This window comes from Lissotriton helveticus, chromosome 3_1 (assembly GCF_964261635.1).
Source record: "Lissotriton helveticus chromosome 3_1, aLisHel1.1, whole genome shotgun sequence".
In the NCBI taxonomy this organism is placed as follows: domain Eukaryota; kingdom Metazoa; phylum Chordata; class Amphibia; order Caudata; family Salamandridae; genus Lissotriton; species Lissotriton helveticus.
In genome coordinates, this window is record NC_136061.1 from 840,913,942 (window position 1) to 840,986,030 (window position 72,089).

Here is a 72,089-nt window from a genome sequence, read left to right on the forward strand (position 1 = left end):
CCGCACCAAAATGGTCCAATAGTCTCATTAAGACGGGGAGGGCTTCCACCGGGGAAGTCAAGTAAAAGAGCGCATCATCCGCGTAAAGCGAGATAACATTCGTAGTATCCCCCACCACTATGCCCCAGTCCTGGAGGTCCCTACGGGCAACAACTGCGAGGGGCTCAATGGCAAGGGCGAATAAGAGGGGGGAAAGGGGGCAACCCTGACGGGTACCTCTCCCCAATGACCATTCATTGGATCGGGCCGACCCCAATCGCACCGAGGCACGGGGCGCCTTGTAGAGTATCCGGATCCAGTTGCAAAATCCAGGGCCGAACCCCAGTTTCAGGAGCACGTGGAGAAGATAATCCCAGTACACCGTATCAAAGGCTTTGGCCAGGTCAACAGAGACCAGTACGCAGGGACCCTCACGTCCTCGCACCTCATGCAAAATGTGGTTTAGACGGCGCAGGTTCATCGCCGTATTGCGGCCCGGTATGAAACCACACTGGTCGGGATGGACGAGGTGGGACATGTGTGGGGCCAGGCGATTGGCCAGCATTTTAGTAAGGATTTTTGCATCCGAGTTGATCAATGTGATAGGCCGATAAGCCGCGGGGTCCGTTTTGTCACCACCCGGCTTCAAAATCATACACACCTCACCCTGATTCATGGAAGGCGGGAGGTCGCCAGTACGCAGAGCCTCGTTATAGACTTGTAAGAGTGGGGGGGCCAGGATATCTCCAAAGGCCTGATAAAACTCAGCCGGGTATCCATCTCCACCAGGCGTCCTGGCTCGGGGGAGGGCGGCTATCGCCGCGGCAACCTCACCCAGCGTCAGTTTAATATCGAGTTCCTTCGCGACAGCTTCCGGCAGGGTCCGTAGGGGGAGACCCTCAAGATATGATTGGTAGGTGTCCGCCGATATGGACGGATCAGCGGCATACACAATTTGCAGATGACTGCGAAGGACTGTAAGAACATCCGCCTCCGAGTGGACCATAGTGCCACTGGGGTTCCGTAGGGCCACGATTCGTTCAGGCGTGAACTCCCGCCGTAGAATCCAGGCCAATAATCGGCCCGACTTGTCCCCTTCACGGTGTAGGCGCTGCCTATATTGGCCCAGCGTAAATTTATCAAGTCGCGTTAATACGTCGTGGATGGATACCAGGGCAAGACCCTCCGCCCGTTGATCTAACGCGGTCGGATCAGGCTGGGATTGGGCGCGCAGGAGTGCATCCTCCGCGGTTCGCAAGTCAGAGAGCAACTGCTTCCTGACCCCGTACGATAAGCCCATACACGCCCCACGTACGACTGCCTTAAGAGCCTCCCATCGGGTGGAGTAGGACAGGTCATTCCCCGTCCAATTGAGTTCCAAGTAGTCAGAGAGCGATGTAGCCACATGATCTCTGGCCACCTGATCCTGGAGCAGATCAGGCGGCAGTCGCCACGTGCGCGGCCGCGACGCTCGATCAGGCCATTGCGCCACGCACGTAACCGGGGCATGATCCGACAGATATCGGGCTTGGTGTGTGACCGTCAATACGAGCGAGGAAGGAAGGTTAGCTGCGAGGACCCGGTCTAGCCTACTGTGTGTACCGTGTGTCGGAGTATAGCATGTGTAAAGCTTCTGTGCGGGGTGGCAAGTACGCCACACGTCCGTTGCCCCAAGATTGTGCATCACTTCCCGTAAGCGCGCCGTCATGCGGGGCTTAGTGCCCACTCTGGGCGGGTGACGGTCCAGCTCATGGTGCAACACGCAGTTAAAGTCCCCGAACCAAAGGAGGGGCGCGTCTAAACCCGGAGCCACAACATCTTGCATCTGGGAGAAGAACGCCGGATCATCAATATTCGGGGCATATGTATTCAGAAGCAGGAGGTCTTTGTCATCTAATTTGATTCTCGCCAAGATGTACCTGCCTTCAATATCAGCGTCAATATATTGAACAGCACAGGGTATCCCTGGGGCCACCCAAATAAGAACCCCCCTAGCATATGTAGAATATGAGGAATGGAAAACCTGACCCCTCCACTTCCTAGCTAGGCGTTGTGCGCCTTCCTCATCCAGGTGTGTCTCCTGTAAACAAGCAATCGAAACCCCATGGCGTCTGAGGAAGGTGAGGACCCTGTGTCTCTTGGTGCACGTGCCCAAGCCACGCACGTTCCATGTTAAAAACTTAAATCCCATGGCCAATGCATACGCCCAGACGGGCTACAGTGTAGGCGCAATTCAGACCACCCCGTAGCGACCCATGCCACTTTTAACTCCAGGGAAGCAGCTTGGAGATCAAGCTTCCCACAAATCGGAACCAATACGCACATAATGTAAATGTCATCCGTTTCACAATCCCAACCCCACCCCCCAACAACCCCAAAACATGAAACTTTTGCAAGAACACCCTCCCCCCCACCACCCACGAGCAATAGGATAGCAACAACCAAAAACGCCACCCCGCCCTTCCCCCGCCAGTGCCAGGACGTGCACAGCCACCCCACACCACACATCCCACACTCACTCACACAAAGCAACACAACCCCACCCACCCAACCACCCAGCTCCCCGAAAGACCAAGGTATCTGAGAAGAACACCCTGGCATCACCCCAGCCGCAACAGTAAGGTAAACATGACAATAGTGAAGTCTACTTCAGACCCCCCACAGCGCACATGACCCAAAGTAAATCACAAGGTACCGACCAGGGATCGGAAGGTCCCGATGACAGTGTTGGACCGCTACGGGTCATAGGTTCACAGGTGAGAGGAGCCCCGCTCACCCGAGTAAACACAGAAAAGCGCCACAGTTAGTTGAAGCAAGGATCATTCCGACTCCCGCGCCGATGCAGCAGTCTCGGGGACCACCGAGGCCGTAGAGGCCGTGTCCCGCAGTATGTCCTGCAAAGTGTCCGGCACCAGGACGTCGCCAGGAGCAGCCGCCCCTGACGGGCTCGAGCCAGCCCTCGCCGGCGAGGTATTCATGAGGATGGCTCCATCCGGACCCACCGTGGGCCGAGCCTCAGGGGAGCTCCGGGACCTGGAGCGACGATTTCTCCTACCACGACGCCGTCTCTGCGGCCTGGTACCCCAAGTGTCACGCGAGCCCCCTCGTTCTCCCGGGGGCAGGTCATCCCCTCTGATCTCCAGCCACTCCCAGACCTCCGCAGGCGTCTCAAAGAAATGTGCCCTGCCCTGGGCGAGCACCTTCAGCTTGGCAGGATACAGGAGCATGTACTGAAGCTGCATATCGCGGAGTTTTTGTTTAACCCCCAAGAAGGATTTCCTCTGCTCCTGCACTTGTTGGGTATAATCCGGGTATATGGAGATGCGACAGTTCTCTATCATGTGGGGCCCCGTCTCCCTCGCCGCCTTGAGGATACAGTCGCGGTCCTTGTAATTCAGAATTTTCGCAATGATGGCTCTAGGAGCCTCTCCCGGCCTCGGAGGGGGCACCAAGGCTCTGTGCGCCCGTTCCACAATGAAGACGTTGGACAATCCAGTCGGACACAAGCGCTCACGGATCCAGGTCTCTAGGAAGCGCTCAGGGTTCCCCGCCTCCAGCCGTTCCGGCACTCCCAGTGCTCGTATGTTGCTCCGACGCGCCCGTCCCTCCGCATCCTCAGCGCGCCGTTCTAGTGCCCGGGTAGTAGAGGAGAGCTGGGCAAGTGACTTTTGCAGGGAAGCGACCTCCCCCTGCAGCTGAGTGATGTTGCCCTCCGCATCCGAGACCTTGTCCGCGACGTTGCGTAGGTCCGTTCTCAGGAGGTTGACATCGATTGAGACTGTCTCAATCTGGTGTTCCAAGGCCGCATGGGAACCCTGAATAGCCTTTAGGAGTTCAGCTCTGGTCGGTTCCGGCGGCTCCTCACCCCCGTCGTCAGGGCCCGTCTGCCGCGTGATCCTCTGTGGTAGATGGCGGGGGGTGGTGTATTGGACGATCGTATTGGGTTGGGAGGCCTTCGAGCTCCGACCCGTGCGGCCCGCCATGGTGAGCAGCTCAAGTCCGTTTGGCCCAAAGTGCGCGCTCCCAGTCCAGCCGAGCAAGGAGGGCCCCCCCCGAACCGGGCGAAGTCAGGGATGGCAGACGTCTCCCGCAGCACACAGGCAACACGATACCAGTGGGTCAATGGAGCCGGGAGGCCAAACAACGCAGGGGCAGCACTCGGCCACCGCCCCGCAACGGGGGTCAGGATATGGGATGCCACCCAGGGAGCAATGGGCAAGGCCAGTAGGAACACGGGCTGCAGCGTCGCCTCACCTCTAGTACTCACAGTTGGCAGTCCACCAGGGGATCCCCCAGGCCCCGCAGATCCGGGCCGAGAGGAACAGGGGCGTTCTTCGCCTCCAATCGCCGCAAACTCCCCAGAGGCAGCTCGGCACAGGCCCCAAGATGGCGGGTGTGTGGGGGGGGATGGGCCCCGTCCAACAATGGGCCCAGCGACGCTGTCCTAGAGTCCCCCCCCGGAGGCAGCAGGGCCGCGAGGAGCCAAAGGAGCAGACAGGTCGGGGCTTGGCAGGGGGAGGGAAGCAGGCCCCCAGTCTGTGCAAGGGTCCGCAACGACGTCGGGTCCAGCCAGGCACACAGCCGCTCAGGGGCTCCGGCGGTCACCAAGCGCCGCAAATCAAGGCAAATGCAGGTGGGGCTCGCAGCCTCCCCCCACCAGGTGTGCCGCCACTTCAGGTCCGGATCGCGGCACCCGGCAACGGTAGGAGAGACAGGGGGGAGGGGGTCCAGAGCTCCGACCCAGGGCCGGTATTTAGGATGGACGGCGCCCCCGTCCAGGCTTCCTCCGCCCCACGCAGCAGCAGGGTCACAGCACTGCCGCTCCCCGAACACAGGCAGGGTCTCGGCGGGCACCAGGGGGCTCGTCCCGGTCAGAAGCCCCGGGCAGCGCACCCGTATTCCGGCCTCACCACGCAGGCCCAGACCCCGGTGCAGCGTGATTCACCACGCCGACTCCGCCCTCAGGAGCACTCTGGTCAGCGTTTGAAGCGGGGCGCCGGTCGTGGGTCCGTTTTTTTAGGCTCAAGTGACCCAGCGGGGTCACAGCTCCACTCGACAAGCCTGTCCAGCGACCAGGGGAGCCAGGGCAGGATCAGCGACAGGATGATGCTGGTCTTCGGGACGGAGCTGGAGGAGCTCACGTCCTGTCGGCCATGCTGCTTGGCCACGCCCCTTCAACTTTATGTTGCTCAGGTCTTTTCTTGTTTTGTTTAAGTCCTGCAAAATAGCCAAACGGTCTTTGATATCAAAGGTTTTTTCTTTCACCACAGAAGTCTGACTATCAATGTCAGAGATCATCATCCTAGTTCCAAATAATAATTCGTACGCACTGAATCCCTTCAGAGAATTTCTTGGCAAGTTATTGAGACTACGTTGGACACCTATTAGATGTTTGACCCACCCAGCTCCCGAACCTAATATCCTTTCCGCTATAGATTGCTTTATGCCTTGGTTTTTTCTTTACACCATCCCGTACCCTCAGGAAGGAAGTGAGAAGATTCTCGCTGGGCTATGCTCATTTGGTCATGTTTCCCCTCAGGCTTGAGGGCTAGAGTGGAGACAATGGTCAAACGTAGCATGCTCTTATCGTATATGCCATTTAGACTCGCAAATCTTTGTATAACAGTCCGGACGTCAGCCGAGTGCTGGTGATCTACATTATAAGTGGAACTAGCCTGTATATGTTAATCGCAACCCTTCCTTTTTACTCCTGATTTTTTCTGGAGTAGAACGACGAGGTATTAAACTGTTTCTTTCCCCACTGCGATCTCTGTTGCAGTTTGGGCAGTTTTTTACAAACATGGTATGACGCAGGCTCATGCCTGGCCACCAGTACCTTGATTGTAATTCTTCCAGAGAATCTTTTAGTTTAAGGTGTCTGAGACCCTCGCCCATATGTGCGTCTGCGATTAACAAGTTTCTCCTGTCCATGTTTGGAATCACCCTATCCCCCACTCCAGGGATTCGAGCAAAAGGGACGGAGTTTGCATCGATTATGTATGTATAATTGAGTGGATAGTTGATCGGTAACGCTGAGCAGTCGCCTTTTGATGACGTTTTCACCGCCAGCACTGTTTCACCGTCAATGTATTTTAATGTACGCTTTTTTCGAACTACTGGAGCCGATTTAGTGGCTGCCGCTGCAGCTGTTTCAGCCAATGAATTCCCTACAACGTGAACGCCATCACGCTGATGACTCAGTGAATGAGTCACGTGAGTCTTTGGTAGTTCTTTTTGTAAAAGAGCTATTTGTTCCCAGAGCAGTTTCTGCTTTATTGGTGCATCTGTGTCATCTTTGTAACCTTTTTGAATCCATGTCTGCAAATCGCTGTTATATGATTTGACGCAGTAATATGAATCTGACACTATAAGTGTCGGGAATTCGCGATCCGCATTATCTAGCGCCATTTTCAAAGCTAATATTTCAGTTTGTTGTTCTGAATTAGTTTCTACTGAGTGTGTCTTTGTTAATAGAGGTTTTAGTTTACCTCCGCGCCACACTTCTTTTGTAATCCCACATGTGGGGTTGTATGCTTGTTCTCCCCAAACGGAGGGTTGAGCATGTCCGTCTGTATAGATTACACAGGCGTAATGTCGTAAAGGCAGAATGTCGATTGGCAGAGGATATGTTTCTTCATATACTAGATTTTTTAATTCTTCTAGTTCTGGATCAAAGTAGTAGTATACTTTGTCCGTTGTGATAGAATTCACCCATTGTATCCATTCCGGATTCAATGCTGTTGTTGGTAAATTCCACGGTGTTGTTAGTGCCTCAAAGGCTGATTTTGCTGTTCTGACTGTGATATGTCTACCGTCCGCTTGATCTTTCTCTCTAGCTATTGCGGTTTGAACTGCATGAACAATTTTTTCTTTGTTGCTGAATTTCTGTTCAGCTTCTGTGTACAAGTGTGATTTGAATGCAATTGGTACCTTTTCCCCCTCATTAGAGGTCAGGTATGTGAATCCGCATCTCCCTGGGATGACTCGAATCACAAGATTGCGTGTGTTATCACGTGTTTCTAATTTTGTTTTAATTAGCATGTCTGTTTGTAAGGATCTCAGAATTTCTGTGTGTATTTGAGTCCAATTGGATTTTTTAAAATCTGGTTTAATTAGATCATAAAGGGGTTTGACCCTTTCTGCGTAATTTGCAATGTATGTTCTTCCGAAATTTAGGAAGCCTAGAATCGACTGTAGGTTTTTTAGTGTTCTAGGTGCTTGGAGTACGGCACATTTCTCTAGGAAATTGTCAGCCAGGCTTTTGCCTTCGCTTGATAATTCATATCCTAAGAACAGGACTGTCAGATGGGCAATTCTGGATTTTTTAAAGTTGAATTTGTAACCCTCTGCAGCGAACCCAAGTATTATGGTGTTCACTCTTTTCAAGTGAGTCTCCAAGTCATCATCTGTTAAGTAAATGTCATCGACATAAGATAATGCTTCATCATCATATAGTTGTAGTAATTCTGTTACTCTCGCTGAGAATACCCCCGGACTGTTCTTGTACCCCTGGGCTAACCGACAGAATTGTTTTTGAGTGCCATTTACTGAGAATGCAGTTAAATATCTGCTCTCTGGTACTATATTTTGACAAAAGAATCCATTAGAGATGTCTAAGGTTGTTTTGTATTTTTTGCGCACTATGTTATTCATTAGTGCAGCACTGTGTGAGTTTTGCACTGCAAAAGTTTTGCAACATGTGTTAAGGTGTCGGTAATCCAAAACTAGACGATATGAATTGTCTGGTTTGGAGACCGGAAACAAAGGATTGTTCATTTGTGAGGTGCAAGTTTCAATCACCCCCTGGTATTCTAGCTGATCTAGTATTTCATTTACCTGTTTTTTAGCTTCTTGCTTAATTGGGTACTGCCTTTGTGCAGTAGGTTGTGATTTTAACTGGATTTTGTGAGGAGGAGAATCCTCATCCCATCCTACATGATTTTTATATAAAGCAGGTGCTAGAGCCACTGCCCACTTTCTAGCAAGTGTGTATTTTTTATGAATTGGAATTTGATTTGAGAAGGCAGGCATAATTACTTCTTCGCCATGAGGGCACTCCCTGACAAACTCTGGTGGCCAGTCTTTTTCAGCTAGAAGGATGTCATAACCCTTGGAGAGGTTATCCCAAAATAGTCCCCTTATTTTCCTAGTCTTATCTCCCTCTATACGTAATGTTATCTCGTATATCTTGTGAGGTTTGCTAACCCTGGTGTCTGCAGTTTCCACTTGAAGATATTCATTCGTGTCCACTGTCTCCAGATGATTCATAAGGACTTTGCAAGCTATGCTCACTTCTGCTGCGCTGTCTAGCATTGTCTGAGCCCACTCTCCGTTTTTCAGTTGTGTCCTCAGTATTCTCGGCATTGTTAACTACCTTGATACTGGCTACCTTCTTTTTTTGAAATTGTAATTTCTTTTTTAGTTGAGCAGGTTCGTTGTCTTTGGACTTGGCGTGCTCTTCTCTTTGTTCTGATCGTCCTCTTCTTTCCGATTTCTGCGAGGAAGTCTGAAAAGATTGAGAGGGACGCGTATCAATGTCTTGATATCTATCAGGTTTTTTTATATTATCCCTATTTCTAAGGTTATATCTTTTCCCAGAGGGGTCACTCTGGGGTGACCTGTGTCTTTGGTTCGGAGATTTCTCTCTTCGCCTAGGAGACCTTCCTCTGGACTGGAATTTCTTTTCTTTAGGATTGGATTGTTTGTTTCCATCCCAGTTCTTTTTTGGTGAATTATTATTAAAAAATATTTTTTCTGGACTTTCAGTCAGTTGTGGTTTTACTGGTATTCCACCTAAACTATCTCTACCTAGTTCCTCATAGGATTTTTCTATGATTCTGGCAATTTCAGCTGGTTGGTCTGCTATATCTGTCTCTTTTAACCTCTGGCGGATCGCCACGTTGGCTGCTTCACCTTTTATGTTGGCTAATAATATAGCCGAGACCTGCTTGAAGTCTTTCAGTAATTTCATACCAAGAGTTAAAGCGGGTTCTGGACCGTATTCGTCTTGAATTTGTTTTAGCACATCTGGTATCACCGAAATGGATGGAACACCGTGCGTTTTTGTGTAGATGGAAGCAAAGACTGTACCCCAAGTGTCACAGTCCTCTATGTGTGGTGCGATTCCCATTGGGAGACAGATAGTCAGAATCCTGTGTTTTTCTAGCGGGGTGGTGTCAGGAAACACCGCCTCTATTTGGGTAATTTTCTGTGCCAACCAGAATGGTATTTGTTCCCGTTTAGCCGGTACTTTACCTAGGCAGGATTGGATGTTCTGTGGTGTAATTTTATTTGTGTTCCCCTGGTGAGGGGTCAGCTGTGGAAGTTTAATCGCTGGCTGAATTGTTGAAGTCCGCATCACATACTGAACTAATTGTCTATGAATTTTTATTAATTGTTTTAGCTGTGTTAACAGCTCTGCTGCAGACATCCCATTGATGTCTGGATGTGGTGTGTATCCGGCTAGGACCGGCCACGTTGCTCCTGGTCTACCTAAAGGACCGAGCCTGGTGATGTGATTATTATGTTTTAGGGCGCCATCAAATAAGAGCAAATGCTCTTGGAATTTGATTGGTACTTCCACCTCCTCGAAAGGAGTGTACTCATTAGGAGGTTCCTCTATTTTGTAATAGTGGAAGTACTTTGTTACAGCATTTGCTGCTGGAAAATGTATCCATGAATAATATACCTCTGTCTGCCGATATTCGTGTGCCTCAATTACGAATATGACTGTGCCACCTCTAGGTCTCAGTCCATTTTCTATAAGTTTCAAGGTTATAGATTTTCTTTTAATGACCGGGATGAGTATTATATCCGGGTCTGCATTTTGTAGTGCAGTATCAGCTTCTGCTATGTCAGCTGCTAATCTAACTGCCTCTCTTTCTTCATCACTGTCTGTCATTTTACTGACCGGATGGTTATTTTGTTTGTTTGCAGATCAGGTTTCTTATGGAAACAAAGATTAGATGCACAATATTTTGGAACTGTTTATCCTTCAACGTTGACTTATACCAAGAACCATACATAGGAGTTCCCTCCTGCGAGGTCTGGCGGATATAACCTTTCACCCACTCCAGACGTCTTTGGAGTATTTGGGAAAAGGGGTCTGAGTGAGAAAGCACGACTGAGTTACTCTAAATGTCTTACGTTAGTTTTATCGCCCTTTCCAAACGCGTTGGGCGCCATGTAGTGTAGTTCCTATCTTCCCAATAGGCTCTGCGCATTGGAATAATACCTAAAGCAGTAAAGGCCTAGGCCAGACGTTAACTAGGTCTACTACTGTCGATACTAGACTTAAAGTTTTGGGTTTGCCAGCGTAGCTCAGAGTTCACTAGAAACTTTCTCGAATGTTCAAGGAGGAATTAACTTCCCTGATTAGACAAGAAGGGATTTAGTTTCTGACAACCATAGAACATGACAACTTTGCTCTCCCCTAATCAAGAGTCAATCTCGAGAGTCGTGTGAACAAAAGGCAAATTATTTTACTCAGTCAGTACGTGCATTCTTAGTCTCATCAGAATGTAGAGAAAAGGAAGAGACGGGCGTGTTCAATAAAAAGGTGTTATTTATTGATCAGTCTCTTTTCTCATACAAGAGAAATGGATCGATATTATTGCAATACTTATAGCTAAGTAAAGTGCATACATTAAAAGCAATAGTATAAAATAATACTGTAAAAACATTGATATGGTTTCTAAGCCATAAGATGTTTTAAAATGAATAAAATATATTATATACACATATACATTTGACTAAACGTACTCAACTGGTGTTTCTAGATACGCCTACCCCGTGTACCTGACCTAAGCCTAATACGTGGGCGGGAATAGATAGTTACAGTTTAAGTTAAGTTTGTTTTTGCCAAGTGAATAACTAAAGAATTCTCTGTGAGGGGTTATTCAGTTCTGTACCTGGAATTTAGGATGAATGAGGAATGGTATCTCTCTCTCTGGTCTCGATATTCCAGGCTGCCTGCGAGGGCTACCCGGAAACGCCGGTGCTGGATTCTCGGCAGGAGAAAGCAGCGCGTCTCTCAGCGCGTCAGGAAGGCGGGGCTGCGCCAGCGGGGTCTGCTCTGCTCTTCGCTTCGGCAAGTATGGCTGCTCCGTCTCGTCACCACGCGTGTGTTTGCATATGGCAAGATCGGTAATATTTATACCTTTAAGGTGCCGAGATTGACGTAAGGATGGACATAGATACGCCAATAAAGATGTCATACGACTTGCTCGTTAGCACATTCTTTTACTAAAGTTCTCGGTGAAATCAAAACAATGGCCGCAGGGTTTTGCCCAGGTTGTCATAGGTTTGATTTGTTATGAGAACTCCGTATGCCTTATCAAGGGCTGGAGGAATATCGCTTGTCTAATTAGATCGCAAGTGTTATGACCTAATCAGATAACACGTTCCTGTGCCGTAGTGTGACTGCGTCAGATAACGGTATCTGCATCATGGGGGTTTTCTGCCTCATGGGCTGACTGCTAGTTAACTTGTTGGTTTGTTTAACTAGAATAGGGTCAGGAATAGGGGGATCGATTCAGGACCTATAGGAATACATGACAATGCCATGAGTATATGATACCTGTCTATATATACTAGGTACAGTGTATTAAAATATAACATTGTATTATGGCAGCTCTGTTGACAGTTTGGGTTATGTTGCACAATCCCTTGCTTTATTTAGGCATTTTTGCACATATATATTAGTTTATTTTGCACTTCCAAGCAATATTGCTTAGATGTAATAGTTATTTAATATTTATATACTCATTCCAGACAATGAATGTTTCAACCATGGTATTTATTTGTTGAAATACGGGTAATCTGTTTTCTATATCTATGCCATGTGACCTGCAATGTCTTATGCATTTGCACTTTAAAAGTGGGTGGTTCACTACCTCATGTTGTCATGTGATCGAGGCTCTCCGGAGCTGAAACGTTATGGCGGCAGTACAAATAAAATATTCGGCATCCTACTTCTGTGGTCCATGTCCGTTCCTGCATGCTGAGTACGAGAGTCTAGTATTTCAGCATGATCGACGGATTATTGCATATATATATATATATATATTACCTACTGGCGGTCGCCAGTAGGTATATATAGTTAGGATTTTTTCTCTATGGGATTTTTGAAAATTCTATGTCTAATAACTTTGGCGTTTGTGGACGGAATTGGCTGAAATTTTCAGGAAAATGGCACATTTTGTTTCTGAGCAGCCCTTGAAAATTTGGGGGGGTTCGTCAAGGGGGGGCCGAGAAAAAAGGGGGGTCCCAAAACGTGTTTTTAACATTGAGTTTTCCATAGGGCGGTTGGCCTCACTTTTAGCCCGAACGGCTGAATGGATTTGCACGAAACTTGGCAAAATTGTAGGGACTGGTAGCCCGATGTGCCTTTGCTAGGTCTCAATATATGTGCTCCAGTGGATTTTGAGAAATTAACGTTCAAAAAAAGATATATATCTGTAACAGCGGACCGGGCAGCGCTCCGGTTCGCGGACTTTTCGCGGTACGGAGCTTTGTGAAGCGAAGCTGATTGGTTCTCCGGCGTCTGTGAACATTCCAAACAGTCCGTAGCGGCCGCCATCTTGTCTCTCGGTAGGATCGAGAGACAAGAGGAGGCCAAAGCGAAGGGGCAAATGACCATAAGGGGGCATAGTAGATCCTCGCTGACCCCCTAGGTTTGATGTGGAGGTTTTAAAAGGGCCCCGCGGGGCAAAAAAAAAAAATAATAATAATAATCGAACGGCTGAATGGATTTGCACGAAACTTGGTAAAATATTAGGGACTGGTAGCCCGATGTGCCTTTGCTAGGTCTCAATATATGTGCTCCAGTGGATTTTGAGAAATTAACGTTCAAAAAAAGATATATATCTGTAACAGCGCTCCGCTTCGCGTAACGGAGGTTTGCGAAGCTGATTGGTTCTCCGGCGTCTGTAAACATTGCAAACAGTCCGTAGCGGCCGCCATCTTGTCTCTCGGTAGGATCGAGAGAAGAGGAGGCCAAAGCGAAGGGGCAAATGACCATAAGGGGGCATAGTAGATCCTCCTTGACCTCTTAGGTTTGATGTGGAGGTTTTAAAAGGGCCCCGCGGGGCAAAAAAAAAAAATAATAATAATAATCGAACGGCTGAATGGATTTGCACGAAACTTGGCAAAATTGTAGGGACTGGTAGCTCGATGTGCCTTTGCTAGGTCTCAATATATGTGCTTCAGTGGATTTTGAGAAATTAACGTTCAAAAACAAGATATATATCTGTAACAGCGCTCCGCTTCGCGGAGATAAAATTATATCTGTATTACCTAGCTGTTGCTAACACCAGTTAACGACGGCTAGTAGGAGATAGCGACCATCTTGGGCCCCACTTTGCATGTGAGTGATATTTATCACTAATGACATGCAAAGTGGGCATGCCAAGATGTTAGCGACTGGAAACAGTCGCTAACATCGCTATCTCCTATTATCAACTTTTGGAAATATTCGCGATAAGCGCGAATATCTCCAAAAGCTAGCACCTGCCCTGAGCAGTTCTTAGCCATGTTATCCAATGGGAGGTGGATAACATGGCTAAGAGCATTAGCTCGGTAATGCATGAATATCGCTGAGTTTTCAGCGATATTAATGCATTGCGGTCGTTTTTTATCGTATTTGCGATAAACCTTGATAATAGCAAGGTTTATCTGCGATAATTTCTGACGATGCTTAGCGGTAAAAAAATCGTTGCTAAGCATCGTTAGGGATAAATATCGCTTAACTTTGGTAATATGCCCCAACGTCTGTTAACGTTCGATTCGAAGGAAATCAGGAAGTGTTGAAAAACATTGTCTGCGCCATCTTGCCTTTTTTCAAATGCCACACTTTTGTCGTGCACGGCAGTCATTTTAGATGCCTTGACCAGACCCACTCTGTGCACGCTGTCGATCCTTAGCATGGCTCCCCACCCTCGCAAGCATCTCCCCCAGGCAGTGGTCACCCCCGCTCTCTGTCTTATGCATGGGTAATAAACCACCCCCCATCTGCGCTGCTCTTCCCTGAGAATCACACCCTGTGCCCGCCCGACACCTCCCTTTCGCCCTATTCACTACCGCACCCTCTGACACTCCTTTTCCTCTGTGTCCGATAGTCCAGGCCGGTCCTAGGGTATCAGCTAGCCCTGCAGATGTAGTTTATGGCCCCAGCTGTAAAGAATCACCCCTCTTCAAAGGAGTTATAGTAGATCAAGGCCCACACTCGATGAGATCCATCACAGCAGACGCGTTCCTATTATCTGAAAACCATCCTGTATTGTGATTGGGGAGGGGACCGAGCCTGAAGCGGAAGATTCCAGGGATGACTCTTTGTACATCAAAGTTTTTACAATTATGTGTCACATTAAAAATATATAGCATTCCAACAAAGTAGTAAGATTATAAAACTTTAATAACTTATAAATATATACAAGAAAACAAAAACAGTAATAACATATAAACATTTTTAGGGAAAAACAACGAAGTAGCGGTCGGCTGTGCGAATAGTCCCAACGCAGCACAACGTCCAGATTTCTGGCGTGGGGCGTCGCGGGGGGTGGGTCATCAGTAGCAAACTGTTGTGCGAATAGTTCCAAGGCAGCAGAACGATGGCACCAAGGTGATGTCCAGTAAGTTGCCGCACTGGTTTTGGTATCCTACAATGCTGCTCCGAATAACGGCGTGGGGCGCCCCGGGGGAGGCGGCGTGAACGGGCCTCTCCAGGTGGAGTCTCGTCTGTTGTAGTGGGGCGCCCCTTTACCGTTTCAGTTGCCATTCCGTCCGCTTTTGGTCCACTGTGTCAAAAGCCGCAATTCAGCTGAGTTGCGCCCACTCTTGCGGTGCAGCGATAGGCGGCTGTCACAGGACTCTCAAAATGGCGGCAGGCTGTTTCCTTTTTGGGCCTGGTCCACTGAAATGGCCCTGGGACACCTTGGAAATCGGACGCTTGTCTGCTAGGTCTTGGACCCCATTCTCGAAAGCGTCCCCTCCGCCTTGAGGATTCATCAAAAGTTTTGGGGGCCCCCGACTCCTGTAGGCTTCTGGTGGGGAGCGGCTGCCATGATTGCTCGCGGAATGACCACGACGGAGCTACGAGATGGTGGTGCTCTCATGGTGACGCCAGCTTCAGTCTGAAACATCCAGAAACAAGGTGGGGCTTTCATCGTTTGGGAAAAAAAAAAGTTTTCATCCAATGAAAAGTGTTGTTTTAGGTCATATGATCAAGCCTTCCATCATTAGGAAACCAAAAGTAAAATGAACCAATGAAAAGTTTTATAAACAAGTCACATGACCTGTTATGCGGCATAGGGTATAAAATGCGGAGAAAATACGTTGGCACGTGAGGCGGCGTCAGTAGCGGACCGATGTGCGAATAGGCCGAAGGCAACACAACGCGCCAAGATCCGGATGGCACCGAGGTGGTGTCCAGCAAGTTGCAGCACTGGTGTGGCCATCCTACAATGCTGAAAGTCGGCGTGGGGCGCCCCGTTGGCCTGTGAGTTTGCGTCAGTAGCGGACCGATGTGCGAATAGGCCGAAGGCAGCACAACGCGCCAAGATCCGGATGGCACCGAGGTGGTGTCTAGTAAGTTGCCGCACTGGTGTGGCCATCCTACAATGTTGAAAGTCGGCGTGGGGCGCCCCGTTGGCCTGTGAGATGGCGTCAGTAGCGGACCGATGTGCGAATGGGGCCAAAGGCAGCGCAACAATATTTTCTGACTAGAAGACACCTCAAGGCGCTGAGATGCCAAGATTCGGATGGCACCGAGGTGGTGTCTAGCAAGTTGTGGTACTGGTGTGGCCATCCTCAATGGTAAAAGTCGGCGTGGGGCGCCCCGTTGGCCTGTGAGATGGCGTCAGTAGCGGACCGATGTGCGAATGGGGCCAAAAGCAGCGCAACAATATTTTCTGTATGGAAGATACCACTAGGCGTTGAGATGCCAAGATCCGGATGGCACCGAGGTGATGTCTAGCAAGTTGCTGTACTGGTGTGGTCATCCTACAATGCTGAAACTCGGCGTGGGGCGCCCCATTAGCCTGTGAGATGGCGTCAGTAGCGGACCGATGTGTGAATGGGGCAAAGGTAGCGCAAGAATATTTTCTGAATAGAAGACACCACAAGGCGCTGAGATGCCAAGATCCGGATGGCACCGAGGTGGTGTCTAGCAAGTTGTGGCACTGGTGTGGCCATCCTACAATGGTAAAAGTCGGCGTGGGGCGCCCTGTTGGCCTGTGAGATGGTGTCAGTAGCGAACCGATGTGCGAATGGGGCCAAAGGCAGCGCAACAATATTTTCTGACTAGAAGACACCACAAGGCGCTGAGATTCCAAGATCCGGATGGCACCGAGGTGGTGTCTAGTAAGGTGCACTGGTGTGGCCATCCTACAATGCTGAAAGTCGGCGTGGGGCGCCCCGTTGGCCTGTGAGATGGCGGCAGTAGCGGACCGATGTGCGAATGGGGCCAAAGGCAGCGCAACAATATTTTTGGAATAGAAGAGACCACAAGGCGCTGAGATTCGGTTAGCACCGAGGTGGTGTCTAGCAAGCTATGCAGCTGAGTTGCGTGCGCACTTGCGGCGAATAGGTCGAAGGCAGCACAACAATGTTTTCTGAATAGAAGACACCACAAGGCGCTGAGATTCGGTTACCACCGAGGTGATGTCTAGCAAGTTGCCGCACTGGTGTGGCCATCCTACAATACTGCTCCGAATAACGGCGTGGGGTGCCCGAAGGGTGGGGGGGGAGGCGGCGTGAACGGGCCTTCCTAGGTGGAGGCTCGTCTGCTGTAGTGGGGCGCCCCTTTACCGTTTCAGTTGCCATTCAGCTGAGTTTCGGCTGCTCTTGATGCTACAGCGACAGGCGGCTGCAACAGGACTCTCAAAATGGCGGCCTGTTCTTTGGATTTGGGCCTGGTCCACTAAAATGGCCCTGGGACACCTTAGAACTCGGACGCTCGATTTTTTTTTCCTTTCCTGTACATGCAAAAAAAGGTAAATGCCCGGTACGTTACACGCTTCATCTACCACGATGAACTCTCCAGAGGAACCGAAAAAAAATATAGTTATGGTAACTATACCATGCATCGTCATATGGAGAGGTGGCACCAATTAATTATAGTGCTGCATAAAAGAGAGATTTGGAGGAGAACCCCTGACCTGCTAGTACATTCATCAAAGAAGTGGCACTGACAGCATCAGAGGCAAGGGAAACGGTCCCAAATATTTAGAAGAACTTTGGAAAGATTAAAATGACATGTTTAGATTGTGGCAAATTAATTTCATGTGGACAGATGAGTGTTACTCTAATAAATACAGCATATGAACATCATCATAGTCGATGGTTGGTAGAGACATTTTGACTATATCCTGGACCTGCCCGTCCTCGCCCAAAATGGCGCCGGAATAAATGGGACTCGTAACTCCTTGTTGTGTACTGGTTGCAGAACCTTGAAATCACGAGATACGTATGCAGTTTTGAAGCACATGGCGGGCGGGGACGAGAATTGATTGAATATTTCGACATCCCTATTGATATTAAGTTCTGATGTGTTATTGATTACTGTACTATTGAAAGTTCGAATTAACGTCACCCATGGTACTTGCCCGCAAATGTATATCTAGATAATTTTATTGTAACTGGCCCTGTCGTATTTTAATTATAAAATGTATGTCCACCGATTCCGTAACTGTTAGACACCTTAGTTCTTGCAACCTAATGGCCCGCCCGTTACGTTCCTCTACAGTGTAAATGTCTACTCATCATATACGATTACAGTTTGCTCCGTGGCCGGCCCACGTGGTTATAGGCTCGTATTTGTATAATGAAATTTTCACAATAAAGGTTTTTAAAAGAAAACATGGTAGTAGTATATACATTGGTAAAGTTTTTAATAATAGTCACTGTTTTAGAATCATTAAAAGGCAAGTGAAATAAAGCAGACCAATTACATGAAGGGTAAAAGGTATAATACGAAGGAACGCAGTGAAGATAAATGGTCAAGGGCTGTTATGTTTTCTACTCCTGCAACATAAAGTGATCGATAAGAATCTCATATTCAGGCGTATCGGCGACTAAGACAGCAGGTCGACCCTCTTTTGCTCAACGGCTCCGTCATGGGACGAAGAAACGCTCTTTTTCTCGAAAAAAGAATATATTTTACTTGCAGGACAGTTGTAAATTTTCCGGGAAAGTACATTAGCCTGGAACATTATAACATATATTTAAGAAAAAATAATGTTCGGAAGTAATAAAAAGTGTAATTTTTAGGTCATATGACCAAGCCTTTCATCATTAGAATAAGAAAAGTAAAATGAACCAATGAAAAGTTTTATTAACAAGTCACATGACTTGTTATGCTTACGTTACGCGCTGCGCGCCCCGGATGACTTCCGGATGCGCTAACGCTGCGCGTCATATGACGCATTACGCGACAACGCAGGTCCAGAATATAGTCAAAATGTCTCCACCAACCAGAGGTCGGAACACAACCCCTTTCAGCAGGCTAAATAGTTCTGTTAAATGACAACAGAAGGGACAGGCAACAAGAACCATCAGTCAAAGAGAGGAGGGCTAGTTCTTCTCTACCGGGTTACATTGGGGCGCTACCGGAACTGATCGAATTGGTAGTCTACAGTGTTTCTGGATGTTTCAGACTGAAGCTGGGGTTAGCATGAGAGCAGCACAATTTCGTAGCTCCGTCGTGGCCATTCCGCAACCAATCATGGCAGCCGCTCTTTATCGTTATTTTGGGCGGGGTGGGTGGCGGAGCCGAGCTGTTTTGCAGCCATCATTGTGTGGAGTTCAGTTCATCTCACTAGTTTTGTATTTGTCATGAGGGGTTGTTCCTAATGTTTCTATTTTAGCGAGGTCAAAAAGAGATCCCATTAGTGGCCTACTGATTTTGCTCGATTCCTTTTCTTTTTTTTTTACACGATTTTTCGTTATCTGCAAAGACTAAACAGAGTATTGCGACTCTGTGTTTGTTTGTAAATAGAGAATGAACCAAAGAGAACCAATTCTAAAACAGTAAATACTTGGATAACAATCAATCAAATGGAGAGAGAAGCAGGCACGACGTATTACAACGGGGGCAAAGGCCTGCGTTAACTACCCTTCACTATGTGCAAAGAGAGAGTACTCCTAATAGAAATGAGGGGGGGGGGCACCATTCAAAGCAGATCAGTGTGCATAAACACCAAAATGTTTTCACTTACCACGTACTTGACATTCGACAGCTTATGATATTTGCTATTAAAAAAACATTGAAATTCACTGAAAAAACCATAGGTTATAGACCATATATAGTTAGGAATTAGCATTTACAAAACCTTGAAAATTCACTGAAAAAACCATAGGTTATAGACCATATATAGTTAGGAATTAGCATTTAAAAAACCTTATTTTACTCACACAAAACCATTGAAATTCCATATATAGTTAGTTGCACTAACTATATATCGCGCACCCGCAATCCACTGCTGATGATGTCACATATTACATCATTCATGACATGGTCATTTCCCTTGCTGCCTTCGGTTGTGGGCCGAGGGGGCAGATATGGTGCCCCACTGTTAATCCCTGCACAACATGACAGGCACCTTGAGGTTACTGCCCCGGGATGTAGGGATTAGCACAATCTCCCATTTATCTATGGGGGCTTGTGTTACGACCAGTGTATGCCCATAACACTAGCTCCCATAGTGGAATGGAAGAATGAGGCCACACCATGTGCAATCGCATCATAATTAGACGGTCGTGATCGGTCCCCTTTCTGCCATGTGTTACGCGGAGGAAACTCCGACCGACATCGTAATAGGCCCCTAAGTCTAAGTAAAACAACATTTTTCATATTAAATAATCAAGGAAATAATTATATAATGATTTATACATTTTAATATTTAAATAATCTAAAAAATAAAGAAAACTATTTTAATTTAAGTAATTTCCACATTTAAATCCCCCAAAATGAAAGAACAATTAAATATTTTTAACATTTACATAATAAGCAATAAAATATTTAATTTACTTTATATCCCTTAACATTAAAAAACAATTATGTAAAACGTATTTAACTTCCCACCACATTCCCCTACAAACCCAAAGTCCTGCTAGTAAATTATAAACAACTAATTACATTAGAAAAAATTAATTAATCGATGAAAATTACTAACAATATTTAAAAATTGACAATATAATACTAATATTATTAGTATATACATATTTATTTAATTAAAACCAATGTTTATTACACCTACATCAAAGTACAGAATATTAATTACAACACTTTTCTTCCTAACTATATTGTATTCAATAAAACCTACATTCTCACTTTTGATATTCTGTTCCACTATATTTTTGCAGAGGTGAGATTTTTGACATGTTTGTTGCATGATATTTTGGAATCAATGAGTGTTTTATTCACCATATGTAACATATGCCCATTTTGAAAATGTCCCTTTTCACATGAAAAGGGTAGTTACACAACTGTAAGGGATTTTCTTTACTCCAGCACAAAGGGACCTCCAACCTAAATGAAAAATTAGTGTTTAAGACTCTATGTACAAAATGCCCACTGCTGAAAACATGTTTTTCAACTTGGTGAAGGACTCCTATCTTTAACAGGGGCACATTTTAAATATTCTTTGTGTGCAAAAACAGCTAGTGCATGACTATCAACTTATGCTGCTCTTTTCCTGAACAAAGGGTTCACCAGCCACTTTTAGGAAGCCTAGTTGTATACCCCCCACACACCGATGTAAAACATTTGGCCGAACCTCTCAAAAATGTTTTTGTTAACATTGCAAGAGACTCCTATAGTTAAAACAGGAGCATTCTGTATTCCCATGAAAAAGACAGCTGTACATCAGCCAAAGTGACTTTCTCTATACTTATGCAATGAGCATACCAGTTTTTTTTTTTTTTTTAACTGTTTTATTAATTTTGTGCATACAGCATACAATCGTAGTTTACACACCTGTCCAATTGTAGCGCATACAGCCATGTCACGTCCTGCAAACCCCCAGAACCGTCCCTATCCAGAGCGTCCCACCACCCTCTCTACCCCCACCCCCCCCTTGTCAGTGTGCCTCCATGCCCTTGATACAGCTCATCAGATCCAGCTTGTAGACAGCAGGTGATTCTCCTCTCCAGTCCATATCTACGTATAAGTCCAGGTGCTGCCCAATGCTGCACAAGACCTCCACTCCGGTCTCGGGCTCAAGTGACCCATGCAAGTCGGCTTCTCCCTGCACCCAAGTTCCCTGTCTAACTCTCCTCCTCTACCACACCAACCTCCACCTCCCCCAGTTCCGCGTCCCCTTCCGAGTGCGCCGGCCCCCCAGCCTCTCCACTATCATCAGCCTCCAAAAGTGATTGCAAATCCGTCACAAGCGCACTCCACGCTCTGGCTGTATCAAGCGCCTTATCGTTGGTCGTACGCCTAGCTAATTGCAGTCTGAGAGAGCCTTCGCACGCAGCCCATTGCAGGAAGCACCTCCGCCACCTCTGGAAGTTAGGTCCCCCTCTAGATTTCCAATGTAGAGTAAGTTCCCTCTTGGCCATAATGAACCCCAAGTCATAAAACTTGCTAGTAATTTTAGTGGCAGGAGTATGAGGAAACCAAAGTAGCAGGCATGCACCCGCGTCTGCAGCAACCTGACGACCCGTAACTGCATTCAGGCAAGCGAAAACATCAATCCAGAAGGTGCCAAGCCCTGTGCACGACCAGAACATATGCGCAAAGTCAGCATCCTCCGCGGCACAGCGCGGGCATAACGATTGCGCACCTCCAAAGTTCCGTTGGATTTTGGCAGGCGTCCAATACGCCCTATGGAGTGTGTAATATTGAACTAGCTGGAACCGAACATTACGGGTGCCCTTCCAGGCCCTGCGTACAAGCTGAGGCCAGGTCGTCTCCGGTATCTGCCGACCAAGGTCAGCCTCCCAGCGCTCCCGCAGCCCGTCAAGGGGAGGAGGATCAGCCAGCGCCAGCCTCCTATACAGGCATGTGATGGCCTCAAAAGTGCCAGCCGCCATCACGACATACTGGCAACCCAACGACGTGGGTGGTTCCACCAGCCCCATCCTCCAGTGCCTCTGGATCCCAGTAACCAGAGCCGCATGTAACAAGAAGTCACCCCTCGGCAGGTCGAAGGCCTCCCGCAGGGCGCCGAACGGCATCAAGGCGCCGTCCCGATATAAATCCCCTAGCATGTGAACCCCGGAGTCCTCCCAACTGGCAAGCGCCGACCAATCCCCACCATGCGGGAGGGCGGTACACATGCCCAAGGGAATCTCTGGCGCATATGGGGCGCGACACCCCACCCGCCTGTGACCACGCAGCCAGCACCGGCGGAGGGTACATTCCTCAAGAGTCAGCCGCTCCAACCGAAGCTCCTGGTGGAGCACAATAAAGGACAGGACATGGCGCTGCACAATCCGACCCTGCGGTCCGTCCGGTCCTCTAAACTCCCGCGCCACCGCCTGCGTGAGCCACTGAAGCTGAGCAGCCAAATAATACCATTCGAAGTCCGGCACTGCCAGGCCACCCTCCTCCCGGGACCTAAGCAAAGTATTCAGGGCTATGCGTCACCTGCCAGTGCCCCAAATAAAACCTATCACTGCGGACCGTAAAGTTCGGAAAAAGGAGGGCGGTATCCACAACGGCAGCGTGCGGAAAAAATATAGGAGGCGCGGCAGGACCACCATTTTCAACAACGCAATTCGGCCCGCCACAGATAACGGAAGGACGCGCCAAAACCCCATGTTACCTCTAATGCCCCTCATGGCCCTACCTACATTCCCCTCATAAAGGAGTGAATGGGTGTGATATATATGGACTCCGAGGTATTGCAGGCAATCCGGTTCCCAGCGCAGGCCGTCCAGCACCTCAGGCTGGGCGCAGCGGGAAGTCAAGGGGAAGAGGCAGGTCTTAGACCAATTAACCTGTAGGCCCGACAGGTTCCCGAATTCCTGGAGCAAGGCCCGGGCTCCCGTCACTGAGGCATCGACATCGGCCAGGTATAACAAGAGGTCATCCGCATACAAGGAGATATAATGCAAATCGCCGCGTGACGGTACCCCCTCAAAGTACCGTCCCTGTCGGGCCCGCGCCGCCAGCGGTTCAATCGCCAAGGCGAAAAGGAGTGGGGACAAAGAGCAACCCTGTCTAGTGACCCGTCCTACTGAGCACTCCGCAGATATGGAGCGGCCCGTCCGGACCCTAACAGTGGCCGACTCATATAGCAGCCTCGTCCAACGGACAAAGCCATCCCCCAGCCCGAACCGAAGGAGCACGCAGAACAAATAAGGCCATTCCACACTATCGAATGCCTTTTCGATGTCTACCGACAGCACGGCCGCTCCCGTGGGGCCCTCCCCTTCAACATCCATGACCCTTATCAGGCGCCGTATGCATGTCGAGGTGTTCCTAGTGGGGATAAAACCCGACTGGTCCGGGTGCACCAGGGAACACATATGGGCGGTCAACCGCGTCGCCAAGATCCTGCTCAACACCTTGTAGTCCACCGTGAGCATCGATAGCGGACGATATGCCGTCCTAGCCGTGGGGAGGCCGCCCTTTTTCAACAGCGGGACTACGATCGCTTCTCACGCCGCCGCCAATCTACCCTGCTCCCAGGCCTCCCCATAGACCTGGTGTAATCGAGGAGCCAGGAGATCCACATATGCAGCATGAAACTCCACCGGGAGGCCATCCCCCCCAGGCGTTTTCTTCCTGGCCATATGCTTAATTGCTGCTCTGATCTCCCCCAGCGTAATAGCCGCCCCCAACGCGGCGCCCTGCTCCGGATCCAGCCGCTGCAGCTGAGCCTCTTCAAGAAAGGCATCCAGCGTCGCCGGACGTGCTGCCATCCTGCTCCGATAAAGGTCCGCATAATAATCCCGGAACTGAGTGTTTATCTCCTGCTGCGAATGGACCAGGCCCCCAGTCGGAGTAGCCAGCGACAAGATCAGCGTACTCCTAGTGTCAGGATTAGCCAACCATGCCAGCAGCGAGCCGGCCCGATCCCGTTCCGCATGCGCTCGGACCATATATTCCCGGTAGTCATGGCAGCAGTGTGTGTGTGTGTGTGTGTGTCTGTCTGTCTGTTTGTGCATCTTCCAAAACAATAGTTTGAAGCCCAACAAGGCCAACTCAGACTACCAAGCCCAATCAATAAATTAAGTACCATTACATTGGGCAATAGTAATTTTCATACTTCCACCACTTAGAACGAGGAAATGCACCATGAAGCACACTAAAAAATTAATTACTTTCATTGTTATTGTTGTTTTGTTATAGTTGTTGGTAGTAGTGTAATTCAGCACAAGAAACATTATGTTATTCTTCCTAATAATTCTTCAGTCACTGATTCTCTATGTTTTCCTCATTGTTCAATCTCACTTTACTCTCTCCTACAATAAACTGGATCATTGTTGCACAGTATCTCTTGTCAATATTAGGGTGGCCATAATCTCGTGCTACTGGGAAGAGCATATGTAAGAAATTGTTTTTTGATTGAGGGTGATGAAAACCCTTCACATGCAACAACCACTATCCTTGTCAGGATGAACCACAAAAGTCACTAAATTAATCTGTGCTTGAGCATCTGGAAGCTTGGTACAAAAGCAGTTAGGCTTAACCTAGAGGCAATTAATAACGTATTTATGCCGATACACAAACATTAATAAAGTAAAAACACAACATAAGAAAAATCCCACACACTGTTAGACAAATAGAGTAAATTCTAATAAATAAAATGGCACCAAAACAAATTAAATCCAAACAGTAGAACCAGAGTTATGAATTTTAAATGTTTTAGTGAAATCTAGCACTTAAAAGATTAAACTGTCAACTGCAAATATTTTGTCCTGTGAGACTTGGTCAAAGTCGAAATTTAAAGCTGACCGCAATGGAACGCGGGTCTTGTACAAGTGGTTGATTTAGTCGGTCCCGGCAGATTTTTGGGCTTACAGAAAAATTCTTGTAGAAAGGTTCTTGAGAAGGTACAGTTCAGAGAGGCAAGGCAGCAGACTATGTCTGAGAACAAGTTGTCGATGCTGGAGAGCTGCTTCGATTCTGGACGAAGTCTTGGTGAAGTTGCTGACGATGGTGGGAAAAGGTCCAGGTGGGAAAAGCTGGATTTCCAGGCTGAGTAGGTCGCCTTTGTCGGTAGGAAGCTGGTCGTCCTCAAGACCAGTGTAGATTTCTACCTTCAGACTTAGACGTTTTTCTAGAGGTCGGAAACACTCAGTGGGACAAGACTGCAGGCAGTAGGCGAGGAGTGCTTCACAAGGCCACATACTGCTGCTTAGAGGTCCCACTGAAGAGGATTTGCTGCTGCAGTGAATAACCTAGCAAGAGCTACTGTAATGTCGGCCTCAACAGAGATGCACCTTGAGATCTTGGTCATCTGTTGGTTCTTCAGGCAGTTATTGGTGATACATTTTATAAGTCGCAGATTTTTTAATCTGATAGGAGGCATCACACCAAGGGTCCAGGGCCTGGGGACAACACTTGGATGGGCAGTGGAGTAGGATTCACTCCAGCCGAGGCCAGTAGCAGGGTTAAAGGCCTCAGAAGATTGTTATGTCCCTGCAGCTCACACAGACAATTAGCCCCTGGAGTCACTCTAGTGGTCCTGGGTTCAAGCAGCTGATCCAGTCCTCCTTCTTCAGACAGCAGAGCAGCATAGCAGTCCTTTCATTAGCAGGATAGTAGGGCAAGCCTTCTTCTAAATCTTCCACAGGTACAGGAGCGTACGCAGGTACTGTAGAGTTGGTTTGGGGTCCAATATTTATACCTGGTGCCAGCCTTTGCATATGGGGAGACATCCTGTCCTACCACAACATCTGGCTATGGAAATTTCTTCTCTTCCCCTGTCAAGGCTCCAAGAAGTCTGGGTTGACAAAAGACTGCTATCAAATTTGTTTGTGTGCAGGAGGTAAACCCTTTAAAGTGTAAGTAGGGTAGAATATTGTTGTATTGTAGTGTAATTGTATTTATATAGAGCTTACTACCCCATATGAAGCCTCGAAGCACTTTTTCGGCGAGTAGCATGCTGCTTCGGGACCCATAGAGGATTAGTGTTGAATTAGTATAGTGAAACATGCAAGTAAATTTTAAGTGGTGGATAGATTAGTCCGTTATTTAGATTCGGAAGGATAACAGAAGGATAGAAGAGGAAAAAAGAAAGTTTGTATTTATATAGAGCTTGATACCCCTGTAGGGTGTTGAAGCATGCTACTCCGGAAAACCATAAAGGATTAGTGCTGAATTAGTATGGTGAAATATGAAAGTAATTTGAGTGGTGGATATTAGTCAGTTATTTGGAGTGAGAAGGGTAGCGGAGGGATAAAAGGGAAGAAAGGTTTGCATTCATGTAGGACCTGTTACCCCTGATGGGCGTTGAAGCTGGCGAGTAGGACGCCCACTCTGGAACCCATAAAGGATTAGTGTTGAAAATTAGTATAGTGAAGTATGAAGTAATTTGAGTGGTGGATATGTTATTCAGTTATTTGGATAGAGAAGGGTATGTTGCGGGATAGAAGAGGGAAAGAGGTTTGTATTTATATAGCGCTTGCCCTTGATGGGGTTTTGAAGTGCTTCATTGGTGAGTAGCACGCTAATCTGGAACACATAAAGGATTAGTGTTGAATTAGTACAGTGGAATATGAAATTTGAGAAGTGAACATGCTAGTCTGACAGAAGAGTGAGATTTTCTATATATTTTTTTGAGGTCATAGCAGTAGGAGGAGGCTTTTGGGTGAGTAAAAAGGGGTTTTGGAGGGGAAAAGTCAGAGGGAAGAGTTTATAAAGCTTTGTTTTGGGGATCGGTATAGTAAAAAGAGTTGTCAGATGATGCAAGGAGGGGTACGTTAGGAGAGAGTATAGAAAGGGTTATTTTGGTGATCTTAGTAGTGGTATAGGGTTTAGAATAAATGAGTGAGTGGATGTAGAGGATAGATTTAAAAGATATATAGGGTGAGAGATAGGGTAGTGCATTGGAAAGAGTAGTAGAAAGAAGTTTGAGCTGAGTCAGAAGGTTGGGCCATAGGATATATTGAAAGAAGTATAGGCTGAGAAATAGGGTAGTGCATTTGAAATGCTAAATTAAAAGAACGTGATAAATATATGGATCCATAAGTACATTGAAAGTGTATAGATACATAGAGGAGGTAAGTCTATATAGATTAAAGATATTGATAGAGGTACAGGATGAGAATTTGGGAAGTGCATTGGATATGCTTTTTCAGGAGAAAGGTAACAGACACACAGATCCAAGTACATGGATGGTATATAGATGCACAATGGAAGTAAGTACATGTAGACCAAAGATGATTTTTATTTATTTATGTATTTATTTATTTACAACAGCATAATTATTCTACATGTTTATACAAAGCAATACACAAAGATAGGTACATATCTATAGTGAAAATAAATGCTTAAATACAGAGGAATATGCTGTAAATATCTGTTTGCATATAGTGCTTACGTGGGGAAGAGCCAATTCTTGAGTAGTTTTCTGAAGATAAGGTGTTTGTCGGTGGATCTTATGTTGGGGGGTAAAGTTTTCCATAGTTTGGCTGCTTGAACAGAGAAGGATGTGCCACCCATGTTTTCTTTCTTGTATCTTGGAATTTTGAGGCGAAATGCCCCTTCAGAGCGTAGGTTCCTTTGTTGAATGCGTTTGGTGATTTTATTCCTGATGAAGAGCAGTCCCATTCCATGTATTGCTTTGTGGGTGATACAAAGTAACTTGAACGTGGGTCTTCTGGCAACCGGTAACCAATGCAGGGCTTTCAAGGCAGGCGAGATGTAGTCTCGCGGTTTGATATGCAAGAGTCGTCTGGTAGCCGAATTCTGAATCTGTTGTAGGCTTTTCATGGTCGTTAAAGGTGATCTGTGGTAGAGGCTACTGGCATAATCGAGTTTGGGCAGAAGAAGGGAGATGGTAGCTTGGACCTTGTGTGGAAATCCCAAATGAGGAAAAATTTGTTGCAGTGTATTTATAGTGATAAAGCTTGATCTTGCTAGTTTGTCCACTTGGGCTTTCTTCAACAGCTTAGAGCCCATGGTCATTCCGAGGTTTCTTACTTCCTTCGATACTTTAGGTGGTAATCCTAGTTCATCCGGCCAGGCAGCAAGCGGGTGTAATGTTTCCAATCGCCACATGGGAGTATTTCTGTTTTTGAAGCATTCAATTTGAGATGGCTCCAAGTCATCCACTGATCCACAGCTCTGAGACAACTGAAAATTGGGCATTTTTCAATGTCTTTGGGGCATTCCAGTTGAAGGAGTATTTGCATGTCATCTGCATAGTTATTCCACATGAGGTGAAATTGATTGATCAGTACCAGTAATGACTTCATGTAGATGTTGAAAAGCATGAGCGAGATGATAGAACCTTGAGGGACCCCTGCTTTTGTATATATTGCTTCACCCTCAGCCATCCTGTCAGGATGGCCGTCCTCACACACCTAGTCCCCTTTGTGTCACGTCCTGGGAGGTATACACAAACCCTAACAGCAGAGCTATTCACAGTCATGTGACACAGGACACTGGTAGGGGGCACACATGGTTAGGACAAGAAAATGAAGGTCAAAAGGAAATCCCTGGGGGATGCTCGTTTCTGCTTTCACACCACTTCATGCATACATAATTAGAGTCTGTGTGGCCGAAGGGCCGTGCTTAAAAAATTATTTCAATTTCCACAACCAGATTGGATCGTTTACAATCTATATTTTAATAAAAACATGTACAAAAATATATCAACACATCGATATCACATTTAAAAATTTCAAAAATTTCAGCACATTTCTGTTGTAAAAAACACCGATGAACAAACATTAGATCACAATATTATCATCACAGTCAAAAGATTTTTCAAAGATTAAAAAATATAATGCAAAACACATAAGAACATATATATACAACTCATATAGAATTAGACCTAATAATGTGTACCCCCTAGTTTAGTTGTGGCTACCGAATCTATTTGCCACTGTTTATCGTTGGATCCAAAGGCTTTCCAGACTATATCATCAATGGGACCAACAGTAACAGTAAGTCCTGTACATCAGTTGTTCACTGGGCCCTAGTTGGATTCTCAGTATTTAAAAAAATTTGCGTCGACGCGTTTCGGTGCAGCACAATTGATATAGTAGCACCTTCTTCAGGACTTCTTACATCGGGGTTTCTTACTGGACAAAGTGGTGGCAAGCACCTTCTCTGCAAATATATGAGGAGAAAGACAGGGTATCATTGACTATAGTGAATGTCATCCATTTCTCATGCATCTGGATTTATAGTGTTACAATTGTCACTGTATATGTGGGATATCTCTCACATCATTTCTATTGCTGACATGGTTATTGAGATACAGATGTAATGAACAATCGATAATACCTCATTGTGCAAATTTCGACCTATGTTTAGTTAGTTCTACATTACACGTCTAATTACCATTGCGCCCATAGGGGCCTTAATGGGCCCTCCGAATCCAATTTGATGTGGAAATTACCATAGGGTCAAGTTTTGGGACTCATACACAACCTTCTCATTCCATTCTCAACAGTTGTACATCACTCTTACCCCTTCTATGTTGAGGGAGGTCCAATTATAGGCATCCGTAAGGTTATTCTAGACGTCTTCACTGTTACGTCTCAGGAACCCCTCGGAGACTTGTCTGGGGGCAGAAATGGATATGCATCTATATGCTAATCTAGTGGTGTCTAGTCTCAGCAGCATGATTTTTACTCATTATGATAATTACCTCTATTATCTGAGCAGGGATACTTCTGTCAAACTCGCTTTTTATATGCTTATGCTGTATTAGACAGGTTTGCTAAGTATCTATAAGGGAAAAAACATATAGGTTTGTAACTGTCCTCTGTAGAGGAAGGAACTGCGTTATCACGTCTTGCATTTGCTTACCTTATACACGTTTAAAAACTCTCATTGGACGGGCATAACGTTCGTACTCTCCTGAAATAATTTTTTAAGCACGGCCCTTCGGCCACACAGACTCTAATTATGTATGCATGAAGTGGTGTGAAAGCAGAAACGAGCATCCCCCAGGGATTTCCTTTTGACCTTCGGTCTTTTGTACCCTGTTCCCTGGTGTCCAGTGGGGTACCCTCTCTCGAGATACATTTTGAGTACAGCCTTGTGCTGGAGAGTACAGGTTTTTCTAGTTAACTGCCATAGTTTTTCCTGTCCAAATAAAACCTAGCAGTTCCCGCTCCAATCACAAGATGGACTCCCTAAAGACCTTCGGCTTTAGTGAGGAGCAGCTTAATAAGATACTTAGCTCCAACAGAGGGGCCAATAATATCACAGTGATCCCCAATGGCGGAGAAAAATGGAACCAATTAATCAATCTAAAAAAGAAAATCATCAGAACAGAACTACACGCCGAATTCATGACACAATATGTTAGGGCAGGGAAGATACCAATAGGCCTACAAATACGCAATGAACCAGGTTTATTTGTAGATAATGAAAAATTTCTAGAAACATGGACCTTCATCTGCAATAGATGCAGTAGAGATCTCATGTTACTCATTATTGAAACTGCCCAGGCCACGGTCCTAATAGAAATAAAAGAAATGGAAGAACTGGAAAAAACGCTACTAGAGAGCAATGTAGTTGAGGATGCAAAAAAAAGGCTGGAAGAAATCAACCGAGATATGAACGGGTACTGTGAATACTTAACTAACCGTAAAACCCAGAAACTCAGAAAGGACATCAATAAATTCAGCCAGGAGGTAGTATATCCATTCCTTAGGAAAGACTATTACACGGAGAAACCTGAGAGCAATAGAAATGAAGGCCCCAAATCGAGATTTCAAACAAGGGTGCAACCTAGAAGACCGAGACATATTAACTTCTCAGGTACATCGGAAAGTAGTGGGGACGAAGTAGAACACTGCAGAGAAGATGACGAATACACAGGATCCAACAGGGACTACGAGGCACCTTTTTTAGATCAGCGCCCACAGAAAAGTCGAGGGAACTACCGGGGGAGAGGGAGAGGACAGTATGCAAGGAGACCAGCTCCGAGAGAGCAGGATCAAGAATACCAGCAGTCCCCGGCCCCTCAGGAATACAAGCGGACCAGGAACAAGGTGTACTGGCGCTAGAGAAAACACCGATCATAAACCTATCCCATAGAGCATTAACAACCATAGAACAACAAGTTCTAGGGATGGGGTTTAATTTTGTTCCCACCGCCGGAGTCAACAAGTTTCAGCTAGAAAAAGATCTGAGAGCCTTTTTCCGCAAAATCCGTCTGCGACGATTCTTTGAGAATAGACCCACTAGGGAACCACCCCGAGATTCAGGTTTAAGAACCAAATCCACATTCACCCCAAACCTAGGGATGGTTGACAAAAATCTAGAAATCTTCGAATCTGTTGTAAAGTTAGAGATAGGCGAATTAGTGGAAAAACGACACTTCCAGGAACATAACATCACTAGAGAACAACGCAATGCGATTAACTCCCTTTCCCAGGACAAAAGTATAACAATAAAACCTGCGGATAAGGGGGGGGGGAGTAGTAGTTCTCGACACAACCGATTATGATCAAAGAGTGATGGCCTTGCTGTCTAATGAATTACATTATTCAAGAGTATCGCAGACTAGACTAAACCAATTGAGAAAGGATGTAGAAACACTGCTACTTAAGACTCTAGAGAAAGGAGACATAACTGAAGATGAGTGGAAGTTCCTCAGCAATACGAATCCTAAAACCCCGGCCTTTTACGGACTACCGAAAGTCCACAAGAGCCTCGAGAATCCCCCCCTAAGACCGATAGTAGCATCAATTGACTCACTACTAGAACCTTTGAGTCAGTACGCGGACAGGTTCCTCAAACCTCTGGTGGAACACCAAAAATCATATATCCGCGATACTGCAGATATGATAGCCAAAGTAGAAGGAATGCATTTCGACGAATCTAGTGAACTCATGGTGACTCTCGATGTAGAGTCACTCTACACCAATATACCCCAGAACGATACAATCAAAGCAGTCGAGAGTCTTCTAGAAGGAACAAACATCGTAGGGGGTAATAAGGAGTTTATCGTGAAATGCGTTGCAATGGTCCTCCTCAACAACATCTTCTTGTTTAAGAAAGACTTGTACATTCAGAAGAAGGGGACCAGCATGGGCGCAACATGTGCGCCGAGTCTGGCATGCATATATGTGAGTCTATTCGAGAATAAACATATATACAACGAAGTGAGCCCATTCTATGAAAACATCCGTAACTGGGCACGCTTCATAGACGATATATTTTTTATCTGGCAGGGTACCACAGAGTCCCTCCTTGAATTCCTGTCCTGGCTAAATCTAGGAGACCCAAACCTTAAGTTCACAGCGGCATATAGTAGCTCTAACGTCAACTTCCTAGATATCTGCATTAAGAGCCAAGAGAAACATCTGAAAGTAGAACTGTATAAGAAGGAATCTGACCGCAATACCATTTTGCACTACAATAGTTATCACCCTAAGAGTCAAAAAGACTCAATCCCCTTCGGGGAATTTCTTCGGCTAAGAAGGAACTGCACTGATCTGGAGGACTTCTACAGACATGCGCAAGAAATGAAAACGAAATTCAGAGAAAGGGGCTACCCAAAAAAACTAATAGAACACTCTCTGAAACGAGCCCGCTTCTATGACAGAGACTGCCTACTTTCTAAGAAAGAGAAAAAGAAAACCCAGGACAAAATAGTAATGGTCAGCCAGTATTCAGCCATAGCTAACCAGGTCAAGAACATTATAAATCGTAATTGGAAAATCGTGAACAATGGACCAGACATTACCACACTTGAACGACCACTATATGCATACAGAAAGAATAAAAATCTGAGGTCCACCCTGGTACACACCTACAGGGATGACCAAGTAGAAAATCAGACCACCCTAAGTGGAACTAAAGCAGTAGGGAACCACAAGTGTGGCAACTGTTGCATATGTGACCTATGTATGGTTACAAAGAAGGTGGAACACAATGGTGTTTCACATGAAATTACCACCCTGAACAATTGCAGAACGAAAAATGTAATATATATGATCCTGTGCCCCTGCGACCAAGCATATATAGGAGAGACAGGTATAGAAATGAGACTAAGGGTAGGAGAACATAAGTCCGCTATAAAAAACAGCAAAGAAAATGCGCCATTAGTCAACCACTGGATAGAGCAGGGACATAGAGAAAAAGATCTAAGATGGGTCATTCTGGAGAGAATAAAGGAACAGACCAGACAAGGCAACAGTACAACCAGAAGGAAACAACAAGAGCAGTGGTATATGGTTAAATTCAACACGATCAGAAGAGGCCTGAATTCTAGAGAGGAGTGGGAAGCACTGATCTGATCGAACAAAACAGAGGCAGGCTCAGCAGATACAACAGGGCAGACTCACCGGATAACCCAGAAAAGAGAGGCAACTGATAAGGATATCCCGTCTTCGGGTGGTGCATATACCACCAGAATGCGGAATATATTAAATTGGAGCGTAGGATAGAGTAACAGAGTCTAACAAACAGACATACAAGTATAATGTTGCCACATAAGGGGTAAAATGAGTTGGTTAAACACACATGCTTGAGAAGATCTCTCTTGCCCAAATATAATATTTTTCCTATAATAGATACCAACAGTGTCTCACTGGTAGGGGATAGGTAGGTGACAAAGAATAAACGGGAGGTGCACCCTACCACCCTACCGTCAAACCACAGAAGGAGTGTGAAACCTGAAACCTGTAGGTCATGAGCGAGCAACCAAACAATCCAGTTTGCAAAACGATCCATAGAACATGTGTCATTAGAGAGGGCACAGGAGATCCGTCGTGCATAAACTTAAAGCGCACACAGAATAAAACATACATCCACGTCGGAGGTCAAACAAAATAAATAAATACAAAAAAGATCGTGACAATAAAAAGAACCAGCTGGTATTATCCCCACTAAGGTCGTAATTAATCCTTGCAACATAACAAAGTGGACGAGGTAATATCTTAATTGTCCGGTCGCCTCTGTGTATGTAAAACCGTGACGACCACTCCATTCCAAGATGGCGCCATTGGTCACAGACTATTTGGTTCTGACATCAGGCCGAGGCGCCCCAGGTGTAATCAATCCACCCGAGTGTTGCCTAGTATAAAAAAGAGGACTCCGCCCGCTACACTTCAGAGAGTGCTGGGACGAGGCAGAGACGCGGCTCGAGTAAACACGAGGTAAGCGAGGTCCCCCGGGGTAGTTAGTCTCAAATTAGGGATCGATAAACGGGAAATCGCTGTACTAAAAGCCTTTGTTAAGCTAAACCAGGCTCCGTAGTTAGCACGCAGGAGCGAGGTTTCTCAATGCACGGTCCTCAATACAACGGGGAAAGGCTGCACTTTAACCCATGTAAAGCTAAACGTGGCTCCGCAGCTGGTGCGCTCGATTGAGAGGTCGCACTGTGCTGTGGTTAAATACTAGCTCCTAGCCTCCCCTACCGTCCACTTAATAACTGTACATGGGGGCGATGGTAATAGACAGTAACCTTGCTGACACATAACTATAAAGGAAGTCTGCTTATTCAAAAATAAAGGAAGGAAGGGGCGGTAAAACATAAATAATCAGACCAACACACTTGAGACTCCAGAAAACCTAAACCTAAAAGTGAGGAATGAGCTAACGCGTAATTTCCGTGAAGCGATAACTAGAGTAAGAAAGCGATAACTAGAGTAAGAATGCGGAGAAGATAGACTCAATTTATTATCAACGGGTATCTCTGTATTGATTTATTCTAACAGAACATATCCAGTTCCCCTAAGGAGAGTACGAACGTTATGCCCGTCCAATGAGAGTTTTTAAACGTGTATAAGGTAAGCAAATGCAAGACGTGATAACGCAGTTCCTTCCTCTACAGAGGACAGTTACAAACCTATATGTTTTTTCCCTTATAGATACTTAGCAAACCTGTCTAATACAGCATAAGCATATAAAAAGCGAGTTTGACAGAAGTATCCCTGCTCAGATAATAGAGGTAATTATCATAATGAGTAAAAATCATGCTGCTGAGACTAGACACCACTAGATTAGCATATAGATGCATATCCATTTCTGCCCCAGACAAGTCTCCGAGGGGTTCCTGAGACGTAACAGTGAAGACGTCTAGAATAACCTTACGGATGCCTATAATTGGACCTCCCTCAACATAGAAGGGGTAAGTGTGATGTACAACTGTTGAGAATGGAATGAGAAGGTTGTGTATGAGTCCCAAAACTTGACCCTATGGTAATTTACACATCGAATTGGATTCGGAGGGCCCATTAAGGCCCCTATGGGCGCAATGGTAATTAGACGTGTAATGTAGAACTAACTAAACATAGGTCGAAATTTGCACAATGAGGTATTATCGATTGTTCATTACATCTGTATCTCAATAACCATGTCAGCAATAGAAATGATGTGAGAGATATCCCACATATACAGTGACAATTGTAACACTATAAATCCAGATGCATGAGAAATGGATGACATTCACTATAGTCAATGATACCCTGTCTTTCTCCTCATATATTTGCAGAGAAGGTGCTTGCCACCACTTTGTCCAGTAAGAAACCCCGATGTAAGAAGTCCTGAAGAAGGTGCTACTATATCAATTGTGCTGCACCGAAACGCGTCGACGCAAATTTTTTTAAATACTGAGAATCCAACTAGGGCCCAGTGAACAACTGATGTACAGGACTTACTGTTACTGTTGGTCCCATTGATGATATAGTCTTGAAAGCCTTTGGATCCAAAGATAAACAGTGGCAAATAGATTCGGTAGCCACAACTAAACTAGGGGGTACACATTATTAGGTCTAATTCTATATGAGTTGTATATATATGTTCTTATGTGTTTTGCATTATATTTTTTAATCTTTGAAAAATCTTTTGACTGTGATGATAATATTGTGATCTAATGTTTGTTCATCGGTGTTTTTTACAACAGAAATGTGCTGAAATTTTTGAAATTTTTAAATGTGATATCGATGTGTTGATATATTTTTGTACATATTTTTATTAAAATATAGATTGTAAACGATCCAATCTGGTTGTGGAAATTGAAATAATTTTTTAAGCACGCCCTTCGGCCACACAGACTCTAATTATGTATGCATGAAGTGGTGTGAAAGCAGAAACGAGCATCCCCCAGGGATTTCCTTTTGACCTTCGGTCTTTTGTACCCTGTTCCCTGGTGTCCAGTGGGGTACCCTCTCTCGAGATACATAGGACAAGAAAATGCCAACTTTATAAAAGTGGCATTTTCAGAATTGTGTAATAAAATCAGACTTTACCTTAGAGAATTCATATGAGTGTCAACAGCATATCTTGATCTTCTCCCATTGTTATCACTTACTAAATGTAATAAGGAGACCCAGTGTTAGTCAATGAGAGAGATAAGCCTTACAACAGTAAAAAACAAATGTATGGGGGGTTTCACTTTCAGGACAAGTAAAACTTAATTACACACACCCTACATGCTAGGTACAATGCACCTTGCCCTGTGAACTGCCGTGGGGATGAGCCTTGAATTCACACAGTGTTAAGTTGACATGAGCTTATTAGAAGTTTAAACACCATTTTTCCTTTCTGCTGCCTTTTGCACATGGCACACACTTTATTAATTGTTTAGAGTTTAGCAGAGTGTTTTGCTTCACACAAGAATAATATGTTTTTCTACATTAGTAGCCTTGCTTGGTAAGCTTAGTCTGAACAGTGAGTGCTGAGGCCTTCAAGGTTATTTCAACACTGGTTGTTGTTCGGACTGATCAGCGCACGTTCTAGACATAACACATATGCAGCTGTGGCCACCTCTGATATTGGCGCGTTTAATAATGCACTGCGTAGGCATGATCACACACACTTGGAGAACATTCGTATGCTGAGAGCTTGTGCAGAATTTGATGTGATCCACCAGAGGTATGGGGCTGCCTATGTAATCCCAAAGAGACCTACTAGCAAGGGAGGGTGAAATATAGGTATATATTTATCCTGCTTCCGTTTAGCATTATATCATGCTTTCTCCCTTTGTATTTTATGGAATAGTAACTATGCTGACAATCTTGTTTCTAATATTATGTCCGCTTGTATTAGCTACGGTGCTGCGCATGAGAACACGGCGTTAGAAATAAATATTTCAAACTTGCTCGTGTCTCTTTTTACTCCCTGTTTTGGACTGGTATGAGAGTATATTGAAAGAGGGTTCTTGTTTTCCACATTGCCTCAGGTAACCTAAGTCGCATGTTCTGGGTTGTCTAATCATTGGTTTCTTTGCTATAGGACTCAGAGGTAATGAGACACTGATGCTAGTCTGGTAGGGGATGTTGGGTACTAAGGTGAGTTTTGGCACCCCCTAATTCACTAAGGTCCTAAGTCTCTGTGCACAGTTCTGTGTAGGAGCAGAATCCCTGCAACATGGCGCCCTAAGGATGGTGGTCTTATTACATGACGCTTGAGTAGTACTTATATCAGTTCTTAACCCTCTCACTATTGTTTCCGGTTAACAGTGGTGACAGATAAACCTACCTATATTTACTTAGGTATTTTCAAGCTTGAATCTTTCAAAATGGTTTCCTTTTGAATTACTACCCAGTTGTGCTACATTGTTTTACATTGTACCTCTAGTTCTCTGTGTCGCTATGGCTAACGTTGACATACCGCGGCATAGTCGCATTGCGGTCCGCAATCCTTTGCAGGCTTATAACGTTGTCTTGGAGGGCATGGCAGTTATTTTGGTGGTGAGTGCTGAGGTTGCTTACCCGTTTGAGATTTACTACTCATGGGTGACGTTTCCCGCTGTGGATGCGGCTACTCAGGTGTTTCACACTTATACTCACACAGCCGTGCCCTTAGAATATGTTCCATATAGGACACAGGAAAATCCTATTTCTACATGGCAGCACCGTGTTTGGTTTGATGGCGCCCTTCCCCACAGTGTAACGGCGATTAGATCAGGTCCTTTGTCCATTCCTGGAGCTTCTTGGCCTGTTTTGGCTGGATTTACCCCGCATCCTCGTGCGGGGCTGGTCCCCGTTACTGAATTACGAACACTTTATATCTCTGCGATCAGTGTTATCAGCGCCCCAGTTCAATATATCACCCGCAATTTCCAGGGCGGGGCCCCTGGTGTTGCGGCGCTTCCAGCTGGACTGAGCGGAATAAAGCTTAGTCCTGTGATGGTTAATGCGGTTATGGGCAAGCGTCCCCAAGATAAGGATGATATGCCTTTTTGGCTTGCCGAGAAATTTGACCAGCTGGAGGCAGTGTTTCCTAATTCGACTCCCGTTGAAAAACACAGGATTCTTACTATTAGTTTACCTAAGGACTTGGTACCAGAAGCTGGTGACTGTGAGTCGTGGGGTAGAATTTTTGTGGCAGTGTACACAAGGTGCTTCGGCACTCTGTCAATGGCTGTCCTTCCGACTGTCATTAAGCGTGTTCAGGATGAACATGGACCTGAGGCTGCGGTTGAATTGGGAATGAGGCTCGTTGGCACATTTGACGTAGTTTCCGATCTTGTCCTTTCTAATATAAAGGGAGATGCGGTGAACTTCCAAGTGGCTAATACCTTGCACGATTTCCCCGATGTTGACAAACCCCGACAGTTACCGAGAATTATCACGGCGGCTTATAAGACCATTGGCCGTAATAGTTTAGGTGTCAAGCCCTTTTCTGTCAAAGATAAAAAACAACTTCAGCGTTTGAAGTCTGAGAAAGATGTACAACCCAAAGCTCCAAAGAAAAATTGGAACAAAAATAAAAAACAGGGAAAACAACAACAGAAACAGGAGTCCCGTCCCACTTCACCCGTGCCTGTGTCTGCTGAACGCACTTATGATTTGCGCAACCGCTCTACGATTAAGTCACCTGATCGATTTCAGGTTCCTGATCAACGTTCTCCTCGTTCTTTAGAGGACACATTGGCCTCATCGTCCGGTGGTGGAGGCAGCGGCAGAGGTCGGGGTGGCCAACAGAGTCGCGACCAGCCCTGCCCGAAAGACGGAAAAGGCAAGCAGGACGATTCTTTGCAGAAAAGACCCCAGTTTCAGAAAAAGAAAGTTGCCACTTTAACAGCGAGATATGCCACAGATAGTGAGAACGCAGCTTCGGAATCTGACATGGGCGCTGACATTGTCGGACAGCACGGCGGAGATTACCATTGTCCGCGAGGCCCTGCGTCCACTACTGAAGGTGAAAGCGACTGACCAATTCATTGTTGTTGAGACTGCTGATACTAGAGTAGCTCCCCCTGATAGGCTTTTTGAAATTGACCTTTTGATTGAAGGTGACATAGAACGTGCCATAAAAGGGTATTTTAGGAAAATCTTACAACTACCTATGACATTTTGTTAGCAGAGGCTGACTGGCCCCCACCTTTTGTTCTCGCAGCTCCACGAGTGGAGGAGCTAATCCTCCCTAGTTTCGCGCACACAGTGTCTAAGGAGCATGCGCTGAATTTTGCAGAAGAGTGGGCTAAGGTCCTTGCGTCGGCTTTGTACCGTACTCACTGTGGTTGGGATAAATTCTCCCCCCACTATGAGATTCCCTTACAGTCTATGCCACAGCCTCAACCTCAATATCCCATGCGGCGTGAAGCGAAAGCTTCCGTGGCGGAAATCCTTGAACAATTGGAATATCAAGGAGTGATTGAAACTTGTGTGTCTCCGGTAAATAACCTGCTTTTTACTGTAACAAAGCCTGATGATTCGTACCGTTTGGTATTGTATCACCGGCATTTAAACTCGCATTGCCGTACCTGTGCAATACAGAATACCCACGGCTCGGCTTTAGTGGATGGTCTTGTGCGTAAACGGTTTAAAACCACACTTAACATATCCAAATCTGGTCTAAGTTCCCAATGGACCAGTTTTACCAGTGGTGGCAAACAACGCCAATTTAAACGCCTGGCCATGGGCTATAAGAATAGTCCAGGTGTGTTTGCTGCGCGTATTGTATCTCTATTAGAGAGAGTCGACCCAGATGCGTGTTCGTATGTGGATGACATTTATCTCAGTGACGACGAAATATGGGCGCATCTGTGCCGCGTTGACCGCATAATTTATAATTTTGCGGACTTCGGTTACGAATTTAACTTTGCAAAGTCACACATTGCAGAGTACACAGTGTTGTTCCTGGGCTATGAGCTCAACAATGAAGGTCGAGGGTTGGCTCCTCACTTCTTGGAGAAATACACACAGCTGCGCACTCCTACAACACTGAAAAAATTACAATCCTTGCTGGGATTTTTGAATTTCTGGCGTACATACATTCCCGAATATGCCCAGCGAATCAAGCCATTGTATGGTTTGATACAAACCTTCTTTTACCAAATCGTGCTGGCTGCCTGAACATTTAGCCATTTTGCAATCTTTGCAGGCTGATCTGCTAGAATCTAAATTCTTGCTGACTCGTGATAACCACACCCACCTGGTGATAAGAATCATCCCTGGGGCGGTGGGTTTCACATACCTTACTTTTAACGAAGGTGACACAGTGACTATCGCTTACAAGTCACACTTGTACACTGTGGAAAAAGTTTTGACAGCAGTGCAAATGGCGATTCTAAAGAAACGTGCGTTGTCGCAGGGAAAGCGCATGTTGGTTGTTACCCCGTATCCTGCCTTGGAGGCAGTGACAAAAGCCAGTGTACCTAATTCTAAAGCTTTGCACCCATGGTGGATACAATGGGCATCATCATTGACGTCTCCGGATGTCACGTTCATTTTTGACCCCTCCTTAAAGTCGCAGGAGTTATTGCAGTATGAGTTTGTTCATCCTGCCCCGTTGAATCCTTTGGAGGATTTCCATTATATCATTTACACTGATGATTCAGCGCAAGTTGGGCATGGGTCTAAGCAGGCATACGTTTCAGCTTGCGCCATTGTGGTTGGTACCATGATGAATGATGAATTCAAGTCCGATGTCGTGCATACGCAGACATTAGGGGACTGTACCGCCCAATTGGCTGAGCTCCGTGCTCTGATGCTTGCATTGGAGTACGCTGATCCTGGTGTGACTACTCTTATTGTGAGTGACTCTTATTACTGTGTACAGTCTTACAATGAAAACCAGTTCTTTTGGACTCAGAATGACTTTTGTGATTCCAAGGGTAGCACAATAAAACATAAAATGAACAGGGTTCGAGTGGCTGAACTTAAAGAGCAGCTGCCACTCATGTATGTAATTCATACTCTTGGTCATCAGCGTGTGGGAGTTCACGCTGTTGGCAATAGTTTGGCCGATGAGGCCACGAAGACAGCAGTTTCGACATATTTGGTTGCAGCAGCTACACGTTCCAAAAGTAAGATTGATGATGACATCTTGGCAGCAATTGCCGCTTCTGAGAAGGGAAGTAAATGTCCTACTGGATTTCCTTCAAAGTATGCTTATCATTTAAGTCCTGATAAAGTTCCTTACTTGAAAATACTGGACGTTGGTGACAGATTGATTCCCAATGCGGACCGCAGGTCCACACTGATTACAGTTGCCCACGAGGGTGTTGCGTCTGCGCATGCTGGCATTTTGGCTACTGTATCTCAGTTACAACAACGTTTCTGTGGCGGGGACTGTACAAACAGACGCGTTATGTCCTTCAATGTGACATTTGTCAGCAGATTAAGCCTTCAACTGCTGGGCACCCGCCTCAGACACAGTTGTACATTACTAATAGACCACTTGGTTGTGTTTATTTAGATCACTGCGGTCCTTTTTCCTCTGATACTGCGTATAAGTACATCTTAGTTGCAGTTGATTCTTGCACACGCTTTGTTTGTGTCAGGCCGTACCGCAGCGCTGATTTGCGAACTGTCATAAGAGACTTGCATGTCTTTGTGGGAATTTTTGCCTGTGGCACCTTCCATTCGGACCAGGGTCCAGCGTTCGCCTCTAAGGCGTACAAGGATGCCATGAGTTCATTAGGGGTCCAAGTCAAGTTTTCGTTTCGATACAGACCTGAGGGTAATAGTGTTGTAGAACGAATGAACCCAGATTTAAAGCAGTCTTTGACAGCCAGGGTTATAGGTACTGGTAGGAACTGGCTAGCCCATCTCAATAGCGTACAGCGTGCACTTAAGAATCTCCCTAGAAGGTCTCTGGGTGGGCGGACCCCATACGAAATGCTCTTTGGTATCAAAATGTTCGTCCCGGTCTAGACCAGGCAGCGGCTGCTGCCCCCTTTGACGTAGATGAACATTGTCATGTTTTACAGAATCTACAAGAGACGAGAGACAGTCTTGCAAAGGAACACTTGCCCTCCACATCAGATGCTGTGTTGCAGATTTCGGTAGTTGGCTGGCTATCCCGAGTTGGAGAACTGGTTCAAGAGAAGATCGAGAACAAGAAAGAATTTGGTCCCTCATATCGAGCTTTAGTTCCTGTATTTGGAGTGCAGGGCACAAGAAAAGTCATTTTACCTCCACTTCCAGGTCGTAAGGAAAAAAGGTACATCTCCATTGACAATGTCAAATTACACAGAGTGCCCGATTCATCTTAGTATGACACCTGCGGTCTCTTGTCCATCTATACTGAGACATTCTGTTTTGGCACCGGCTCCTAACACCAGGTCTTACATTTCCATTGAGATGCCTGCTGTTTCAACTCCTTTATTGAGTACCCCACCTGATGATCATCTTAATGATACTGAGTATACTTACCCCACAGACTTATCGATGCCTGATCTACAAACACGTTTGACAACTGAGTCCAGATTTTCATTTGACACTAACTCTACCACATCAAAGTCCCCTTAAAAAATCTCTGTTTTTGCTACATGGTTTAAAAAACATGTTTTTATTCCTCCTTGGACCTACATTTGGTTGGTGCTTTTTCAATTTTTTTGTTCATGTCAATTGGATTTGTTGTGTATTTTTTCCGTCTTGTAAACAGACACTACGTTGAGGAGAGAACGTCTATTCGACACGTTAATGGAACATTGGCACCCCATTCCTCATCACACAGATAGAAGAGGGACCTGACTTTTGTAAATATTACTGCTTGGCCCATCTTAGATGGGATTGTATGGGATGCTGTTCGATTTCAGATCCATGGTCCCACAGAGAGTATAAATGTCCTGAATGTCCTGAGAGTTTCGATGGGGGATTAAACAAAATATTCGCTCTGATGATTGGGATGTTCAAGCCGTAGAGGCTTTGTTTTCAGATTTGAAATATTATGCTGCCTTTTATGCTGAGGATTTAGATTTAGATTCGGCGAATTATGGTGAGTTGTTTTGTTATCAACACTTTGGCAATCATTACCTGCATAAGGCAAACACCAGGAGGAATATGGTTAATTATACACAATGGGAACATTGCCGCGCTCCTGTTGAAGGCAGCTCCAGTTCTCTTTTAAAGAGGTTCACCTATTTTACTGATTTTAATCAGTCAAATCCCAATGCATTTTATTTTAAGATGACAGAAAAGTCCACTTCCAAAGTTAGACTTATCCACACAAAATTGTTATATTCCAAGTCCTTTCTTGACCAATTGGCTATTGGGGGCTATAAGCTGTGGAAATATACTATTGATCTTAAATCTGTTTGGTGTTCTAAAAATTGGCAAGTGCAAGGCACTGAGGCTTTGCATCGTGCATGTCTCATCCCAAACCATATGTTGTTTTTGAATTCTACTATTTCACAAACCACCTGCTTCGGATTGGCTACTACTAAAAAATTAAATGTTCCTGCATTTCCAGAATTGGAAGAATACCCCAGTTGGGATAATAATGCTAGGTTTTCTATCAGAGGATTACAGACCCTATTGTTGAATTCTACATTTAACATATCTAGTTTGGATCCTAATGGTTGGTTGTTGTGGCACAAAAGTGCAGATTCCTGCGAACGTCGTTTTCTGGGTTTAGCCCCTGGCTACACACAGGTTAGGGTGGATCCCCGTTTTGAGAGTGACCATTCTGTGACTATCTATTCCGTGGACAAGTTATGTCAGAATTGGCTCAAACACTACACCTTAGCGTCAGTTAAGCTTCATTTATCTAAATTGACTGACGATGTTTATCTGAATGAATTTGTCAAGGGCCCTACTTCCGGCAGATCCAAAAGGTGTCCCAGATTGAGGCTGCTTCCCGCTTAAGAGCTATAGATAAAGCAAATTTAGAAAAGGTGCTGGCAGTTGTAGACAACAGCATTAACACGCTTTCTTCCCGCATTTACACTTTAGAAAATATTGTTTCATTTGTTGTTGATATTGTGCAAGAAGATGTCTCTGTTTTGTACCATGGTCAAAATCAATTGCGTTCTATTATGCAATTTGCATGGACTTTTCAAATGTTAAAGGCAGGAAAAGTTCCTTTGCACTACAAGAACCCGTAATCTTTGTTTGCTCCTTTTAATTTGACTGATAAGCAACGTTTTATGTCTATGAAAGATGCAACGTTTTCTATGTTACATATTGAAATGTTAGAACCTTTGCCATTTTCTGTGGCCAAGACAAATTCTGCTGTGTGGCTCGTCCATGGGTTAATAGCATTACCTTTCCCTCTGTTCAAATTCGAAGCTTGCATGAAGTACTACGCAATTGGCAGATGTGAACCTCTGGGCACCGCTTATCTCCATGAAGCTTGGTCACTACCTTTTACCTATAGGTGCCTGAGGGAGGGAAAAGAGGTTTATTTGAATGGTGAGGATTGCACCACAACACCAGATCACTCATTAGTGTGTAGGAATATCCAAATGCATGGCTCTTGCAAACAGAACGCGCCTAATTTAGCCTGTGTTTTGAAAGGTACACCTACGCCTGCTATCATACCCACATTCACATTACTAGCAAATTGTAGTTATTTACTTTTAAATAATGACGATTGTTGTGGGATGGTAGCTGGAATTCCTTACATCGTTACGGTCTCTGAACGTGTGGTTTGTTGTAAAAACATAACGTTTCCTCCTCCACATGGGAAGCTGGATGTTTCCATCTGGCCATCGATTCCGACCTTGAAAGCAGAGTTCAACAAGATAAGTCGCATAAGAGCTCTTTTGTCTCATAAAGAAGTCGCCATCACATCTACTCGTGAAACATTTGTTCTTCACGTGGCAAACACCCGCACAGAGGTGCATGCTTTATTAAATACGGATTTGCCCTTGCATTTCGGGGAATTAATTAACATTATCTTTAATGCTTCCTCCACCACGGGGCTGGCTCACTTTTTTAAAGTTGTTAGTAGTGGCCTTGTGACTTCTTTTCAAATTATATTTGGTGTGTTCCCCGCATTTTTTCATTCGATTTTTTCCAGCCTGTTTGGTGGATTCCCCTTAATGCTCGCTCTGGTTGCAGGGGTGCTTCTGTTGCTTTGTTTGTTTCAAAATGGATGCACGTCCCGTGTTACAAGACGATCTACCCCGGCTGTTGCTGCTCCGCAACCGAATGCTTGATTATTATGGAGCGCTGCCTCTTGCTACATTGAGTGCAGCTTATGGATTATCAATTCGATTTTCCTTTTTCACATGCGTCCAGCCTGTCTTTCATTGCCTGAGCTGCAATTTCGACTGGGCTCTGGATTTGTGTCTCTGCACTATGGTGTCTCCCAATGCGGATTATGATCAACTGATGAGCCCCTTAGTTGCTCATGAATTGCTTTGTTCTGGGGCGTGGCCAACAGCACGGCCGGGTAGGATGTGCTTCTGTGTAGCTCCTGGTGACCTGGACTAGATCTGCCGTAAAACACAACTAAAACTTCCAAAACACCGAAAATCAACTACCGGACCAGACGCTGCACCTGTGGAGCTAAGGGTTTCGAGGAATCCTGTCGACTACGGGCTGAAATCGGCCACAGAAAGTTCGCTGGCGCGAAACCCCTTCCCTAAGATGGCGGACGGGTGCGTCCCTACGGCCCGAGAATAGCTCCACCCCGGCTTCGGAGCCGGCCGCCGTTGGTGTCTCCACTTATCTGAGGATCACGGGAGGGGCCCTGCTGGCAGCGGAGAGACCCCCGCCCCCCCCTGTGGAGTGCTGTCGGGGGTGACAGGGCTGACGGTGGCCGCGGTACTTGGGTGAGCCTCCGGCGGTGACCTGACACCTGGCCCGGGCCCTGCTCCGGGCTGTACGGGGGCCACGGGGGATCTGCCTCTGCGGAGGTATCCAGGATCCATGGCCCGAGAGAGGCGGGGAGGCGGGGACGCCCAGAGGATCTGTGTGTGGGCCTCCCTCGCCTAGCGATCGGACATCGCCTGCGCTGCTGAGACCGGCTCCCACGAGGCACACCGCAGATCGGAAGGGGCACCTCCAAGAGCGGCGACCCCCCTAAAAGGGGGCCACGACATCGTGAGTCCGTTGGACTGAGGGACGCCTGCAATGGCCGGTGAGTGACCGGCGGCCCTCCCCCCACCTGCACCGACGTGGTCCTGGTTCTGGCCCCTGTGTGCGGCCGCTGAGGCTCCTGGCCTGGGGTAATACCGGATGAGTGCGATTGCCGGGCAGGGGATACGTTGGAAGGGAAGTCCCCTCCACACAAGGACCTTGGCCTACACCACTTCGGGGACTAGCCTGCGGCAGTACTTGCGGACCCGGAGTCCCGACCCCGGCTGCCCTGCGCCCCTCCAGGAGAGGCCCGCTGTCCGGGACACGCCTGAGAGTGACTGAAAGCCCCCACTGAGCCTGCGAGCTGCCACTGCTGACAAGGGGTGCACCCCATTGGACTTGTGAGGGCCGGACTTTTGGAAGGCCTTCCATTGCCGCTGACACCTGGGGTGGGAGCTCGCTGCCGGCTGTGAGATCTGGCGCGTGGTGCGGCCCCGCCGCCTATTCACGAGAGATACCCTAGTGCCGACTCGGTCCCTCATCCTCTCCACCCACCCTGCTTCCCCGCCCGAGGCGGCCCGCTGGCCTGGACGTGACTCGGGCGAGCTCCCCTCCCTCCCCCCTAAGGCACTCTTGACCAGGGAAGGGAGTCGAGATGGGGAAGAGAGACCCAGTGGCGAGACCGGCGAGGCAGGAAACGATCGATAACTATGCCACGACCCGGGCACAGAAGGAGATGATCCCGGCGGCGTCTGGCACACGCACTGACACCGCCATGCTTTTGGAGGCGATCCAAGCCTCTAGGACTGATATACAAGACTCTAGAGCGGCGTTGGAGATTAAAATAGGCGAGGTGGGCTCTGAAGTCCTCTTGTTGCGCCAAGACTTCCAGAATTTGAATGAGAGGGTGACTACAGCGGAGACCCGAATCGGCGAAGCAGAGGACTCCCTCACCACCCTCCGTAAAGACATGGCGGAACTACAAGCATCACACAGGCAGCTGCTGTGGAGGGTGAATGATGCCGAAAATAGGGCGAGACGCAACAACCTGCGCTTTGTGGGCATTAGAGAAGGCATCAAGGAGACGAATGTAGCGGCCTTCTTACATTCCTGGCTAACGTCAACGTTTCCACAGGCCCAACTTTCGAACTGTTTTGTCATCGAAAGGGCGCACAGGGCCCTGCTGGTGAAACCGCCGGAGGGAGCGCGACCGCCACCGATCATTGCACGCTTTTTCAATTTTGCGGACAGGGACCTCATCCTGAGAGAAGCCAGAAAAAAGGGAGAACTTCGATTGGAAAACACGAATATCATGATCTTCCCGTATTACAGCCAGGATGTACAGAAACAGCGACGCTCCTACGACTCAGTGAAATTAAAGTTGCGAGATCTGCACATATCGTACATGCTGCTTTTCCCGGCGAAACTGAAAGTACTTTACAAAGGCAAGTCCCACTTTTTCAATCGACCGGAGGAGGCCTGGCAATGGTTGGAGGAGCACCACCTGCTACGAGAGGCCTAAGAGGAAGGCCGCAGAATACGATCCGAAATGGCGGCTGCCAGTTTCCGGAGGAGCCCGCCCAAGGCTCAAAGGTCTCAGAATCCACGGGTGAGAAGACATTCGCATTAGACTCCATATCCGGAACACCCCGCGACTGGCCATGGGGGACAAAACCCAACCACACCAGCAGAGGAAGATTTGGTACTAGGATCCAAGTTCTGCTGTCTGGCACATCACACAGGTGCGGAGGCGGAGGGCGAGGGAAGTGGCCGTATGTCAGACGTGGAAGAACCGACGGAACAATCCCTGCATCCTCTAGTCACAGCAATCCGAGAGCTGGAACAAGGAGCGATTGGCACGTCGGACGATCAGGACATTGAAACACAAGATTCCCAATCGTGAGGAAGAATAGAACTGATATCCGAAACAGCAGCTCATCTTTCTGGGGGCACGCAAGTTACAAGCACTTTTCTTCCTGTGTTGACACATCCACTGCTTGTTGGTTTATTGGCTCTTCTATCGCCCCATGCGGCACAGGGAATCCTGTCATACTGTTAGTTTGGTAATCAAGACACGAAGGACCCTGTGGGCACTACAGATAGAGCCTTAGAGATAGTTTAGTTGGGATTGCTATTGGGAGGGGGACACACCTTTACCACCTGAAAGTCCTGTAAGTTAACTGTTACACGGATGGGATGGACGGTAGGAAAAGGTGGGGAGGGGGAGGATGGGGATGGGGGTTTTCGTACAGTTCTGTTGGGGGAAGCTGGTTGGGGGGAGGGGGGAACAATTGGTTGAATACAGTAATGTGCTTTGGTGCTCCACACTACACTCCTACACCAGATACCGTCCACACTGTTCTAGTAGTACCTGGGAATGGCGAGTGCAGTAGCCACACAACCTACAGACCACAGGACAGTTAGTGTCCTAACCTGGAATGTGAACGGGCTTGGTAATAAGATTAAACGGGATTTGGTGAACTCCTACCTTAAGAGACTAGACCCAGATATAACTTTCCTACAGGAAACTCATCTCAAGGGAAATAACTTTCCCTTCATAGCCAGGGGGCGCCACAAAGTTCTGGCACACGCGGGCTACAAAACTGATTCGAGAGGTGTAGCAGTCATTATAAAGAACACCACCCCGTTCTGTATTACATGCACCTGGGTGGACCCTCTGGGGACTTATGTGGGGGTCCAGGGTACATGGCATAGACGCACATATACGCTTATATCGGTATACGCGACGCACAAATTGCAGGCGAACACGCTCAAGACACTGGCCAACATACTCCTAGACACGGCTGACACCATTCAAATAGTAGGTGGCGACTTTAATGATGTAATGGAAAACGAGAAGGACCGGTCAGGGACGCCGTCTAAGGGGGGGAACCGGACCTCCCTAGCCCAGCTGATCGCTACTATAGGACTCACAGATGTCTGGAGAGGGTTGCACCCGAGCCAGAATGTTTATTCATTTTATGCGGCAGTGCATAAGGTATTCTCGAGACTGGATTACATATTCATGTCCAGACAGCACTTGACTGTGGAAGCCACTGCGGAATAGAAGGCGAGGGGAATCTCCGACCATTCACCACTGTTAGTGAGACTGGGACGGACTCGAGGTAATGGGGGGGCCTCCTGGCACCTTGCTGCTTGGGATCTCCAAAATGCAAATGTACTGAGAGGTGTGAGAGCAGATGTGCAGGTCTATATCGCTGAAAATGAAGGGTCAGTTGATTCAGGGGTGACCCTTTGGGAAGCCAGTAATGCGGGACAGGATACAGAATGGACTTGGGGAGGAAAGGAGAAAACTCCACGGTCAAGTAGCTGCAGTGGAACGGTCTATCCTCGACTTAGAGAGAGAATACTTAAGTTTGAGGAATGTTGGGACTCTTCGGAGACTGGTTGATAAACAGAAACACTATAGAGAACTAGTGACAGATGATGCTAAGACTCAAGCCCTGGCCACCCTCCATCGCCTCTATGACGTGGGGGATAAATCAGGCAAACTTCTGGCGTGGCTTAGTAGAAAGGAACGGGAAGCTAGATGGGTGGACCACATTAGAGATGCTGAAGGGATGCTTGTTAGTACGGATGCACACATTGCTGAGACTTTTGCTACGCATTATGAACGCTTCTACACCGCCAGAGACTTGGGGACTTGCGAGGAGGCTTTACAATATATGGAGCAGACTGACCTTCCCTCGTTAGATACTGAGGCCCTTAAGACACTAGAGGCTGATATCAGAGTGGAAGACATCTCTGGGGCCATTGCTCGTCTGAGACCTGGTAAAACACCGGGACCAAATGGTTTCCCGGCGGAATTTTTCAAGTGTACTGCGGACCTTCTGGCTTCCCACTTGAGGAGCCTCTTCATGGGGGCCTATCAGGAGGGGAGGCTCCCTCCAGACCTCTCCATGGCGACAATCATTCCAATACATAAGGAGGGCAAACCGCGAGAGGACTGTGCATCCTACCGCCCCATTTCCCTCCTGAACACTGAGGTGAAACTCCTGGCGACTATCTTGGCGCTCCGATTGAGGTCGGTGATCCCAGATCTCATACACTGGGATCAGACCCAGGGGCGGTGGGTGACATTTGAAAGTGGTGGGGCGCAATGTGATTTGCATACAGCACTGTAGCGCGCGAGCGGAGCGAGTGAGCCCCCGAGACATTTTGAAAAAAGAGAAGAAAAATCGTGCATTTTCAAGCAAATTTGGGAAAGCAGGAAGGTTAATAAAGCAATTGTGAAAGTGCAGTTATTAAATTAATAGATGGCATAACATAGGTAGCTGCTTATTCAGTATAACCACAGAGCTTCATACATTCCGTCCTATTGTGCTCAGGTGCTGAATTCAGACTATAAGACTTTCATGGAAATCTCAGCTCTAAGAGTAGAAGAAGTTGCACAGCAGTTGGAAAACATAGTTTACCTACAGGCGTTTGTCTTGTACTCACACTACATGCACAACCACAGCCACAGCCGCCAGCCAACCTCAACGGCATCCCCATGCCCACTCCCCTCCCCTCTTCCTCCTGTTCACTGTTCCATCCTTGTTAGGCCCAGCTCACATTTTGGGTAACAGATTCCAGCTCCTAGGCACAGCACAGCACAGCCAACCTCAATGGCATCCCCATGCCCACTCCCCTCCCCTCTTCCTCGTGAAGACCAGTAGCTAGAGTGTCGGAATGTCCGCTCAGTGGTAGACCTTGGCTTTCGCAGCTTCAAATATAGCCAGCAGTGATGACATCCGAGCAAACACAACCTGCCGAGCAAGTTTCTATTACCACCCTACTATAGATCAGGTCCCTCAGCTCTCTGTGACTCTTCTCTTATCATAATGTTCTCTTATCGGACAGAGCTGGGAGCGAGAAAAACAGACAAAAATTCAGCACAAAGCACTATTGAAACTAATTTCCAAGAAGCAGATTTCCCTTATCTGCCAGAGTTGGGGGGACTTAGAAAGAGATCAAAGCCCAGCACAAACACTATATAAGCCAGACCCTAACGTTCTCTTAAAAACAGACCGAAGCACTTCATAAAGAGCTACAAGAGTTAGGTCCATACTCTCTCCATGCCATGCTTCTTTTACTGCCAGAATTAGGAGCGCTTAGAAACGGACCGAAGCCCAGCATGAAGCACTATATAAACCAAACCCATAATCTCTCTCTCAGTAGCTCGTTTTTCTCATCCGTCAGAATTGCAAGCGCTTAGAAACAGAGCAAAGCCCAACATAAAGCACTATATAAGCCAGACCCTTACTTTCTCTATGGCACTGTTCTCTTGTCTGTTACAGTTTTGGGCACTTAAGAACAGACCGAAACACTTCATAAAGCGCTTTAAGAGTTAGGTCCATAACCTCTCCATGACATATTCCTTTTACTGCAAGAATTCGGAGCGCTTAGATGCGGACCGAAGCCCAGCCTGACGCACTATATAATTATAAACCCGTCCCTTAGTCTCTCAGTGGCTCCTTTCACTCATCTGTCAGAATTGCGAGCGCTTAGAAACAGATCAAAGCCCAACAGAAAGCACTATATAAACCAATTCCTTAATCACTCTGGGGAAGCTTCTCGTATCCGCTAGAGTTGTGAGTGACCAGTTAGAAACAGCCCACGAAGCGCTAGAGGAGTCAGGCTCATAATCTCTCAATGCCCTCGTTTTCTATCGTCAGAGTTAGGTTAGGAGCGCTTAGAAACAGCTTGAAGCCCAGCGCGCAGCGCTTGACGAGCCCGCACTCACCTCCCAGCCACTCGGAGGAGATGTTCTGGAGCAGGGTGAAGGGGATGCAGAAGAAGGTGACCAGCAGGTCGCTGGCCGCCAGGGAGCAGATGAACATGTTGGTAGCCGTTCCCATGGCCTGTTCTTGCGCACGATGATGAAGACGGCACCAGGCTGTTGCCCAGGAGCGCCAGGGCGAAGATGAAGATGTAAAGAACAAGAAAGACCACCTTGGCGCCAGGGGGCAGCTCGGGGATGTAGACCAGCGGCTTGATGCCGTACGCCGCGATGAACTCCTGCCGGGTCATATTGTGCTCGAGGAGAAGGCGGGTCAGCGCCTCTGGGGAGACGACGTTCAACCGGCCGTCCATGGTGGCTCCTGGGGGGCGGCAGTGGGGGAGTCTGGAGGGGGTCGTGGCCCGAGTGCTGCTACATGCCGGGGCCATCAATGCCTCCACCAGAGGTGGCCAACTGCTTTCTGTCTGCCAGAACGGTGCTGCATCGGACGCTACCGCTCCGAAGTCAGGATTATATAGCGCCTAGAACTAGAAGGTCAGGTAACATTCACAAAAGGTTACCGCTGCTGGACCGGTGTTGGATCAAATACTCAGGAGCATCGACATAGTGCCTGCATGAATTACCCCGCTGCACATGGTCAAAAGTCCCGGCGATGGCACATGAGGGGCTCTCACCGCCGTCTGCTTCTCCTCCTGTCCGGGGTCGTGCCACTCTGCCCCCACCCATGCCGCGCCCCCCTAGCCAATCCTGGTGCTGCATGCAGCGCCAGGATTGGCTGGTCCACCGCGCAACATCCATTATTGGATGCGCGGTGGACCAGCCAATCCTGGCGCTGCATGCAGCACCAGGATTGGCTAGGGGGGCCCACTGTGCACTCGCCCTGGGCAGCCTTGTACACCCGGCCCGGCTGACGCCGCATCCCCGGCCCCTTCTCTATGGCAAAAGTGTTTTTCGCGCAAAGGCGCATGCGCGGGCAAGTCTCAGCCCGGAGTCCTCATGCGCAGCTGCAGCAGACCAGCAGACCCGCCCACCCCCACCCCCACCCCCTGCGCACTCCAGATCGCCGCACCAATTACAGCCAGGCATCGACATGATCTGTCCCTCCGCGCTGCGCTAATTTGAAGAACTTGTGCCGGTAGCGGTATGTTTCTAAAGCTTAGCTGCAGTGCCACGGTGCGTCCAGGGCTTAGTGGGGCTACACCCCTACGCCCCAATGGACGCACCGCTACTGATCAGACCGGTTTTCTGCCAGACAGGGCCACCAAGCTGAACCTTAGACGTACCCACAATTGGTTGCAGGAAGTGAGGGAAAGAGAGCTACCACACTGGTTTCTCTCCCTTGACCCTGAGAAAGCCTTTGACGCGGTCCACTGGCCATTCTTGGAGGGTGTCTTAAATAAATTTGGCTTCGGCCCTAAGTTTCAGACTTGGGTCCGGCTCCTCTATACCACGCCATGAGCTAGGGTGAGAGTGAATGGGAGACTGTCATGTGAATTCCAGATCCAGAGAGGGACCCGACAGGGATGCCCTCTGTCCCCCCTCCTCTTCACACTTACCATTGAGATACTAGCGGCTAGGGTCCGACAAAATCCAGGAATCACTGGCTTTATAAGAGCCGATACAGACCCCGCCCAAGAGAAAACATCCCTCTACGCAGATGATGTACTCTTATACATTACCAACCCGGAAACCACTATCCCGGAGCAGTTCCTGGAACTGGAGTGCTTTGGTAGACACTCCGGATACAAAATAAACTGACATAAATCGATACTGTACGACCCAGGGGGCCGTGAACGCTGGGCGACATTGCCAGGGCAACTAATTACAACGACGGAGGGCTTTCAATATCTCGGGATTTACATCACCCTTGACAGGAAACTATCGCTCCAGAAAAACCTGGAGAGGATCATACTGAACTCCACAGCAGATATGGAACGCTGGAGACAGCTTCCACTTGCACTCTTAGGGCGAGCGGCTATGTACAAGATGATTATTCTCCCCAAATATTTGTACGCCCTACAGAACGAATACTATCCGCTCCCAGCAATGATATTGCCTAGAATCCACTCAGATCTGAGGGCTTTTCTCTGGTTAGGTAAGCAACCTAGAATAGCATTGACTACTCTCCAGAGACACCAATACAGTGGAGGAATCTTGCTTCCTAATTTGGAAGCCTATTACTGGGCGGAACACATGCCCCGATTAATGATTGGCTGCATACTCAGGCAGACCACCCCACTTATGCCCTAGAACGACACAAACTGTCCTCACATAATTTACTGTACTATCTGTATGGGGGTTCTGGACGGGAGCCGCTCCTCCCTGCGACTGTTATTACATTACTTGCATGGAACAAGGCCACAAAACGCACGGGCTGGGAGAAGAAACCCACCCGGCAGACACCGCTACGGCACTGCAAATGGCTGACTGAACTTCACAAACTTAGGGGATTTAAACGATGGGATGACATTGGAATCTCCACCATAGGAGATGTGATCGCCAAGGGGGAATTGAAATCCTTTCTGGCCCTAAAGTCAGAGTTTGGGCTTCAACACTCACAGCTCTTCAAATACACGCAGATGCACCATGCTTGGCGGGCACAAAATATACACTTACCTGGGCTCCCGGAATATGCACCACTGGAGGGTCGGCTCCTACAGGAACGGATCCAGGGGAAGGCGGTCTCACTCACCTATAAAAACCTTAACCAACAATATGCTAGGAGACCTGGCGAAACTTAGAAAGAAATGGGAAGAGGAGGTGGGAGAATTAGATGACTTAGACTGGGACATAGTGTTGATGCATCCCCGGGAGGTGGCGATTAAGTCTAGGTTGCGCCTTATCCAATATAATGTACTCCGCAGAACTTATTATGATAGGGTGAGACTCCATAGAATGGGGAAAATAGATGACACTAAATGCCTCCGATGTCGCCGAGACGACGGAGACTTTTATCATATTTTGTGGACGTGCGACTTGATACAAAACTATTGGACCCACATCTTTATGGAACTGAGAGAGGTATTGGAGGTCCCACTTAACCAGGAGCCCAAGCTGGCTCTGTTGGGAATGACTAACGACGTGGACCTACCGCGCCCGCTCCTAACCTTCCTGGCACTGGATTTGGTGGTAGCCAAAAGAGACATAGCGAAACACTGGGGGTCACCGGCACCGCCGGAATTAGAGGAATGGAGAAGAGGGTTGGATCTTTACATGGCTGCCGAGAGAGTGACCTATAAAGCTAGGGGGTGCCCAAGGAAGTTCCGTAAGGTCTGGACCAGGTGGCGCCATTATCATGGTTTGGATGGGGGGCTGTGAGGGAGGCGAGCTCAGTATTAAGTTACAAGCCTACATGGGTACCTCCAGGACGGTCTTGGAGGGGACACTAAGAGATTACTGCTCATCGAATCTACAGACATTGAACAAGAATGATATGAAATGTAACAGCAAAGTCCGATTGTGGAGGGGTGGGCGGGGGAGTAGGGGGTTAAGCACTGCTAATTACATGACTGTACTGTTGAGTTATGAACAAAATGCAAATTAAAAAAAAATTTAAGAAAATTAATTGCTTTGTTCTGGCGACGGGATTATGGCCTTTGCAGCGATGCATGGAGTCCTGGGACGTTGGAATGTTTTTGCAGCTGCGCATGACTTCTTGGCATGCAGTTACATTGAAGAAAACCCGAGTTGTCCTCTGATGGTACTAGAGGCTCCGGTTATTAAGGAACATGTATGTTCCTTCCCATTACTGAATTGGATGGCTGAAATGTTTTCGGATGAGAACAATGACTTCCTGTTGGAGGCTGTTGCAACGTACTGTGCATATACACTGATGGAATGAGATGCATTTCCTCTTCTCCTCCTTTCATGGCCGACGTCACATGTTGGACATCGGATTTTTTTATTATTTTTGCCATCTTCATTTTTTTTTCTCCCCAGGCCCATTGACTTCACTGTGCCCGTTAAGGTGATTCTTGATTTGAATTATTTTCAAAATTTGGAGTTTGCTCCCGTTTTTCCACTGTGGCAATTTGAACTTGATTCTGACTCTTGGACTTGAACTATGTGTTCCAAATTTACCCCCTTCTTATCCGTGCTCAGATCAAGGGAGGGTGTCATGGGGATGAGCCTTGCATTCACACAGTTTTAAGTTGACACCAGCTTATTAGAAGTTTAAACGCCATTTTTCCTTTCTGCTTCCTTTTGCACACGGCACACACTATATTAATTGTTTAGAGTTTAGCAGAGTGTTTTGCTTCACACAAGAATAATATGTTTTTCTACATTAGTAGCCTTGCTTGGTAAGCTTAGTCTGAACAGTGAGTGCCGAGGCCTTCAAGGGTATTTCAAAACTGGTTGTTGTTCAGACTGATCAGCGCACGTTCTAGACATAACACATATGCAGCTGTGGCCACCTCTGATATTGGCGTGTTTAATAATGCACTGCGTAGGCATGGGTAAACAGTCATAATATCGATTCCAAAATATAGAATGGACATAATATCGAAGTAAAAATATAGAATGGACAAAATATCGAATGGACACAATATAGTGGTTAAAAAATATCGAATTTAAGGTAAGTAATATCGATTTTCAAAATATAGAAGTCAAAATATCGAAGTATACAATATAGGCATTAAATATATCGATTTTTTAATAATATCAATTTTTTAAAAGTGTTTTGTATGTTAGTATATGTGTGAAAAGTGTATATTAAATTTTTGTAATGTATGTTTAATGTATTTTAAGTAATAATTTTATGTTATTTAATTTTTGCGTGATTTAATTCTGTAGCGGGTTGTGGGTTTATAGGGGAATAGGGTGGGAAGTAATTTAATTATATTAAATTAAATATTAATTTTTAGCAATTATTAATAATTTTTAATTAAATTTTGCTTTCTAGTTCTGTAGCGGGTTGTGGGTTTATAGGGGAATAGGGTGGGAAGTAATTTAATTGTAATTAATTAAATATTTTTATTTATTTATTGGTATTCATTTTGAATGTATTGTTATTTTTTAATTGGTAATTACTTTTTATTAATTGCCAATTAATTTGTATTAATTGATTAATTGTTAATTATGTTAATTTTCTAAATTTATTTTCTGTAGCGGGTTGTGGGTTTATAGGGGAATAGGGTGGGAAGTAATTTAATTGTAATTAAGTAAATAATTTTTTTCATTTATTGGTATTGATTTTAAATGTATTGTTAATTAATTTTTAATTGATAATTAATTTCTATTAATTGGCAATTAATTTTTATTAATTGGTAATTATTTTGTATTAATTAAAATTTTGATAATTATGATAATTGTATTAATGTATTTTCTGTAGTGGGATGTGGGTTTATAGGGGAATAGGGTGGGAAGTAATGTAATTGTAATTAATTACATATTAAAATACTTTTTGTGTATTGATAATTAATTTACTGTTAATTTTTAATTGGTATTAATTTTTATTATTAATTAGTTTTTGTTATTGAAAATTAATTAGTTGTTAAATAATTATGAATAGGTTATTAATTTTTAATAACTATGTAGTTGTATTTCTAATTAATTATTACATAATATTAAATTGGTTATTAATTTCAATTAATGTTTTATTGGTATTGATATTTAATTTATTTTTAATAATGTATTAAATCATTACTTTCCCTACTGTTGCACTCTCTGGAGTGGGAATAGTAATTTTTACCCCTACGCTATCCAAAGCTTTCCCTACTGTTGCACTATCTGGAGTGGGAATAGTAATTTTCACACTCCCGCTATCCAACGCTTTCCCTACTGTTGCACTCTCTGGAGTGGGAATAGTATTTTGTACCCCTACGCTATCCAACGCTTTCCCTACTGTTGCACTCTCTGGAGTGGGAATAGTAATTTTTACCCCTACGCTATCCAATGCTTTCCCTACTGTTGTACTCTCTGGAGTGGAAATAGTAATTTTTACCCTTCCAATATCCAACGCTTTCCCTACTGTTGCACTCTCTGGAGTGGGAATAGTAATTTTTACCCCTACACTATCCAACGCTTTCCCTACTGTTGCACGCTCTGGAGTTGGAATAGTAATTTTTACCCTCCCGCTATCCAACGCTTTCCCTACTGTTGCACTCTCTGGAGTGGGAATAGTAATTTTTACCCTTATGCTATCCAACGCTTTCCCTACTGTTGCACTCACTGGAGTGGGAATAGTATTTTTTTTCCCCTACGCTATCCAACACTTTCCCTACTGTTGCACTCTCTGGAGTGGGAATAGTAATTTTTACCACTTCGCTATCCAACGCTTTCCCTACTGTTGCACTCTCTGGAGTGGGAATAGTATTTTTTACCCCTACGCTATCCAACGCTTTCCCTACTGTTGCACTCACTGCAGTTGGAATAGTATTTTTTACCCTCCCGCTATCCAACGCTTTCCCTACTGTTGCACTCTCTGGAGTGGGATTAGTAATTTTTACCCTTACGCTATCCAACGCTTTCCCTACTGTTGCACTCTCTGGAGTGGGAATAGTAATTTTTACCCCTACGCTATCCAAAGCTTTCCCTACTGTTGCACTCTCTGGAGTGGGAATAGTATTTTTTACCCCTACGCTATCCAACGCTTTCCCTACTGTTGCACTCACTGGAGTGGGAATAGTATTTTTTAGCCCTACGCTATCCAACGCTTTCCCTACTGTTGCACTCACTGGAGTGGTAATATTAAATGTTACCCTCCTGCTATCCTACGGTAAAATATTGTACATTTTTTATTAATAACTTAAATTAATTATATCTTAATTTTAAGGTTATTTGAGTATTTTTAAGTATGTTTTAGTTAATTATATTTATTATTTCATTAATTTTAAATTACTTTTAAGACATTCTAAAAAATTCGATATTTTGACTGACTATATTTTTTACAGACTATATTTTGGATTCGATATTTTTGTACTTACCTGTTTGTAGATAGGAATTCGATATTTTGGCATTCTATATTTTGGTGACTATATTTTGGTAAGTCTATATTTTGTCATTCTATATTATGTCAGTGATCCTTAGGCATGATCACACACACTTGGAGAACATTCGTATGCTGAGAGCTTGTGCAGAATTTGATGTGATCCACTTCTGCTAAATACCAGAGGTATGGGGCCGCCTATGTAATCCTAAAGAGACCTTCTTTAGTTATAATATAACCTACTAGCAAGGGAGGCTGAAATATAGGTATATATTTAATCTGTTTCCATTCAGCATTATAACATGCTTTCTCCTTTTGTATTTTATGGAATAGTAACTATGCTGACAATCTTGTTTCTAATAATATGTCTGCTTGTATTAGCTACGGTGCTGCGCATCAAAACACGGCGTTAGAAATAAATATTTCAAACTTGCTCGTGTCTCTTTTTACTCCCTGTTTTGGACTGGTATGAGAGTATAACGAAAAAGTGTTCTTGTTTTCCACATTGCCTGAGGTAACCTAAGTTGCATGTTCTGAGTTGTCTAATCATTGGTTTCTTTGCTATAGGACTAAAAGCTAATGAGACACTGATGCTAGTCTGGTAGGGGATGTTGGGTACTAAGGTGAGTTTTAGCACACCCTAATTCACTAAGGTCCTAAGTCTCTGTGCACAGTTCTGTGTAGGAGCAGAATCCCTGCAACAGAACCTTTATATACTCTTTTAGGGGTGAGTAATATGTATTATAAATGAAGGTTTGGCTTGGCAAAATAATTATTTTGCCAGGTCGAAATGGCAGCTTAGAACTGCTTCCAAAGTCAGCAATGGTAGACTTGAGACATGTTTGAAGTGGCTACTCAAGTGAGTGGCACAATCTGTGCTACAGTCTCACAAGTAACATTTAATTTACAGCCCCTATGTGCATGCAGTAATCTTTATTAGAGACTTATAAGTAAATTAAATGTGCCAATTGGGTGTAAGCCAATGTTACCATGTTTTATGGAGAGAGCACAGGCACTTTTGCACTGGTTAGCAGTGGTACAGTGCAGAGTCCTATGCCAAAAAAACTAATTCAGAAAACAGGAGAGGTGAAGGCCAAAGATTTGGGTGTGAACCTGCAGAAAGGGCCAGGTCCAATACCATATGTATATTTCCTCATGTTCTTATTGCACATAAGAGTGATGTGTACATTATTACAAATGTATCACTGTCTTGGACAGATGCAAATTGATTGACAAGTCAAGCTTGGCCTCCTACTGCAACATAGCATTGTAACTGCTGTGGTTTTCTGGGGCCCAGATCATTTCAGCAACTTTCCAGTAAGACACATATAAAAAAAATACTATTGTTCTACTTGTAAACCTAATATACAAAACATATCCCGTTATAGGATCCAGTTGTTGGCTGCTAGTAAATAATAAAGCATCTGCTAGGCTTGGCATCAAGATGTATTTTAATAGTCCATATGCAGACATCCATTTTCAAGCAACTTTTAAAAGGTTATTGCAGCAGATGCAAAGTCCACCAGATCTTTGACAGAAAAAGGGGCAGCTCAACAGGAGGTTAATTCCACACTGCAAGGAAAGGTGATTCACCAATCAGCAGTGAGTGATAGCCCTGTCTACTTCAGGCAGATACAGTATGCTCTCCTTACAAAACTGGGCCTATTCCAAACAATTGTATGTGATTTCATAGAAAAACAGTTTACCATTTCATAGAAATCAATTTATAGAATGTCTGTTTTTTCAAACATGGCTTTTGCATCATCAGCGGTGTGTCCATTGGGGTAGTGGAGCGTTACCTCCCTGCAGGAAACCACCACGAGCTGGCACCTGAAAATGTTCATTATAATTGTATATCTCGTTGCCCCCTGTCCTGACCATGGTGCTGCAAGGGTTGGGTTTCACTAGAGTGGGAGGTGTAAATGTTCTTGTTTGGCAGCCTTTAGGGGAGTACGTGTATGATTCTAAAATCAAGATTGGACAGGTCTCTTTCTGTGTCCAATCCGACATGCGCACTTCAGTACCTTCTAACCTTGCACTAGTTTGGGTAGCCGGAGGGAGCATAGCACAGCCTCATTGTGTCCTATGGAGGGTTAGGTTGCTCTGCTCCAACCAATCCTTGCACTGCTTTCATGCTGTTTAACATTAAAAACAGCATGATAGCAACGTATACGTTGGTTAGGGTGATGGTGGTTGGCCCTTGCATACAAGGCAGTGGAGGGGCGGGAGAATTTCAGAACAGGGCCAACCACTGTGTGGCCTTATTTTGAAGTCACAAAGTGATTGGCCATGTTTCTGTTACCTTCGCTTGACACAGTACACAGCGCCAGTGACGGGACCATGCAGAGGCCAATTGAAAGAGAATGTTACTTTTCTGTGATCATCTCCTGCCTCTGGTGCAACGTTTGTTGGCCCTTCCTGGGAGAAGTAGTCAAGGCTAGTTCTTCTCCTGGAAACAAACACGCTCAGCAACTTAAGTTCCACTGTTGCAATGTTTCTGGTAAAACCTAAATTCGTTTTTTCAAGTGATAATTTTACAAAGATACTTGGTGAGTGTGAGGAAACCTTGGTTTTATCGTGGTTTGTTAGCCCCTGCGTTTACTGTCCCTCAATTTTGAAGTGGTGCGTGGGTTGTGGCTGCCTTATATGTGCAGGGTAAGTTGGGACTCATGCCTTAGTTCTGCCCTCACGGCCACTCCAGACACAAGTACTATTTCGCCCTGCATATCCAATAAGTATGTTTAAAGTTTCACAGCAGGTTCCTTTCTGACGCTTCTTTGGAACTTTAGCTGCAGAAGTAGAAAGTGAGCAAGAGCAGCTTTAAATATGGGGTTGTGCCCCATCAATGCTTGGATGGCCTGAATTTATTTAATTCAGATTTAAACCTCTACACAAAAATGCCCAATGCATGCCCAATGCCACAGCTGCGTCATCAACCCTCTTTGTTAATATCTATCGCAGTTGACTGAAACGTGACAAAATGCATCTTGAAACGTGACAAAATGCATCTTGAAATAAAACGAAAATTGCAAACACCGGATGCCCAATAATTAGTCACATCACTCTTGATGGGGCTTTTTTGCATTTATCTACTTAACTTTTTTTGTGGTAACTCAAACAATTCTATTCATATCACCCCGAGAAGCCGTTTCACAGCACCTTCTTCTGAGTGTCAGCTTTTGCTCTGATATGCACACCTATTATCCAAATAGATATGAAAATACACATGCACTAACTGCTTCGATTTAAATCCAGACTGTACTCACAGACACATGAAACTTCGGGTTACGTTCCTTTTTGTGAAAATAACAGCACTGCCCTTTCCCTTGTGCTGTGGCAGGATCGTTCAGGTGCACTAACTGCCTATGCAATGCAGTGGTTCATCCTAGCCTTGAGTGCCTTGACATGCACTTTTACAGTAGTCCAGTTATCAGTGTCTGGGTTAAGAGGTGGAGTGGCAGAGAAGTTAGTGGGATCAGCCCAGGGTGGGTGAAATGGGCTTCCCTGAGGAAAGCGTTGGCCTAGTTCGTAACAAGGACAAATGTGATATTAATTCTGTTCTGGATTACCTAATTGGTCACACACAGACTGCATTTTCAAACATTTAATGGGATTAAGTTATCTGTTATAGAGATATTTAAGTGCCCAGCATGTAAGTTCCTCCCAGGAAAAGCAGTGAAATCTCTATGGTGATCAAAGAACTTGCTGGTGAGATCTGTGTGCAATCCATATCAGTTTGGCATGCTCATTTAGGTCGCTCTATAAGTCAACCTTGTCCCCACTTTTTACACCCCTCTGCTTTGAAAAGTTAGCAGCCGTCACTGTTGTGCATGGTTCTTTTAGGATTATATTATTTTTATTGGTTTTTAAGTTACAAAAACCTTCGCCTACATCCAAAGGCCGGTGAGATAACATTAAAGATAGGGAGGGTGGGGGTGGTGGGGGGGGTTGTAGGCAAGACAACATAGGAGGAGAAATAAAAAGTACAAATCATGCTCATTCATAATAATACCATTAGAGTCTGTCGCCGTTTATATTAACGCCTTGATTGTCAGCTTGGGTGGTGAACGTTAGGCGAAGGACCCGCCGATATATTGAGTTCATGGCAAATGGTGGATAAGTGTTTTATGCATATTCCCCAATTTTTCTCACATTTGGGCTGTGCCCCATTTTGATACCAGAACCTGCTTCGCTGCGCAGAGCACCAAGGTGATGGCCTTTTCTTTGGCAGAACGCAGTGGGTATGTTTGGACATTGGGTAGATCCAGTAAAATGTAGCTGGGGAAACGGGATATCTTGGTGTTAAACATTTGGTCAATATCCGCTAGGACATCCATCCAGCAATGGCTTGGGACAGTGCCATAGCAGGTGAGAGAGTGTACCTGAATGATTGCAATGACGTCAACATTTGACATCTTTCCCTCTCTGCCACTGGGCCCAGGGCCCGACTGGCCTTAGAGGGCACCGGGCAATCCCCCGGTGGGCCGCACGGGTGGGGATCGGTTTTGGGCCCATGGGGGCCGTATTTGTTACAGGGCCGTTTTTGCAGCATGTTCCAAAATCGGCCGAAAACCGGCCCAGCAAAGAGCTCGGCGGCAACTCCATCCCCCCCCGCCCCCCCCCAGTTGTGGTTCCCAGTCCGCCCTGACTGGCCTAGGCGAGCTGGAGGTTAATACAAAATATGAATGCTTTTAAGCAGTGTTTCCTTACCAGAGGCACTGGTGGCGGATGTGCGAGCGCGATGTAATTTGTCTATCCACTCTTTTTCCGTGAAGTGACATTCACATTCTGCCTCCCATCTTTTCCTGGTGGGTGTGCGTGAGGGATTAGTGATGGTTTTTAAGAATGTGTATATGTCTGACAGCAGTCGACGGTCATCTCGTCTGGACAGGAGCCAGCGCACAAATGGAGTGAGCTGCCAGCTTGCATGAGGCCGTATTGACGGGAGTGTTACCCAATGCTGCACTGCTATATGGTGCCAACCATCCGAGTCTGGGAGTTTAAAATGCTGTTGTGCCCTCGTAAAGTCCAGCAGACCCTGCACGTCGAACAGATCACCAATGAGTTTACAGTTGGCTTCTTGCCATCTTGCATACGTCTGCCCGTGCAGTGCCTGCTGGAAGTCTGAGTTTCTCATGATTGGAGTGAGATGGGAAATCGGGTTGGAGAGCTATTTGAGGAAACAGGTCTTGTCCCAAGCTTCTACTGAGGCCCGGGGAAATATATACTCCCAGTGGGTGAATTCTACGTGGGAGCCATGGTATTTTCCATATGTGTATTCCGGCTACTGCTTGGTCTAAAAAACAGAGAAAAATTAGTACGACTGCATGGAGGGGTGTAGTACCCTCAAGCTGTACACTAGCCCTGCGTCTTATAGCCAGCAGGGAGATGTTCCAGTGGCCCCCATCACTATTTTTACATCTGGCGTAGTGAGAATAGTACTGATTGCTTGCCATATAAAGGGCTACTGGTGGTCACTGGGAGCATAAATGCATGCTATTGTGAACATGTAGTTGTGGAGGGATATGCGCAGTGATAGCATGCGGCCTGTGATTTCTGAGTGTGTTTGGAGGATTCATCCTTGGAAGCGTGTGGCGACTAAAATGGCAACACCCACCTTCTTCCCCGGCCGGGAGATGACCAGCGCAACGCATGCGTCACATCGCATGTGTTTATGTCGCGTGGCGTCACAACACACGTGACGTTACAACGCATGCGTTTACTACGCACGCCACTACATCGGAGGTGCCATTAGATCGCGGGCGCTTACAACGGACACGGTAGACAACGCTGGAACCACGAGACAGGTATGCCCGTAGTGTTTTAGGCTTTTAGGTAGTTGGTGGGGAGTGTAGTGGAGGGGCAGGGTTTTAGCTTTTAGGGCTTGTGTAGTGGAGGGGCAGGGTTTTAGGCTTTACGGCTTAGTGTTAATAGTAGTATATGGCTGTGTTTTAGGGGTTAGGGCTTAGGGTCGGATACAGTAGTGTTTTAGACATTTGGGTTAGGGCTTTTAGGGCTTAGGGTTAAGGGGCAAATATGGTAGTGCTATGGACATTTGGGTTAGGGGTTTTAGGGCTTAGGGTTAAGGGTCGGATATGGTAGTGTTTTAGACATTTGGGTTAGGGCTTTTAGGGCTTAGGGTTAAGGGTCGTATCTAGTAGTGTTTTAGGCATTAGGGTTAGGGCTTAGGGTTAAGGGGCGTGTAGGGTAATGTTTTAAGGTTTAGGGTTAAGGGTCGTAAATGAGACACTATTTAGGCTTGAGGGGGTCGATGTATCTTTGCTATGTTGCTTACAGTGTAGTTTAGGAGGTAGGGTCAGGGGGAATGCGATTGGAGTACAAATCGCGATTTTGAAGTATGCAGGGTGTTGGTATGCGGTGTGAATGTCTTTTGCATGCTTTACAATTGGGATGCGGCGTGATGGGCTGCGATGTAATTACTTGCGATGTAAAGGGACATGCGATCTAAAATCGGCGATGTGAGGGCATGCGATGTTACCGTTTGCGATGTGCCATGATACATCCCGCCGGCCCTGCGGACCGGGGGGATATATGATGGTCAGTCAAACCATTTGGATTGCATCCTATCCCAATCTTTTTGAAGAAGGTGAGCCTTCTGTAGGAGACATATATCACAGAGCGCGGACCTGAGCAGTGCCAGTAGTGATATTCTCTAGGTTGGTCAGTTCAAACCCCTCAAGTTCAGGCTAATTATTCACACAAAGTAGTGGCAGAGTCAATGGCAGCTATCTGGGTCCCAGTAGTAACTGGCTGGAGCCCTGCACCCTACAGGTGTGTTGAGGTGTGGCAGTGTGGCAGACTGTTGTGCATGATAATATATATTAACTGTGTAAACATTGAAACAAAATAAACATGAGCACCAAGTAGTGCGAAACTTGCGATTTCGTGGTAGGGGTCCAGGTAGTCGGACGCTTGTGCCAGTGTCCCAAACAGTGTAGGAAGTGCAGTAGCATCCACCGCTGCCAGCTAGTTTCTGTTCATTGAAGGCGGACCCAGGGATACCTCCTCCGGTGCCGGCTCTGCAGGCACCAACAAAACACTATCTCCTCCTTTTCCATAATGTTCAACAGTCTATGACGACCATCTTTTCATCTTGGGTAGCAATCCGAAACTTATCATGGGGATTGGATTTGCTCCATAAATTGTTGGATTAGTGCTGACCTTTGTCTAATGCTTTTCGTCTTGGTCGGTTTGCTTAGTTGCTGCTGTGGTTGATTCTTGGAGCGCCTTCGGCTGCGTGGCTCCGGCTGGGATACACAGGAGCCTGTTTGCTGGGATGAGGCTTCTTGTTCCAGCTCCAACCCCAGGATTTCTGCCGCTTCGGGTGGTGTGCAGACTATATGTGTTTGTCCATCCAACCGAAAACTAGCCAGAAGGGGTACCCCCACTTGTATCTCACCCCTCATGTATCTCAAGAATTCTGTGATGGGCCTCATAGTGCGCCTTTGTCATAAAGTAATGATGGACAGATCCTGGATTAGGCAGACTTTGTCACCTTCAAAGGAGATATGAGATTGGTCCCTCACTTCAATCATTATAAGTTCTTTTTGTCTGTAATCATGGAGGCATGTGAGAATGTCTTGTTGGGAGCCTGGTGCCGATGAGGGGCGGCCAACACTATGTGTGCGATCTAGAGGGAGATCCTTCCCTTCCAGCTCTGGAACGATATGACAGAACAGTCATAGGATATAATCCTCCAGGTGGCCTGCATCTGCCTGTAATGGGATGCCCTTAATGCTGATAGTGGATCTACGGGACATGTTTTCCATGTCCTCCAGGTGGTAGTTGAGATCAGCGTTATGATTCTTAAGTTCTAAGATCTCTCTACGGCATTCCTCAAGTTCTTCCTCTCTGGCATCACCCTACTGCTCCACTGAGTCTAACCATTGCTCCAGCTCACTCATCTTATGGCCCAAATCCATGACTTCTTTAGATACCTCTGTTATCAGGGCTGCTATGACGTCTCGTAGCGTACTGAAGAGGGCTTCAATGAATCCGCGCATAATAGGAGCCTCGTCATTCAAGTCTTGTCTTTTGGAAGGACCTGCATGATTCGGAGATGCTGCATCTGGGGCCGTCCCTGTTCGCTTGGTGGAGCATTTGGTGAGAAGGACTTTGATGGTGGTGTCCTTTTTGAGTCTGGTTGAAGTCATTGTATTTGATTCCAGCGTCTTTACTCAGACTTGTTCCTGGTTGCGTGCTGCAGCCCTTACTTTAAAAGATTAGACCGTATCCCCCATTCACCCTCCGTATAGCACTATCAATGCTGTGGAGCTCCCTTCAATCCTCAGTCTCTTGGTACCCTGTCTGGGGCCTTGGTTACCAGGAACGGGGAGGGTAGCCCTTGGTCAGTCCATTTGTTGCCACCACCTTCTCTTGCGTGCGCCCTGAGATTGTCCGGTATCTCTTGACTTCTGGGTGGTGAAGGGCTAAGGTGTTGATTGTGTTATGGACACTGGGGCCTGCTGGTAGGCCTGTGGGACTCACGCTCAACTAGAGCTCCCCCTTTGATTGACCAGTCAAGTTAACCAATTATATCACTTGTCATCCCCTGTATTGTAGCAACTGCAGGAGTTACCCTTCAATGATGGTGCCCTTCGAGGTGTGACTGCTATTCGGTCTCCCCGTCTTTCTCACCCCGAGCTGACCGTCCAATGTGTGGGTAATCCATGGACCAGGGGGTCTTGGCAGGTGACCACTATTCCGGGGGGCTGGACACGGGGGTATTCCATCACCGTCACTTCGTTTCCACTTATCGGCACTCCTTCCCCACCGGCATTCAGGTATCCTCCAATGGCTAGTGAGACCTCAGTTGACAATCACAGCAGAGGAGTCCAGCCAATGTCTGCCAGCCATGGTGTTGTGAGAGGGTCTGTTCCTTCAGTAAATGGCTGCCACCTGACCGTCACCGAGCTGCCAGTCCGCCTCTCTCACCAGGTGTTGTCACAGCATTGCGGTCAGCAGGCCATGAGGGGTCCCAGCATGGTACCAGCGTGGTGATTAGGATGGGGGTAGAGGGGCAGAACGCAACATGCCCAGCAGTCTCCCCCAGGCCATGCACCCCTACCCCGGCCAGTCTACTACTGCTCCCATACCCCCTTGCATCTGTCTTGTTCCAACAATGCCCCTGTGTACTTGTGGGCTTCCGGATCGCTTGCATGACAGACCTGGCCAATGCTGCCCCACTTCCATTTCGCCGCCCGGTCAGCACTGGCGTCAAGCCAATGCCGGGTTGGCTCGCCTTCCTGCTGCTATAAATGGAGCTGGCTTTTAGAGCTACCCGGCCACCATCTTGCATGGAGGCCGATGTGGGTTGTGAGCGGTGGTGTTGTGTTATTAAGCGGCCATCCCCAGGCCACAAGCTTGCCTCTTCCTCCAGGCACCACAAGCCATGATGTGGGCCGCAAATTTCAGGTCGCCTAGATCCTGCACTGGGAGGGAGAGGGGCGAGTCAAGGTTCAGCCCGCAGTTCCTCAGCAAGACTCGCTCCTTCACCCCTATTGAGCCATCGCACCTTTGCACCTACCCATGTTTGTTAATTACTGGCTGTGCCCCCATGGGTCTATGGGTTTCCGAATCCATCGTGTAGTCTGCCCTGCTTCAGCTACGGCCACTCATCCACCATCTTGTCTCACAGCCGGTACGGACGGTGGACAAACGCTGGAATGCTCCCACCTCGCCACTATCACCAAACTCAGAGTCCATGGAGCCTCCCACACTTTCTGCTGGCACTCCGGATCGGCTAGCCCCCCGGAATCCGCCGATTTGAGATTTGGCGTGGCGGAGATCCGCGGAAGTGTTACTGCATGGGCGCCAACTTGGCCATTTCCCCCTGTATGGGCGTTTTTTAAGGTGTTACTGCAATGGCTCCAGGAATTTCTGAAACATTTTTGACAAAGGTATTTATGTTAGTGCTTTACTTCAGGAGACATTACTTCAGGTTTTTATATTTTATATTGCTTCAGATGCTTTTATTTTACCAACCCCTTACCCTCCCTAAACACCATCCATCCCAGATCCCCTCACAACCCCTAAAAACCAACTACCCTGTTCCTTAAAAGCCCCCCACCACCACTAACCTCAACTCATCTCTGACCACTAAACTCCATCCAACCCTAACGACCCTGATTACTCTTAAACTCCGCCGATCACAGAACATTAAAAAACCTCACCATTTCCAAACTACACCTACCTATGACCCCTCAACTACACCCATCTAGAACGTTAGGAGTAATTTCTACCTTTAAACTCCAGTCTTCCCAGACCCCAAAAAAACCCTCAACATGCCTAAACAACACCCATCCTGACCCCTAAAAACTCTCACAATGTCTAAACTACACCCACCACTGACCCCTAAACTACACCTATCCCAGAACCAGAAAAGCCCTTTCTACCCATAAACTTTCCCCTGTCCCTGCACCCCAAAATCCCTCACTGCCCCTAAACTTCCCTGAATCTTTAAAACCCTTATCAGTGTAATCTCCATCCAGTCCTGAATCCTAAAACTCTTTCTGGCCATAAAATCCACCCATCTCTGACCTCTAAAACCCCTCACCACCCGTAAAATCCACCCATTCCTAAACCGTACAAAACCCTCAACACTCCTAGACTACACCTATCCCTAGAACCAAAAACCTTTCACCGCCTGTAAACTGCATGCATTATCATTATTAAAATTATTTCATTTCATTTCAAAATCTTTATTTCGGTTCCTTTAAACCATAAAAGATACATAAAAACACATACAATTTTAAATGCAGATTCAACTAGTCCAGATAAAAACCTATGTGAGCAATTATACATAAGAAATATTATGGAAAGGGGTCTGTATGTACCTTACGCCCTTGTGTTAAAACATAAATACAATTATAAATATGTAAATAAGGCATCAATAGTAAAAAAGAGGAAAACTCATGGTTTTAGGCCTAAATTCCACATCATGAAGAACTCCTATAGTATTAAAATATAAGACAGGTAATAGTTTTATGCTTGCTAATACATGGTACAATACAATTCCCTGTGTCTTTTCATTATAGACAATTATATTATTACAAAGAGTTGCAGGAGAACACGGACAATACACAATAGCTTTAGACCTGCTTTAGCTCTTAAAAAGCTGACAGCTACCAAGAATCTACTAACACCAAAAACAATAACCTGTGCAGTTTCGGTCTTTAGGATTCCTTCCGCCTCTTTACATAATCTTATTCCTAGATTTAAACAAATCGGTTTAATCCATTTTTTCCTGGCCTTAGCATACGCAGGACAAAAGATAAGAATGTGCAGATCATTTTCTTTGACTGTATCTGAACACAGAGTTCACAAATCAACACTATTTTCAGTATGTTTACTGGTCCAATTTGTTACAATTGCATTAGTATTCATTATGCCATATCTAAATTTCATATATAACGTTTTAGCAAGTTGAGGGCGGACCTCGTCCAAGAAAGGCTCAAAATGTGCCATATCTTTGAACAAAAGGAACCTTGTAGTTAACGCCCCATTTGCTGAATCATGTAGCACACTACTTTGAATATAGGCCCAAAAGGTGAATTTTAACAGTTTTTTAGAGGCTTGAGACAATGAAGACGGATCATCCCAGAACTGTGATAAACCAATCTTTCTCAACCATAAATAAACGTGTCTAAGCCATGTGATACTTTCACTCTGATCCAGTTCCATGATTACCTCTAAACCAGCCTTATAGTCCGGTGTTGACCAAAGTCTTACCCATAGTGTAAGAGGTCTTAAAATTGCATAGTGATCAGTCCGTTTTACGTTCAAGTCCAAAATGATTGGTATTAGTGGTGTGTGTGCAGGAAGACTTAAAAGTGCTCTATAAAATTTGTTTTCCCCCAACTCAAAATTCTTTTTTTCAAAAGGGTCCCCATAATTCAGCCCCATATAATGCTGCAGATTGGGCTTTATATTTGACCACCTCCAATGCTGGAGAAACAGCCTTAGTGAAACTGTTCCCATGCCTTTTCATAATTGGCAACGTATTCTGTGTCAGGGTTATCTTATTTTTTTCTATTTGGGTCTTCCATGATAACTTAGTATCCAAGGAAATACCCAAATAGCTAAAACTCTGTACGTACTCCAACTTTTGACCATTCAAAACTATGTTTTCCCGAAAAGTTTTATGGGGGTTTATAGCCATGTATTTAGTCTTACTGATATTAATTTCAGGACCTTTAGAATTACAATATGTGTGAAACGAATCTATTAGACATTGTAGTCCCTTGGGTGTTTGTGATATTAATATGGTGTCTACGTCAGTGAATAGAAGTGCTGGCACCAATTCACCCCATAATTTTGGTGCATCATTTTTACAGCCATTCAAACATTTTGGAATATCATTGACGTACAATGAGAATAATGTGGGTGCCAGTACACATCCTTGGCGAACACCCCTTTTTATGGGGATTGGTTCTGTTAGTTCACCCCTTGGACCCCATCTAAACTTCGCATAATTATTTTCATGTAGCCTGATTATCTGTTCAAGTAGGTTAGCTGGCAACCCTTGACATCTCAATGTATCCCATAACAAGGCCCGAGGGATAAGATCAAACGCAGCCTTTAAATCTACAAAGGCAACGTTGAGATGTCCCTTTCTTAGATTTACATATTTCCAACACAAGCAAGAAAATCTAAAGACCTGATATATTGTGCTGGTTTTAAGTCTAAAACCTGCCTGAAATTTAGAAAGTACAGTGTTCTCCTCCATCCACACATTTATACGATTTATAATATGCCTTGCAAAAACTTTCTGTAAAATATCCATTAAACTAATTGGGCAGTAATTTACTAGGTCATAACGATTTCCCTTTTTAAAAATTGTAAACATTTCTGCCACTTTCGAGGTTTCTGGAATTGCCGCGCCCCATTCTATGCTGTTGCATAATAGTTAATATAGGGGCCCCAGACACTGATATCATGCATTAGTAAATCTCCTGGGATTTTATCAGTTCCTGGCGCTTTTCCTAGTTTAACTGCGTTTATCGCCAATATTGTTTCTTCTAGGTCAAAAACGAATGTGTCTTCAATTGGACTCAGTATCAAACCATCATTAAGTAGGGCCGTACCGCTGTCTGGTGCTGCATACAGCCTTGAGAAGTGGTCAACCCA